The sequence below is a fragment of the Aegilops tauschii genome, chromosome 5 (genome assembly GCF_002575655.3).
Source record: "Aegilops tauschii subsp. strangulata cultivar AL8/78 chromosome 5, Aet v6.0, whole genome shotgun sequence".
Lineage (NCBI taxonomy): Eukaryota > Viridiplantae > Streptophyta > Magnoliopsida > Poales > Poaceae > Aegilops > Aegilops tauschii.
In genome coordinates, this window is record NC_053039.3 from 540,330,602 (window position 1) to 540,402,690 (window position 72,089).

General features: G+C 43.1%; 1 protein-coding gene and 1 long non-coding RNA gene across 3 annotated transcripts; one reads left to right on the forward strand and one right to left on the reverse strand.

Moving 5' to 3' along the window:
* Positions 1 to 5,934: 5,934 nt before the first annotated feature.
* Positions 5,935 to 7,860, reverse strand: LOC120964163 (uncharacterized). The gene is made up of 2 exons (XR_006663334.1): positions 7,593 to 7,860; positions 5,935 to 7,355 (listed from the first exon to the last, which is right to left on the reverse strand). It is a non-coding gene; the product is annotated as an uncharacterized lncRNA (long non-coding RNA).
* A 25,128-nt stretch (positions 7,861 to 32,988) lies between these two features.
* LOC109784152 (uncharacterized) lies at positions 32,989 to 34,482 on the forward strand. Of its 2 annotated transcripts, none has more exons than XM_020342744.3 (3): positions 32,989 to 33,190; positions 33,255 to 33,676; positions 34,015 to 34,482. In XM_020342744.3, exons 1-3 carry the CDS (start codon positions 33,156 to 33,158, stop codon positions 34,023 to 34,025), a joined length of 468 nt encoding a protein of 155 aa, XP_020198333.1. In that variant the 5' UTR covers positions 32,989 to 33,155; the 3' UTR covers positions 34,026 to 34,482. The 2 variants fall into 2 exon arrangements, with proteins under 2 accessions (XP_020198333.1, XP_020198335.1); XM_020342746.3 differs by having other exon boundaries at positions 33,264 to 33,676.
* The last annotated feature ends 37,607 nt before the right edge of the window (positions 34,483 to 72,089 follow it).

The following is a 72,089-nucleotide window of genomic DNA, read 5'->3' on the forward strand; positions in this document are numbered from 1 at the left end:
GAAAATAGAATCTGTCAAAACAGAACAGTCTGTAGTAATCTGACTTTGGCGAATACTTCTGTAACTCAAACAATTCTACCAAATTAGGACGACCAGGTTAATTTGTATATTAATCTTCTGCAAAAGGAATCAGGGCAAAATCTCTTTTCTGTGATTTATGAAAAATATTTTCGTGAGCACAAAGTTTCTGTCTTTTTCAGCAAGATCAAACAACTATCACCCGAGAAGATCCTAAAGGCTTTACTTGGCACAAACACTAATTAAAACATAAAAAAGCACAATCATAACAGTAGCATTAATTGTGTAAACACACAAGAACAGAAAACAAAAAGCAAAAATAAATTTTATTCATTGGGTTGCCTCCCAACAAGCGCTATAGTTTTACGCCCTTAGCTAGGCATAATATTTCAATGATGCTCACAAGAAAGATAGTAGTTGAAACACAAAGGGAGCACCATCAAACATGTGACAAACAGATTTAAGTCTAACATACTTCCTATGCATAGGAATTTTATAGGAAAACAAATTATCAAGATAAGAAATATCTAGCATATGCAAAGGAGAGGAATAAAACATTGACAATCTCAACACAACGAGAGAAAATTTAATAACATGAAAATTTCTACAACCATATTTTCCTCTCTCATAATAATTATATGTAGGATCATAATCAAATTCAATAATATAACTAAGTGACATTCAGAGTATTAATACTGCTTACATTACCCTTATTCCAAAAATTGCCAATCTAGAAAACATGAATGATTTCAGACCAATATCTCTGGTTAGCTTGACACTTAAGTTTTTCACTAAACTATTGGCAAACAGGGCTCAAAATATCATTACATTTGTTACTCATCAAAACCAATATGGCTTCATCAAAGGCAGAAACATACAAGACTGTTTGGGATATGCTTTTGAGTATCTTCATCTCTGCCATCAATCCAAAAGACCCATTATCATTCTCAAACTTGATTTTGAAAAGGCATTTGATAAGATTGAATACAAGGCCATTATTGCCATGCTTAAAGCCAAAGGATTTGGCCCAGGTGGATCAATTGGGTATCCAACATTCTTAATTCTGCCTCCACTGCTGTGTTACTCAATGGAGTTGCAGGGAAAAAAATTATGTGTAAAAGGGGAGTCAGACAAGGCGATCCATATTCTCCTCTACTTTTTGTTCTAGCAGCGGACCTCTTACAATCTGTGATTAATGTTGCTTCGGAAAATGGGGAACTATCTCTACCTATAAATCATGCCTATGGACAGGATTATCCAATTATCCAGTATGCTGATGACACTTATGATAATGCCAGCTGATGTTGATCAAATTATTCATCTCAAATACCTATTAAATCTATTCAGTCTCTCAATTGGACTTGTTGTGAACTACATCAAATCTTCCATGATCCCAATTAATATTGATCAACAAACTGTCTCTGACTTGGCAAATTCTTTTGGATGCAAGGTTGAAAGTCTGCCTTTCACATATCTTGGGCTCCCCCTTGGCACCACAAAGCCTACTGTTCAAGATCTTATCCCTGTGATTTCAAAAATTGACAAGAGGCTATCTGGGGTTGCCAGATTTATGAACCATTCTGGTAGGCTAACCTATGTAAATTCTGTTGTTGCATCCATGCCCATATTTGCTATGTGCTCTCTTAATTAAAGTCCACTACACCATCCTGGACCATGTGGATAAATCTAGTAGGAACTTGTTATGGTATGGTAATGATATTAACAAAAAAGGAAAATGCCTTGCTAGCTGGGAAATGATATGTAAACCCAAGAACCAAGGAGGGTTGTGAGTCCTCAACCTCAGAACGCAGAATCAAGCTCTCCTTATTAAACACCTACAGAAGTTTTTCAACAAGGCTGATATCCCCTAGGTTAAATTGATCTGGAATGCTTACTATCATTCTAATGAAGTTCCACTCCCAGGTAACAAGAAATGACCATTTTGGTGGAAAGATTGTCTCAAATTTTTAGATCTATTTAAATCTACGACATCTTGTCAAGTCAAATATGGCAATATTGGCATGCTATGGAATGATAACTGGGATGGCAATATCATGAAACTCAAATTCCCTGAGTTGCACTCATTCACCCTCGAGGAGCATATATCCATTATGGCTGCCAAAAATATGGAAAACAGATATGATCTATTCCAGCTTCCTCTATCAATTGTTGCCCATCAGCAGCTTCACAGCCTGTCTGACCAACTTAGCAATATTAGTGAAAACAATGACAATGATAAATGGACTTTCAATTGGGGCAAAAGTACTCACATGACTATGAAGATCTACAACTTCCTTATGGGACAACATGATACTGCTGAACCTGTTAAGTCGATCTGGAAATCATGCTGCCTCCCCAGGCACAAGTTCTTCTGCTGGTTGGTGCTCAATGATAGAATTAACACATGTGATCTGCTTACCAGGAAATTCTTTCATTTGGATTCCACATCCTGTGTTTTATGCAATGATGAAGAGATGGAGGACAGAACCCATTTACTATTTTCATGCACATTCAGCCAAAACTTCTGGTGGAATACTGGTATTGAATGGAACACTGATTTGACCATTCATGACATGATTACTGATGGCAAACTGAGATATAATCTACCTTTCTTCATGGAAATTGTGACTGTGGGATGCTAGAGTATATGGAATCAGAGAAATGGACTGATATTTGAGGATATACCATGCTCCATAACCTCTTGCAAGTTTGACTTCATCACCACTTTCAATCTCACCATGTTGAGAGCCAAGCCCAGCCTCAAGGATGGCATGTCATCCTGGATAGACAGCATTTGAATAATTATTGTATTTTATACTTTTCTTATCTGTAAAACTTTCCACTCTGGTTGCTCCCCCAGCAACCATTGTAACCAGCACTTTTATTTTATATAATGAAAATGACACATAGTAGGGCTTTGCCCTACTGTTTTATGGTAAATAATAATAATAATATAACTATCATATAAAATTTTCTCTTTATGATCCACATGCATGCAAAGTTGACACTCTTCCAAAATAGTGGGATTATTTTTAGCTAAAGTTGACACTCTTCCAAACCCACTTTCAATATTATCACAAACATATTCATCATGAGGCTCAAATAAATTTTCAAGATCATAAGAAACATTATCACCCCAATCATGATCATTGCAATAAGTAGCCGACATGACAAAGCAAGCATCCCCAAGCTTGGGGTTTTGCATATTATTAGCACAATTGACATTAATATAATTTATAGTAAAATCATTGCAGTCATGCTTTTCATTCAAGTAGCTATCATGAATCACTTCATAAATTTCTTCATCACAATTCTCAGATTCACGAGTCTCAAGCAAAACTTCATAAAGATAATCTAGTGCACTCAACTCACTAGCAATTGGTTCATCATGATTGGATCTTTTAAAAAGATTAGCAAGTGGATGGGGATCCATATCAATAGATTTTTAGCAAGCGAAGATGCAAGCATATAGAAGGCACATGGCAACACAAGCAAATAAAAGATCTAATGAGAAAAAGGCGAACAAAAAAGAGGGCGAATAAAATGGCAAATTTTTGTGAAGTGGGGGAGAGGAAAATGAGAGGCAAATGACAAATAATGTAAATTGCAAGGAGATAAGATTTGTGATTAGGAACCTGGTTATGTTGAAGATCCTCCCCGGCAACGGCGCTAGAAATTCTCCTTGATGGTAGCTGAAACTACGTCGGCATTTCCCCGGAAAGGCAGGGATGATGCAGCACAACGATGGTAGGTATTTCCCTCAGTTATGAAACCAAGGTATCAAACCAGTAGTTGAACCAAGCAACACAACATAAACAACACCTGCACACAAACAACAACACCTCGCAACCTCACGAGTTAAAGGGGTTGTCAATCCCTTCCAGGGTACGGCGCTTCAAGATAGGCAAACAGACGTGAGGTAAATTGTAGTAGATTGATAGATCGAACGCCAAATAAAATAAATAAAGATAAAACGCAGCAAGGTATTTTTGTATTTTTGGATTAATATATCTGAATAAAAACGCAAAGGAAAAGTAGATCGCAAGGCAAATATATGAGAAAGAAAACCCGGGGGCCGTAGGTTTCACTAGTGGCTTCTCTCGAGAAAAATAGCAAACGGTGGGTAAACAAATTACTGTTGGGCAATTGATAGAACTTCAAATAATTATGACGATATCCAGGCAATGATCGTTACATAGGCATCACGTTCAAGATTAGTAGACCGACTCCTGCCTGCATCTACTACTATTACTCCACACATCGACCGCTATCCATCATGCATATAGTGTATTAAGTTCATGGAAAAATGGAGTAATGCAATAAGAACGATGACATGATGTAGACAAGATCCATTATCTATTGCGGCAAATAGGGATCCCATCTTTTTATCCTTACTAGCAACGATACATACGTGTCGGTTCCCTTTCTATCATTGGGATCAAGCACCGTAAGATCGAACCCACTACCGGGCACCTCTTCCCATTGCAAGATAAATAGATCAAGTTGGCCAAACAAAACCCAAATATCGGAGAAGAAATATGAGGCTATAAGATATCATGCATATAAGAGATCAAAGAAACTCAAATAACTTTCATGGATATAAAAAGATATAACTGATCATAAACTCGAAGTTCATCAGATCCCAACAAATACACCGCAAAAAGAGTTACATCATATGGATCTCCAAGAGACCATTGTATTGAGAATTCAGCGAGAGAGAGATAGCCATCTAGCTACTAACTACGGACCCGAAGGTCTACAAAGAACTACTCACGCATCATCGGAGAGGCACCAATGGAAGTGGTGAACCCCTCCGTGATGGTGTCTAAATTGGATCTGGTGGTTCTGGACTCTGCAGTGGCTGGATGAATATTTCCTCAACGCTTCTAGGGTTCTGGTATTTTTGGGGTATTTATAAAGCAAAGAGGCGGTCCGGGGGGCACCCGAGGTGGGCACAACCCACGAGGGCACGCCTGGGCCTCCTGGCGCGCCTTGGTGGGTTGTGCCCCCTTGGGGCACCCCCAGGTGCAACCAGGGCCCATTGCCTTCCTTCTGACCCATAAAAATTCATCATGGAGTTTCGTGGTATTTGGACTCCATTTGATATTGATTTCTTGCGATGTAAAAAACATGGAAAAACAGCAACTGGCACTTGGCTCTATGCCAGTAGGTTAGTACCAAAAATGATATAAAATGACTATAAAATGATTATAAAACATCCAAGATTGATAATAAAACAGCATGGAACAATCAAAAATTATAGATACGTTGGAGACGTATCATGCACCAGGTCCTCTCACACGCTCAAGTGCTTCAGATTTGTCTAACTTTTGTGGACACTTTGCTTTTGTATCTATCACAGAGCCCACCAAAGTTGATGAGGCATTTCTGGAGCCTGAGTGGATTCAAGCGATGCAAGAGGAACTATATCAATTCGAGCTCAACAATGTCTGGGAACTTGTCAAGCGACCAGACCCACGCAAGCACAATATCGTCGGTACCAAATGGATCTACCGCAACAAGCAAGATGAAAATGGCCTTGTGGTGAGGAATAAGGCTCGTCTTGTAGCTCAAGGCTACACACAGGTTGAAGGAATTGATTTCGATGAAACTTTTGCACCTGTTGCTAGACTTGAGGCTATTTGCATATTGCTTGCTTATGCTAACCATGATAATATCATCTTATATCAAATGAATATGAAAATCCTCAATGGTAAGCTTGAGGAAAAAGTATATGTTTCTGAACCCCCATGTTTTGAATATCCTAAGTATCCTGACAAAGTCTTCAGACTCAATAAGGCCCTCTATGGTCTCAAGTAGGCCCCTCGGGCGTGGTATGATACTTTGAAGGAACTACATGACACCCCACGTGTTGCTGCGGAAATTGTAGCAATAATAATTGAATAATTAGAAAAATAAATGAATGTGAAGATACTTGTTAACTGGCTTGTCTCACGGCTAAATTAAACCCATTTCATTAGATTGAACAATACACACGAAATCATCTGTTCATACAAAACGTCTCACAAAAAGAGCAAATATGTACGACAAATCAAATAGGCATCGGTGATTAACTTGGTAGGTGGTAATGATTCTTAGTCATCCGCATCGATCGTACCCATTTCTTTTCTTCATCTTATCTTCAGTCGATGACAATAGCGCGGTGTTGGCAATTGAAAAGTAGAAAGGAAACAATGTGTAAAAAGACGTGCATGATGTGAAGAACATAAGCATACCAATTTTGGTTGTGCCATTAAATCTGCAAAGTAATTGAACCTCTGCTACATTAAGTAAAGGAAATATTAGACAACAATTAGCAAGAAAAATAACAATATTAGAGCAATCTTCCAGAAATGTAAGTAGATGATTTTAGTTGATAAAGCAAGACCAGTCAAGGGAGAAAGCTCTTAAACATAGCACGGTGATGGACTTCGATTGAAGTATTGAACATGGTATTCCATCACCATATCATGCATTTTTTCTGTTCTATTCCAGTTAATACTGTAATAGTTATGATTTGGGACGTCAAGGTAACATCTTCCAAAAACAATGGCATGAACTTTGTATCGAACAACTACGATAATGAAGAGACAAAAGTGAATCATAATTGGACTAAAGGTGTAAAATTGAAACAATTCTGTAGCAATGAAAGAATAAGAATCTGTAGTGATATTTAAAGGAGGAGATTTTCTTACTTCTAGAGATTGCGAAATTAGCATTTGAGAGAATATGTGAGTTAATGTTTCAGTTTCTTCCTCCATCTCAACTTGAAACTAAATTCAGTTTTGACAGGAATGTTAACTAAAAAGGGGATGAGAATTAATACAATCCCTGAAAAATATTACATTCTGCTACAGTCTTAGTTCGGCGAGCGAAAAACTCAAACTGTGTCTAGGATTGCGAAGTATTGCATCACCAGTCTGCTACGGTACCTCCAGTGGGTGGCTGCATCAAGGACGGCGGTCGTCCGATTTTCTTAAAATTGATGTCCACAGACTTGGATTGCTGGCTGCCGCACACATACATGTTGAGAAGATTTTTAAGGCTTGCGATATAGAAACTCGTGGTTGGAGCATGGCATGTTTGTGGATAGAATGCAGCGTCCATGCAAGTTTTGAACAAAGCCGTGTTCATAAGAGCAACTTATTTTATCTCATTTATGTAAGTAGATGATCGCATGTGAAAATAATAACCATTTGTAGGGGAACAACAACACAGTCAGTCACAAAATTGTATCACTCGGGTACTATATCGAACCCATGACATTTACAATGGAATAATACTGATAGGAAACAACGTACCTGAAAATAAACTGGACTATGTCATATCCTCTGATCCTGCAAAACAATCATAATAATTCAAAGTGAATACCAATAAAAATTTGAGCGTAGTAGGAGTAGATGGTAGGAAACATGATTGTAGTTGTTCGTACTGATCTAACATACAGACTTGCTACCACAGAGGAGGCGATTGGGACAGAAAAGACCTTCCTAGCACGCATAAATCTGAACTTACAACCAAGCTAACTAAATAGCCGCGGATCTGAAGAGACTGAGAGGGAGGAGAGTCCCAACCTCTAATCCAGGTGATGTCGGAGGAGGACGGCCCGCTCCCGGCGGCAGCGCATCTGATTTGGGCATCCGGGACGATACCTGGGCGCGGGATTTGGGCCAGCGGAGCCGACGATGGTGGCGACCATGGGGATCAAGGTTGGCAGGAACCCACAAATCTCTAGTGGCAGCAGCCCTCGAAAGCTTGGCTAGCAGCGGAGTATGTAGAGAGATGGATAGAGGCAATGAGAGAAGAACGGCCCGCTCGGAAGACAACCTTCCGCCACCACGGCATGCGTTTCGATTTTTTGGTGTGAGTGCAACCGAGGAGCCCGGAAGAGAGAGAGGGCAATAAACAGAGGAGATCAACTGTGTCGTGGGAAAAATAACTTGAGGAGACCAATGGTGTCGTGGAGCTAATTATTTCTTAGAGAAAAGATGAAAATAACAGTTATTTTCTTGGAAAGAAAAGTTTAATTTGCTGATGTGTTAGGCTACTTCACTACTAGAAAAAAGGGCTGTTAGTGGCGTACCAGTTTTTGCTATTAATGATGCACTATAGGTGCGCCACTATTAACACGCTACTAGTAACAAATAGTAACGGCGCACCTCTGGTGCGCTATTAGTATTCCAGATAATAGTGGCGCACCACATAGTGCGTCATTACTATGTCCAACAGTGCGCCATTACAATCTGACTTAGTAATGGCGCACCACATAGAAGTGCGTCATTACTAACAATATATTTTAAAAAAAAATTAGATTTTTTTTTCAATTTTTTTTTGCTTTTTTTCTTAATCTTGGGTCACTATGGCTTAATCTTGGCTTAATCTCAGGTCAATATGCTTAATCTCAAATCAAATTGCACTCCGTGGTCACCAGCACCAGCTCACTTAACAGGCACTTGTTGATATATCTATTATATCAATCCTATTAAACCTTGTTGATGTCTAGGACTTTGTTCATGTTCATGAGTGTGATGAAATTTTGAAAAAATATTTCAAACTTCCCGGTCATATTACGTATCATATTTTGAACATTTTCTCAAAAAAAAAAATTCAAAACCAATTTTTTTTCTGTTACTAGTGGCGCCCCTAGCAAATGGTGCGCCATTACTAAGTTTGAATTTTTTTTATTTTTCCCCCTCTAAATCTTAAAAGCCCCGTATCTTTTATTCTGTTAGGTTTTTGGGGATTCTAAAAATCTTCAACGAGGTTCCTCCAGTTGAATTCGGATGTAACTTTTTGAGTAGATGTTTTTTCATATTAAAAACTTTTTAATGTGAATTCGTATGCAAAAGTTATGCCCATTTTACTAAATTCCAGAGAGATTTTGCAAATAAAGTCGAAATTCATATTTGTAAATTTTCCCAACAACTAGACCACATATCACATGGGAAACTTATTTTCTTTTATTTTTTGACATTTTCATCATTTTCTTTATTTTTTTTAAAACTGAAAAGGAGGTCCAAAGGGGGTGCATTTATTAATGGCGCACCTTCACAAAGTGTGCCATTACTATGTGTATGACTTGGTCAAACCTTGGTCAAAGTTAGTAATGGCACACTTTGTATAGGTGCGCCATTACTAAGTCTGACATAGTAATGGCGCACCTATGCAAAGTGCGCCATTACTAAGTTTGACCAAGGTTTGACCCAGTCATGCACATAGTTATGGCGCACGGTGGGTGTGGGAGTGAGGCATTACTAGTTCAAACTAGTAATGACGCACTATCCCCTGGTGCGCTACTGCTAAGTCTGGGGAGGGGTGTGGGGCCAGGACAAAACTAGTAATGGCGCACCACATACCAGGTGCGCCATTAGTAATATGGTCATTAATGGCGCACCTATATCTGGTGCGCCACTGCTATATAGCAGTGGCGCACCACATACATGGTGCGCCATTAATGTCCATATTAGCTATAGCCGTTTTTCTAGTAGTGCTTAGGTGGATAGGCTGCATGTTTAGATAAATAGGTTAGTGGGGATGAATCTCTTAGGTATATAGGATTCCTCATGAAAAAAGGCTTCAAACCCGGTTCACTTGACCCAACTCTCTTCACCAAAACCTATGATGATGAATTATTCGTGTGCCAAATATATGTTGATGATATTATCTTTGGCTGTACTAACCAACGTTACAGTGACGAATTACCTATATGATGAGTGAGGAATATCAAATGTTTATGATGGAAGAATTGAAATTCTTCTTAGGTCTTCAAATTCGTCAATAGCGCAACAACATCTTCATATCTCAGGAGAAATACCTCAAGGATGTGTTGAGGAAATTCGGCATGCAAGATTGCAAAGGCGTCAAAATCCCTATGCCCACAAATGGCCATCTATGCACTGATGAAAATGGTATAGACTTCGATCAAAAGGTACATCGCTCCATGATTGGCTCTTTAGTGTATCTATGTGCATCTAGGCCAGATATTATGCTTAGTGTTTGCATGTGTGCCCGTTTTCAAGTTACACCGAAGGAATCACACCATAAGGCTGTGAAGCATATTCTTCGGTATCTAGCTCACACTCCAACACTTGGATTATGGTATCCCAAGGGCTCGGCTTTTGATCTCATTGGATATTCTGACTCTGACTATGCTGGTGATCGCGTGGATTGCAAGTCAACATCAGGCACATGTCATTTCCTGGACGATCCTTAGTATGTTGGTTCTCGAAGAAGCAGAACTGCGTATCACTCTCTACTGCTGAAGCTGAGTACATTACTGCTGGTTCATGCTGTGCTCAATTGCTATGGATGAAGCAAACCCTCAAGGATTACAGCGTTAATGTGAAGAATGTGCCTCTCTTCTATGACAATGAGAGTGCCATCAAAATTTCTCATGACCTAGTTCAGCACTCGAAGACAAAGCACATCCAGATTTGTCATCATTTTCTTCGAGATCATGTGTTGAAGGGCGACATCTCTATCGAGCACGTGAAGACTGAAGAACAGCTAGCCGATATCTTCACAAAGCCCTTGGATGAGAAGAGATTTAGCAAGTTGCAGTGTGAGCTAAATATCTTAGAATCTTCGAATGTTCTTTGAAAATGACACACATCCTAACACTTATGCAAAATTGATGACTTAGATGTGCAACACACGAAGTAACGTTTTTCTTCAATCAATGAAGACTAACCCTCTAAGTGTGAAGAAATTAACAAATAATTTGATTCTCAGAGCCCTACGACAATTGTACGCGGCGTCTGAAATCATCATTCTTATACGGTGGGTCACGCCACCAACAAAAGTTGAAAATCTTCAATTTGAGTTTTTCCTCAGTTGTTAAAATTCTTCAACTTTGCAAAGTCTTCACTCTTTCTGACTGTGTTCTTCATTGGCTATATATATTTGAGTTTTCAGTCCTCTACAACATTCACTTATTGCTAATTCTTCAAGTTGACTTTTTGCCTAAGTGAATGTGATCGGACCCGTCCCCCTCTATGCTAAACTCAATCCAGTCTGTTCACAAATTCTTCATGTGCGTTCTTTTTGAAACCCGTTCGAAATCTTCATTGTGTCCTTGTCAGCTGAAGAATTTGCAAACAAAACATTAAAATATTCTTATCTGAATTTTAGGCTTCTGCCACTCAAACCGTTCCACATCCCTCGATAAGATTTATCTATTCACCCACGATCTAACACGATCTCCACTTCACAGTACATGGGTGACACATGTCGCTAGGATGGGAAGGGTCAGGGGCACGTTCGTCCATTTTCCTCGGACAAGCGGTTTTTCACCTCAGCTATAAATACCCCTCGTCCTCCTCGGACAAGCGGAAATCTTCACTCCGCCGCCGCCGTAGATGTCTTCGACCACCAAGTTAGAGCATGGAAGATCTGAACGGACGAGCTTCTCCACTACTCTCTCAGTTCGCCGTGTTCTTCATCAAGGGTAAATAAAATTTATGTTTAGTTCCCTTGTTGATTCTGATGATTTCCTCAAAATCTTCAAAAGGTGTTTATTCCTCAACTTCCTTACTCTTAAACACCATAGTTGAATCTGCTCTGATTTGTTTCTCTAAGCAATGTTTTTCCTCAAGATTCCTCAATTGTGTGGATTTTCAATCTATACAACTCTGGAACCTAAGTCAAGAACGCTTAGTGAAATTCCTCAAGACACCCCTGGTCAAATTCCTCAAACTTGATTCTTTTGAAAAACTTCTGAGAACGCATATGACCTCTCCAAATTCTTCGTACCTATATTCTGTTCACAAGTACACATGTCCGCTGCTGAATCTCTAGGTTCTCATCAACTTAACTCATTTGTAGCATTCCTTGAAGACAAATTGCATACCTCCTCAGAAAATTTGATTGTTCAAAATCCTCAAGTGAAGAAAATGGCTGATGGCAAAAGACCTCAAAAGGGAGGAAAAATACCAGAAGTTAATACTACTTTTTAAATCCCTGAAGATATCTATGTAGGGTACTGCACTCCTGATGAAGCAACTCATGGCAAGGAGACGAAGAATGAGCGCAAAGTGCGCATTCAGAAGATTGAGAGGAGATGGGCTAGAGAATGGAAGGAGTATCGCTATGTTACTCCCAAATACATGAAGAAATTCACGGTTAACCCTCCATGCCCAAGACCTCCATTGGCACCAGGCCAAGTTGCTGATCCCACTAGCATCAAGAGTGGTGAGGATTTTCCCCAGGAGTGGGCCAAGAGGCAAGCTAAGTTAGCCAAAATTGGCAAAGAAGCAATGAAGAAATTTAATGAAGATTATGCTCCTGCCTCAGCTGAGGCCTTTGCTAGCAAGCCTAAGAAGGCAATGCCCAAGAAACCAGCTGTCAAGCCAGGTTCCTTAGCTGCAATGCCCTCATGGCCAAGCTCTGCAATGCCCTCATGGCCAAGCTCTGCAATGCCCTCACGGCCTATTCCACAAGCTACATCTTCAAAAGCAGCTCAAATCCCCTCAACTGCAAAATCCTCAGCCGCTGCTGCAAAATCCTCAGCTGCAGCTGCAAAGTCCTCGGCACCTGTGCATCTTGCCTCTTGCCAAAGGACCATAGGAATCTCTATTGCTTCAGGAGCTTCGGCAAGTTCCTCAGCTCCGCCTCAGTCTTCAACTGGTCCAACCTTGCTGAAGAAAAAGGCCACTGCTGGACGAGGCACAAGGCCAAGTCCTCACAAGAAGCAGGTTGCCTTTCAAGTTCCGTCAAGTGAAGACGAAGCTGATGATGAAGAATTAGCTGAGATCATCAGAGATCGACAAGCAAGGGCCGCTAGAGCCAAAGGCAGTGAAGTGCCACTTCTACTAGATCCGAAGAAGATCCTTGATTTCATTGATCTATGGCACAAGGACCCCAACACTCCTCTACCTGAATTAAACCTCACGCCTGGCCAAAGTCATATGTTGACGGCCTTCATAAATGAAGAAAAATGGAAATTGAAAAGGCCAGGCAAGTGAAGAAAGCTCAGTACAAAAATGAGCATTTTCTGAAGAAAAATGTTGTGAAGATGTCTCCTGATGAACTTGTGACTATGTAGACTGAGATCAAAACACTCAGTGATGAATTGGATGCATATCATGCTGATTGGCTAGGAGCCAAAGTCAGATTCGTGAGAATGGCGAAGGGATTCACACCAAATGTTGCAGCTTCCTCGCAACAAGAAATTCCTCAGGCTGAGACATCTGCTCAGCGTACTGAAGAACATGCAACCACAACTGATGACAATCAGACTGTTGACGATTCTGATAATACTAGGGTTGCTGAAGAAATTCCAGCCTCTGAAGAAAATGCCAGGGCAACCTCCAATGTTGCGCCTGAAGAAACTGAACCTATTTCATCTGCTCCTCCTGCAAAGTCATCACAGATGAAATATATCAACCTTCCTTCTGCATCAGAAGCGAAGAAGACCAAAGCTGCAGAGAAGACTGCAGTGAAGAAAAGGAAAGCATCAATAACCTCAAAGTCTTCAGCTCCTAAGAAAGTGAAGACTTTGACAAGCACTTTTGCAAACCCAATTGATGTTGTTCCAATATCAAGCATGCCATCAAAGGAGATTGTTCCCTTTAGTGAGGAATATGTGATTCATAGTGACTCGGATGAAGAGAATCCTTCTGCTGCTTTGTTAGAGCAGATGGATGAAGAAATTGAAGTGGATAATATCCCTTCTACTCCGCTGGTATCATCGCCCATGCCTCAGTTCACAGCTGAAGAGGCAGACATTGAAGAAATTGATGATGTGGATATTGGGTCAACAACTCCTATTCTGAATGTGACTACTGGGAAAGTCATCGCCCCAATTCACCACTGACAACCCCTCTGCATCAACTCCCTCAGTCCCCTGTCCAAACTGAAGAAATTCATACGGGCTTTGAAGGACATCAAGCCTCAATTCTTTCTATTCCAGAAGAAGTTCCAGCCGCTAGTGCTGAAGAAATGGAGGCCAAGGCTGCTGCTGATGAAACTGCTACAAAAATTCCTCAGCCTGTGGCTCCAGAGGTTGTGCCTCAAGAGGCTGTGAAGACTTCAACTTAATAGCAAACAAGGGCTCTGCCTAATGCATTCAGAACCGAACATTTGCATTCCATTTCGGGCAAGCAATAGAACTGCTTAGCTATTAAATGGAAGTCCTCCCAAGGGTCGGACACTCTTTATTTATTTACCGAACTAGCAACAAGGAGCTTTTCCGAGCAGATTTCCCTGTTCAGAAAAGGGCAGGAAACAGTGGCTTTTCCCGAGCGACCGATCTCAAATCTTCATCCCAAGCCACAGAATCCTCACACCAAGAAGCAGAAATTCAAGGCTGATGATTTCTTCACTGAACATCCTTTCTTCTCTGACTACAATCCTTATGACTCTGCTCGACTTCGTCACAAGCGTTTTTGGACGACCAGTCAAATGAATTTCTATTCCTCACTGCTGTTTGATAAGGACAAGATTTTTGACCATGAGCAAATTCCTCATGTGGATATGGAGTCTCTTCCATGCTTCAACCCAGTCCTCAGTGTTCTTCATGACGCTGGGCTACATACTTCTGCACTGACATCTGCGATTGGAATGAAGAACTCATTCTTCAGTTCTATGCCACACTGCACATCACTGGCAATGTTGAAGATGTGAATTCATGGGTGCTCGACTTGATGACCGAAAACACTCATTACAAAGCTCCAGCCTTTGAATTGCTTCATGCCATCCCAATCAGTCCTCCCACTGAAGGTGCAACACTTACCTATGCAGAAACAGAACTTTCAAATCATCTGATGCAAGTGCTGAAGCCTTTGAAGCCTGGCCAAGCTCCAAGGACCACATTCCTCGTCAAGGAATTGCTTTATGTGCCAAGGACTATACCAAAACCCTCAGTCCGATCAAGGGCCACAACTCTGATGATGAAGAGGTTGTTGGCATAATGAAGAATCTGCTATTCAATATCATTCATGGTATTCCTATCAACTATCACGATTTCTTCATGAGGACCTTGGCCAATGCTGCTCTGTCACCTTTTGAGTTGAAGCCTTACGCTCCCTGGATCATGAAGTTCATCAGATCAAGGTCTTCAATTCATTATAAGGCTGACTTTCAAAATCATCTCAGCTACTTGCCGCCAATTGAAGTCCTCAAAAGCACTATTTCCTCAGCTGATGAGAAGGGCAAAGCTGCTGTCATTGATGAAGGCACTCGTCCATTGGATGGACAGTTTCGCAAAGCTACATCCTATTCCACCAACGATGACTCTGCCACACATGATACTGCCGCAAAAGCTTCAAAGCAATATCCTCAAGCCACTGATCCACGTGTGATGACTGATCGTGAGCTTCTCCTCAGCGTACATCGGAAAGTTGATAGAAATCACAAGTGGGTCAAGCGTCAATTTGGTGCAATTCTTCAGAACATGACAGTCACTCAAAATACTGTGAAGAAGAAACACTACTACCTGCATGCAGTCTTTGACCGCACTTGGGCTATTCTGTCTAACCTCTACAGCGCTGAAGATCTCAAGGAGATGAACTTCCAAGAGGACTTTGACTGGTCTCAACCACCTTCGAAGAAATTCAATAAGTTCAAAGTTCCTCACCTGGTCGCCAGCTCATATTCCTCATCGCGCGAGACGGATGAAGCTGAAGGCTTGAATGACACCGCGGTAGGCCCTACTCCAACGGATGACCCCAACAACGTTCGCACTCCTCATCGACATCTTGATGATATTCTTCAGGGGCGTTAGTCCTCATTTTTTGTCCCTTTTGGTCATTCGATGACAAAGGGGGAGAAATTTGAGTTAGTATTCAAGCGGGTCTTATATATATGGGCGTTTTTGTTAAGTTACAACTCTCGCTCTTCTGAAGTGTTTGTTGATCGAGTTGTAAACTTAAGTCCTATGGTGGTCTGATACTTTTGCTCTGTTTTCTGCATGCTATTTCCTCAAGTACGTTAATGCAGACATGCTGAATTTCATCAAACGCTGTATTTCATCATGCATTTCAAATTCTCACATATCATATGTTAAATGCGTGTATGAATTACAAGATATAGGGGGATATCTCCATGATTCTACTCGACAATGTGCATTTGCTATTCAAAGCAAATTCCAAAAATATGCACATCTTCAGGGCGAGTTCTTCTATATCTTGCAATTAAATTCCTCGATATCAGTATTTACACTTCATATGTTTATCTCCGTTGAGAACTTAACCTATATTGTCATCAATCACCAAAAAGGGGGAGATTGTAAGTGCATCTAGTGCCCCTTAGTGATTTTGGTGTATTGAAGACTTATAGGTTAAGGGACTAATGAGTTTATGAGTGTACACAGGTCTATAAATCTATGAGGAGTTTGATACTTATGATGAAAGTCAACCCCTAAAAATGAATGTCTTTAGCTGAAGACTTTGGTTTTCTTGAACATTTGGAAAATGAGGAAATTCGTGTGACCATGAAGACTTGATATTCATGCAAGGAATATGAAGCGTGAAGACTTTTGTTTTCGTAGTTTCATTTTCTTTTTCTTGAGTCATAGGAAACACCGTACTGTTAAAGGGGGTCGAGGTAAAACTAAGGAAAAGTTTCCAAGTGATGCTCATCTCAAAATCCTACACCTACCCAATCCTTTTGAGTGAAGCCATTGGAAACCTCATACAGTTCAGTCAATTTCTTCAGTGACAGAGACGAAGATCTTCTATTCTGTGAGTAATTTGTTCTGACTGAGAGTTAGGCATTTGCCAGTGCGGATTGCCTACAAGTGAGGATCATGATAGCCCTGAGGAATTTGATACTCAAATATCTGACCGTTGCTGTGCTATGCGCTAGCTGTCCCAAAATATCTACCCACCTAACGGTTATAACATTGAAGGGCATTTATGTCTTATCATGTCGGGCTGCTCCCTAGGCTATAAATAGCCGCCCCCTACAACCACTAGTTGGTTGGCTGCTCCGAGAGAAACTGACACTTGTCATTTAGAGCATCCCATCCTCCGGGGACTTTGAGCGAAAATCATCAAGTGAGGAAAAACCCAAACCCAAACACCTACAAACCCAAAGTGATTGAGCATCACTTAAGAGATTGTTCCTGTGTGGAACTGACGCTTTTTACCTTTGAGGACTGTGCACCCTCCAGACGGTTAGGCGTCATGGCCTAGAGCATCCAAGAGGAATTGTGGATCGCCGAGTGACCGAGTCTGTGAAGGTTTGGAAGTCACCTGAAGACTTACCATGAGTGATTGGGCGAGGTCTGTGTGATCTTAGCTCAAGGAGAATACGGTGAGGACTGTGTGTCCGGGACTGCGTGTCCTCAGGTTTAAATACCTAGCCGCTCCAACCAGACGTACGACTATCACAACAGTTGGAACTGGTCTACCAAATCATCGTCTTCACCAAGCTACTGGTTCTATTTCCTCAACACTTTCATTTCCTTATTCTTGTGTTGAAGTACTTGATCATTATTGTTTGAAGACTTTGACTGAAGACTTTCTCAATTTCCTCAATCCTAATTCTTTAGTCACTTTGTCTTTAGCCTGCTTATCTTGTTTATACGCTTCCTGTACTCTGTGCTTGTTTTCATTTCATCATGGTGACCGTGTCACTACTCTGTTACGCTTGCATCTGAGTACTTATTCCGCTGCTAGTTGTTCGTGACTTAGGACATTCCTCACCTTGAATCTCCTCAGTGACGAATTTGAAAAAAATCGCCTATTCACCCCCGCTCTAGTCGATATAACGCACTTTCAACAATGTTTGTGGTCATGATACTGGGCAGAGTATTCAGTCGATAATATTAGCTGGTTCTGGTGTTGCTGATGGGGATGAGAAAGGCAATGAAATGCAGAGGTCATGGAGGAAGAGGACGAGGATGGATTTGCGGAGGATCTGGATTCTGAAAATTCCGAGGATGAAGTGGATTTACCGATTCCTTCTGCATGGGATCAGGACATATCCACATGCCTTACTGTCAATGATGGCCATGAGACTCCATGACAATATAATCTGAACCAAGTACAGTTAGGGGCTATGTTTGATACAAAGAAAAAATTGAAGTATGCGGTGATAAAGTGGGCTATGTCTATGCAGAGGGTTTTCCGGACACACATATCAAATCCAACAAACTATACCGTGAAGTGTGTTGAAACAGGTTGTCCTGCGAAGGTGCACGAGCACGTGCCGAAGTATAACATCCACTAGGTTGTCACCAATGTGGTTCCACATAATTGTGTGAGGAAAAACCTGTTGGTTTGTCATCCAAACCTGACTTCAACTATCATTGTGCAACTCATGTATACTGAGATAGTGGAGAAGAAATATATGGAAGCAAAACACATCCAAGCAGCAGTTAAGGTCAGATGGAATTATAACATTCCTTATGGGAAGGCTTGGAGGGCTAAGCAGAAGGCTATGGAGGAAAGGTTTGGGACGTTCTTCGACTCATATGATAATGTTGTCCGTTTCCTGGACGTACTGAGGGAGAGGAATCCCGGCAATTATGTTGACATACAACACACAAGGTTGCTGAGTATACCAGGTTTCAAGGTGTTGAAACGAGTATTCTTCTCTTTCGCTATGTGCATCGAAGCTTTCCGACATTGTCCTCCTGTGATGTTTGTGGATGGTACATTCCTGACTGGTCAATACAAAGGGCAAATCCTGACTGCCATTGGTGTGGATGGGAATAATCAAATCATCCCACTTGCCATGGCATTTGTAGAGGGTGAGAACTTCCCGAGCTAGGTATGGTTCTTTCGGCAAGTGAAAATTGCCATCGTGAAGGACCGACCAAACGTGTGTGTCATTCATGATAGGCATGCTGGTATATTGAAGGCTGTGAAGACATTAAGGAATCCAACAGTAGACGAACCAACACCTTGGAAGGATTTGCAGAGCCGGTGGTGCATGCGCCATCTTGGGGCTAACGTTTTCTCACAGTTCAAGAATAAGCGGTTGATGAACTTGTTCAAAAAATTATGCAAGCAGAACCAAGAGTGTAAATACCAATTTATTTGGTCAAAACTTGATGAGTTTACTAAGAATCAGGTCCGTGCCAGGAAGAAAATGGAAAAAGATCAGCAACAATTAGCAACACTCATGGCGGAGCTAGAGGAGCCAGTTGGTCTTTGTGACTTGCCAACAATTGACCCTCCTAATACTAGGAGAAAGAAGGGGAGGGCAATAAAGGATTTTTCAGAGTGGATAGAGAAAGAGCCTCCCGTGAATTGGTCTTTGCTGCATGACACCCATGGAGCTAGGTATGGCCACATGACAACCAACCTTGCAGAGGTGTATAACTTTGTACTCAGAGGGAATAGAGCATTGCCACTCATAGCTATTGTCGAGGCTGTATTCCATGGCACTTTGAGATATTTCAAAGACCGGCACGAGTTAGCAAATAAGCATATTATAGATAATCAGAACACACCTTACTGTATCCGTGTCATGGAGTACATGGCAAAGAAGATAGAGAGAGCAAAGAAGCACGCTGTGAGACTCGTCGGTAATTAGGAAAGGAGGTATGAGGTTCAGCTACCTACCGATGGTTTTGGTTATGCGAATGAGGTGAAGACGCATGAGGTAAAAATTGGAACGGAATTTTATCCAACATGTGAGTGTACATGCAACAAACCAAAGTTGTTCACCTGCCTTGCTCACATGTGTTGGATGCCTGTGGCCAGATTAAGTTGGACGCCATCTCATTTGTGTCCCCATACTACTTAAAAGAGGTTGTACTCAACACATGGACCGGTGTGATGACAGGGTTTAGAGTCGTCGGCAATTTCAACAAGGTTAACGATAGTGAGAGAGTATATATATATCCCAGATCCAGAACTTCGGCATACAAGCAGGGGTCGATGTAAGGCCCGTCGAATCCGAAATGATATGGACCAATCTGAAGCTGGTGGAGCAACCAGACAATGTTTGCTATGCGCGGCTTATGGGCATAGGATGAAATATTGTCCCGACCTGAACAAAGATGGTGCTTCCACATCGACGAGTGCTTCCACATCGATGACTGCACCAACAGGAGCAAGAGGAGGACTTGGTCGTGGCAGTCGAGACCGAAGGGGAGGACGAGGAAGAAATAACTCACAAGCTATATAATGTGGCGGACAATGTTTTAATTTGTAATTTCGTCTGAACTATGTTTTAATTTGTAATGTCGTCTGGACTATGTTTTACTTTGTATGTCTGAACTATGTTTTAATTTGTACCGTCGCCTGGACTATGTTTTACTTTGTATGTCTGAACTATGTTTTAATTTGTAATGTCGTCTGGACTATGTTTTACTTTGTATGTCTGAACTATGTTTCAATTTGTAATGCCGTCTGGACTATGTTTTACTTTGTATGTCTGAACTATGTTTCAATTTGTAATGTCGTCTGGACTATGTTTTGATTGTAGATATGTCTTTGTATCCGTTGCTTCATGGTACTATTGATAGAGGTCACGGGCTGCACTTATGCAAGCGGGCAAGAACTTAGACGTTTTGGCCACTCGCACCCCAAAGACTAACTGGATGATACACCCTTCATTGGTTGATAGGTATTGATACATATAATGCCTTACATGTTTGACATAGGTATTGAAACATATGATGACTTACTTTTAATGCTACATTGTCTTTGTTTTGTTGGTTAAGTTGGACTGGACTTCTACCCTTGGCACGGCTGGTTGAGGGTACATTGGATGAGTGGGTTGACCATCCGAACTTGGATGAGGAAGGTGAACCAATGCAGTTGCGCAAGAGGCAAGTGAAACGATTCTCTTACGACAGGTCACTCCTTACCTTCTTAGTAGATAGATGGAGACCAGAGACACATACCTTTCACTTTCCCTGGGGAGAGATGACGCCTACTTTACAGGATGTCTCCTACTTGTTTGGATTACCTTTGGCCGATGATGCCATAGGTCCTTTAGAGGCAGAACCTGGCTGGCTAGCAAATATGCAGGCCCGTTTTCTAGCTGCGGTGCCAACTGCTATGGGCTTAGACGATGATCCTCACGGGCCTCGTTTTAGGTGGTTGAGCCAGTTTCAGGTAACCTTCATGGCCAGACGACTATGTTGTTTTTCTAGTTACCATTAGTACATCCTTGACACAATCGTATGTTTTCTATGTAGATTGTCTCATTAGGATACCCCACAGTAGATTTGTCAGAGGCACAGATTGATCGATCCCTAGAGGCATATAGTCTGTGGTTGTTCGGCAAGACGATGTTCACGGAGAACCACGTGACCACCGTTGATGCACGACTCATCGGTATTGCACGAGAGATAGCTGACGCACGTTGCCCTGCGGACATTGTGCAGAGGAGTTTTGGTTCTGTCGTGTTAGCAGTTACGTACAAAGGCCTGTGCAAAGGTTGCTTGTTGAAGTCTAGAAAATCAGGTCTGGTTGGTGTCCACTATTGTTGCAGCTCTGGTCATACGAGAGATTCCCTATTGGACGACCCTATGTCTCCATTGACACACCGTTTGGGTTGGAGGACATAACTGGGGCTTACGTGCCTGCTATCGGTGACTTGCCTACTATGGGTTGGCTCGGGCCAAACACTTTTTCTCGCTGGTAGAGCTTTCTAAAAAAAAGTTGTTTGGGCACGGAGAGATGTACTTTTAAATTATGTAATTCTTTCGATCATTTTTACTGTCATGTATATTTGTTGTCATGTATATTTGTATTACTAATGTATATTTGTTGTCATGTATAGAGACAGTTTGCACATACCCAGGTGAAGGGCTGCTACCCGTCCTTCACGGTGCAGTTTGATAGTTTGCACGAGGATCAAGTTATCTGGGATCCATACTCGTATCAGACTATAACATTCAGGTATCCAGTTGGGATATCAGCCTTATGCACTAGAGATCGGCACTATTGGATGACTAAGGCCAAGTTGGTGTTTGACGTGACGGTTGAGGAGATGGCTCTTCATAGGGTGATGAGACAATTCGGTCTATGTAAAGAGCTTGCAATTCCAGATATTCCATGGATACCAGACTATGTTCACAAGTAAGTAATACTATTAAAGTTGTCAGCACTACATTCAGAATATAGCTGACCCTTACGCGCATGTCAATCTTAGGTACAGTCGCGTAGGAGGAAACAAGTCCATGGCTGTTTGGCTTTAGAGCATTAGCCCTTACGTTCAAGAATGGACTACGGCGCCGACAAATATCTGGAATGAGGTTCGGTCCTTTGACTGGGACAATTTCGGGTTGTATTTACAAACTTACCGGCATACAACGAGGATCTACTTGGTTCCATCAATTGCTCCTAATCAGATTAAAGCCCCTCTCACCAGCGATATGTACCCAACTACCTCTGTTGTGGGAACAAGACACCACGCGGTACGTGCCATGGTTCTCACATGTGTAGTTTTATCATAACCTTATCATACACAATGGGTTAACTCTTCATGTACAGACTGACTTGACAGTCCAGGTGCGAGAGGAGGTTTCCGATTTAATGCAGCAGGTTGAGAGAGGGGATACTATCCCACAGCCAGAGCACCTCTCATGGTTTAGGCGTATGGATGAGAAGTCAAGAGGGATTTACGCATCTCTTACATGTAGACGATCTACAGATGTTGCCGTTCCTCATCCGGCACATCGTCCCCCATGTCCCTCTGTGCAGCATTCAGAACCACGACACTCTATGCAGCGATCAGAACCACGACACTCCGTGCAGCAACCACGCCACTCCGTGCACCAGCCATCTCCTTCACAACCAGGGAGCTCTTCCTGGAATCAGCCATCTCCTTCTCAACCAGGGACCTCTTCCTGGTCTCATCAAATGGAACTAGGTAACACTGCTACTTTGTACATTCTTTTAAACATTGTAGGATCACAAATTAATTTTACATGTTTTACGATACTACGGTAGGCAACCAGTCGCAACAGTTCATGCATTCAGTGCAGTCACCAATACTTACTTGTGCTGGATGTGGCTTAGAGGGCTATGGCGATGACGATGACCAAGCTGCAAACACTTATGACTTCTCTCAGACAGTGTTTCACACTCCACCACCAGCACCACTAATGCAGGAGACACAGACAGTGACAGATGAGGTTATCTATGGTCATGGTTTCCGTGAGCCTCGCCCACCGCCTCAGCGCTTATCGCCTTACGATTCTCGCCCGAGGAAGGCCCAGATTCGCCGTCGTCCCCAGCAGTGATATGGTTATCTATGTATGAGTCATTATCTATGTTAGTTTCAGACTTTTCTAATGCGTGAGTCATTATCTATGTATGAGACATGCTTCATGTATGTGTTACTATCGCACTTCCTTCTAGCTTATTAGGAGATATATATCATTTTATGTATGCGAGAGACATATTACTATTAATTCGCATTTTTATTCCAGTTACATTTTCAAAGAGACTGCAACCGATAATTAAGATAGAAGTACATCTGAATTAAACGGTAGGGCTGAACTTAAAAAATACAGCTTACATACTACATGAAGTTATCATCATCATCCTCCGTTGATGCAACCCTCTTGCCCTTCGACCCCGCGGTACTCTTGCCCTCCGTCGATGCAGCCCTCTTGCCCTTCGACGTTGCGGTCCTCTTGCCCTCCGTCGATGCAGCACTCTTGCCCTACGACGATGCGACACTACTCTTGCCCTTCGACGGTGCGGTACTCTTGACGTTGGTGCTTGGCGTGAACATATCATCTTCGTCTTCGCTGTCAGCAGTCCATAAATATGTATGCTTTGATGCAGTCCTTCTGAAAGTTTCACTCTTCGGCTGCACTACCTTCTTCCACCTTTCATGCAACCTAAGAAGTTCTTTACGTACGTCCTCATAGGTCCTTTCAGGCCACCCAGACCTACGTAATGCGTGAGCCAACTCATTCATTATGGTGTCACTACCGATGAGTTCGTCCCATGGAACTATCCTATTGTCCATCCTGAAACCAGTGGCTAGCTTCAGAAGACACTTGCTCATCCCAGGGTGAAAACTACGATCAAAAGGATAATCGGACATCTCGACTACACTACACTGGACTGCTTATCCACCTCTGTGTGAAGGGGGTTTTATAGGTAGAGAGGAGAAAATGGCGGGAAAGAATGACCGCGGTATGGAGGGAAAGGGTTGGCGGGAACTTATGGCGTGAACAACGGGTTGGCGGGAACAGGTTGGCGGGAAAGGGGTGGCGGGAACATATGGAGGGAAAGAGTTGGCGGGAAAATATTGACTAAAAGGATTGCGCAATTTTTTTAAATGTCTAAGATGGGAAATGGTTGCACAATATTCGTAAGTCATAATAAATAAAATAAAACTATTTCGGCCTACCATAAGCAGAAGAGCGCATCCATGCAACTTCGGCCTACCATTCACGTGAAAAGGTGGGGCCCAAAGACTCTTCGGCCTATGGTTGACCAAAGAGTTCTCTTCGGCCTACTGCTGACCAAAGAGTCCTTTTCGGCCCAGTTGGGGCACTCTTTGGCCAACGGGAGGCTGAAGAGTCCACTTCGGGCAACATCAGGCCGAAGACCTCCTCTTCCGCCAACTGGAGGCCGACAGGGCACCACTTTTGATTATCTTGCATAAGGACGTATAGATTCTGAATTTGCTATAAAAATCATCACAGTTCTGGAAAAAAAATCCACCAATTGCAGACGTGTTGTGCCACTTGTATTTGCAGTCAAGATAGGGCATCTCCAACGCAACCCCCTCAATGTCCGATCCGCGTTGCCCGTACACGTTTTGCCCTCCAACATCGCGCATTAAACGTCTGCGGACCAGTCCAAATGTCCAAATTACCACAAACCTGAACCAAACATGGGGGAGCTTTCGGGGAGTCCGTACATTCAACTTGGTCCACTGTCAGTTGGACACATGTCCTCACAGCCCATTTGATTTTTCCTTTAGGTCCGTCTAGCCCACCCTGCTGTCGAGATTTGATATGTTTTTTATGCATGCGTTGGATGACCGGCTCCCCTATCACTGTCTGTGGATACGTGAAAACATGTCTGAGGAAATTTGTTGTGTTTGTTTTGACATAACGCGTTGGAGATGCCCTTACGACAAGTCGTGGGTCAAGGATGGACATGCAACTGCCGCGTGAATTCTTTTTGCAAAAAAACCCATGCTGAAAACAAGAATCTAACTTTCACATGACACGGAGGAATACTATAAAAAAGGAAGAACAAAACCCCCGTTACTTTGTAGTGTGCTCGAATCGTAAAGCCAAGATCAGCTAGCAATCACGTCAAGTAAGACATAACTAAATCTCACCCAACAGACATTTAGCAAAATAAAAAATAAAAACATTAAAAAAACAAGTATAAGTCTTTAAAAGTTGCATAAACAAAAGGATGCCAAAATTTAACAAAAAGAGATGAAACCTGTTGTTCATAGAAAAATGAAAGAGGAAAACAAAAGGGAAAACAGGGAAGTTGGGCTTATTGAGGATGGTGCCGGGGGATAAGTACTGCCTCCCCTAGAATGCAAAAACAATGCGGGTGCCCCTATGTCTCGCTTCACGCGAGACGTACGGTCTCTCGCGTGAAGTCGACCGCAAGATGGTCCGGTCCAGGCACGCGGGAGCCACAACCTCTTTCTTTCACATTTGTTTTTTCAGGTTTTTTTACTTTAGTTTATACTTCCAAATATTCTAAATAAATATATTACAAAAAATTTACATCAAAACGCTTGGAAAAATGTTATCCGAGCATTTGATAAATGCTAATGTACATAAAAAATGTTTCTCATATACATGAAAAATGTATCCAAAACTATAATGTGTGTGGAAAAATTTGATAATCTATTTAGAAACAATGTTAATCTAGCATTGGAAAAGAAATGTCAATCAAGCATTTGAAAAATATTAAATGTGTGTAAAAAAATGTTGACCATGTATTAAAAATATGTTAATCTTATATTTGAAAAATGTTAATCAACAATTTAAAAAATGTTCAATGTATAGAAAATATGTTGACCATGCATTCAAAAAACTTTAATCAAGCATTCTAAAAAATTAACTTTGAATAGAAAAATATTTACCATGTATTCCAAAAGTGTTAATTTTGTACTTGGAAATGATAATCAAGCATTAAAATATATTAAATATGTATAAAAAGTTAGACCATGTATTGAAAAATGTTAATCTTGTACTTGAAAAATGTTAATGAAGCATTTTGAAAACATTTAAATTCATTTAGGAAATCAGTTGACCATATATTCAAAAAATATTCATCTTGTATTTCAAAGATGCAAACGTGTATTAGAAAAATGTATTGGATATATATAAAAAAAGAATGTGTATTGAAAAAATTAGACTAAAAAAATATAAAAAATTATAATCATGTATTTCAGAACATTAAAGGTGTATATAAATATATTTTTCCGATATACAAGAAAAATGTTGAATGTGTACTAGAAAAGGTAACACATGTTGAACAAAAAACCAATGAAAACTTGACAAAAAAATGAAGAAAGGCAATAAAACTGAAAGGGAAAAAAGAAATGAAAAAAAGCGAAGAAACCAATGCCAAAATAGTGAAACCAGGAAAATAAAAAAGTAAAACAAAAAGAAAAACAACTGAAACCTAGAAAGAAACAAAGAAAGAAATCCAGAAAAGCAAAATACCAACGAATCCCGATAAAGAAAGTCACTAAAACCAATAAAATCCCAAATGCCGGTGAGAACCGAGAAAGAAGCAAAGAAAATCAATGGAGGAACAAAGAAAACTGAAAAATCAGAGAAACCCATGAATACAGCGAAAAAATAGGTGAAAAGAAAAAGAAAAATAAAAAACCGAAGAAGAAAAGAAAAAACGAAAAGAAAAACAGAGTTGAACCAGCGAAGCGACTGCTCGCGAGCGAGCGAATTCGCGTGGCAGCTTTCGAAAAATAAAAAGCTGGGCCGGCCGAGTTGCTACTAGATACAAAGAAGTCTTTCAGCGAGAGATCTTTCAACTCGCTTAATGCAAAATATAGCTTCCACGAAATAACGCAGCCCAGACGAAAATACCTTGAGATACAACGGCCCCAAAAAAGGACGTGTTCTTCACTCCAAGATTACTAATTAAATTGTACTCTTTGTAAAGATGTCTCCCACCTCAGGTTGCAACAAGTGGTGCAGTCCATGCATGTCACTTGTTGTAACATGTGAGTTTTTTTTCCCTTATTCGTAGATTCATTTATTTAAAACTTTTATCTCTGAAACAACGCATCTAAATCTCGAACGTTTTCATCGTTGGATTCCTCCAAGTCGAGATCTTCAAAACTAAATCCCATGTTGATATATTTGGACAAACTTTTTTTCACGAAAAAAGGACGAAAAAATCGAACCAAGAGCACTTTTTCCCCGTTTTCGAAGAGGCACGATCGTGCCTCTCGCGGAAGCGAATCCGTACATCTCATGGAAGAAAAAAGAAAAAAAATCATGTTTTTCCTTTTCCGAGAGCTCGCATAAGCAAATCCCACCTCCACGAGAAGTAAATCTGTGTCTCCCGAGAAAGGAAAAATATTAAACACATTTTTTCCCTTTCTGACTGTGCCTCTCGCGGAAGCAAATCCCTGGCTCCACAAGAAATTAAATCCGCGACTCTCATGACGTGGTTTTTCTCTTTTTCAAGAGGTACGACTATGCCTCTCGTGAAAGCAAATTCGTGTCTGCATGAGAAGTAAATCCATGCATTTCGTGGAAGGAAAAAAAACACGTTTATTTCCTTTTTCGAGAGGCACGACTGTGCCTCTCACGGAAGCAAACCCATGCCTCGACGAGAGGCACAGTCGTGCCTCTCGTAGAAGGAGAAGAAAAAGAAAATGTGTTTTTTCTTTTCTTTTTTGAGAGGCACTTTCTCGCGGAAGGAAATTCGTACACCACGAGAAGTTAATCCATGCCTCTCGTGGAAGAAAAAGAAAAGAAAACGGATAATTCATCCTGGAGCCCGGGCTCATCTGCACCTGATAAGCAAAAAATTCAAAAAAAATACTAGAAAAATTCAAAAAAATCAAAAAAAAATTCGGGTGGTAGATAAGTTGATGCATGAGGTCCGCTCCAAAATTCAACCCATTTGGACATCTGAGTAGGCCTCGGCAAAAAAGACAAATCGGGTCAAAACAGTTTGTGAACAGTAAACTTTTTCACAGACCCCGATTTTGTCTTTTTTGCACAGACTTGCTCAAATTTCCAAACGAGTTGCATTTTGCAGCGAACCTCACGCACCTAATTATCTACCACCCGAATTGTTTTTGGAATTTTTTGAATTTTTTTTCTATTTTTTTCGATTTTTTCATTTGGCCCGGGCTCATCTGAGCCCGGGAGCCAAATCGCCGCACTCAAAGAAAACTCATTTTTGTCCTTTTCTGAGAGGCACTTTGTCTCTTGCAGAAACAAATACGTGTCTCTCATGGAAGGAAAAAATATGTATTTCTGCGTGATTTTCTTTGGCTCAAAATCTATGAAAAAATGGGGAAAAGGCAAAAAAATCATCTAAAACCCGAAAACGCGTGCAGAAAAATAAAGAGAAAAACAGTTCAGAGGGAGCGCCCTGAGCGTGACTCGTGGCTGCGACTGAGAAGATGCCAAGTGACACGCTCCCAGCCCACCAAAAGTGACGCTTACGGGAGCTCTCAAAGGAGTACTTGCTGATTAGTTGCTCTATGCGAGAGGAAGGAAAGACACCATAAATGGGCCGGCCCGGCGTGGGAGTAAATGTTGGCTTCCTAGCGTGCGAAAAACTTTAATTGCTCCTTACAAATATATTCGTATATTTCTTAAAAATGTTAATAAAATGCAAAAATATATTCACATAATTTTAAAAAATGTTTGTTCCATTCAAAAAAACTTATATATACAATGTAAAAAATGTCCTCATTGTTTTAATAAAAATGTTTTACCACTAAAATTAATTGTGACATTTAAAAAGATGTCTATCCAATGTACAAAATGTTCATGGAGTTTTAAAAAATGTTTCGCATCATTCAAAAAAAAATTATGACGTTTTATAAAGAATGTCTACAAGTTTGTAAAAAATATTTGTGATATTTCTAAAAAATGATTACACAATGTAAAAAAAATCTTCATGGCCCCTTCATGATTCTCTGCCTAGCTTCGTCATAGCCCACATGGTGCAATGTAATACTCATACCCTCTTCAAAAAGATGGACACTCCAATTTGTTGTCTCGAAAAGAAGAAATCGCCGGCATGGTATGCATGTTGCGTGTACAACATGATGATTGCTGCAGATGTTTGCTTTAGTTTTTTTGCCATGTTCATTCTCGATATCTTAACTAGCTTTTGATATCATACTGTTGTAGAGGCCAGATGTAATTGACATCTCCTTGATGTTAATTTTTTAATTAATATAATCCGTTTGTTAAAATTGTACCTATGACATATTAAAAAAAACAGTTCAATTTGTATTTTGAAATGTTTAACATGTATTCGAAAAACTGTTCAAACATGGGTTTGAAATAATTTTTTTACAACATAAACATTTTTTACATAATTAAAAAATGTTTTCTACCATTCTAAAAATGTCTCATGTGTATTTGGAAAATGTTTAACGTATATTCAAAAAACTTCAAAACATGTATTTGAAAATTTTCAACTGGTTTCAAAAAAATATTCCACATGGATATGAAAAAGTACAACATGCATTATAAAAAAATGATGGAACCCATAGAAAATCGTAAAAAAAGATAGAAATAAAAGAAGCCTAAGAAAATGGGTGAAGGGGTAAAGAAAAACACAGAAAATTTAAGAAACTAATGAAAACCGTGAAGAAAACACACATAAGAGATAAAAAAGAAAATAAATAATGAAACCCGGTGAAACTGATGAAAGCCAAAAAGAAAACCACAGAAAAATAAAGAAGGGAACAAATAAAAACCGAAGAAAAGCAAAAAGAAAGAACACATAAAAATAAAAAAGGGGGAAATGTAAGAAGAACGATGAAAACCAAGAAGGAAAACACGAAAAAAGGAAAGAAAGAACGGAAAAATAATGAAAGCAGAAGAATACCAACAAAAACAATAAAGAAAACACATACAAAAAGAAAAGAAAAAAACTAATGAAAACAGATGAAAAACCACAAAGAAAACACAAAAAGAAGGGGAAAACAATAAAAACCAGACAAGTCCTGCCAATGGACAGCAAAGAAGAAGAAGAAATAACCTACATCGACCGAGCAAGCAAAGTGTGCTGACTGAAACACGTTCGTTGTGCCCGCCCATACGAGACGTGAGGTGCATATATCTCGCAATAAGGGAGATATGGCCCTAGCGTATAGGCTACCTACTAGCTACGCATTGGCACACTGCGAGAAAAAAGAACTAGAGAGAGCCTCCCCTATGCACTAATCTTAATGTGCTTGACGGTTCTGCACCTGATTGAGACTTTGTTAAATCTTAATTGACCAAGTATCCAGTTGTTTAACAAACATTCAACACACCAAAAAAATCCCAAGCTATACCTCCCCTAACCGTCGGCATAGGAAAACCGTCGGTAAAAAAAAAAATTGACGGCGCGACCGTCAAGTGCCGTACGTAAATGTGGACGCACCATACGCTGCCACCTGGCTCATATATGCCGACGGTTTAACCGTTGGCATGTATGCTTTACCCTCTTTGCTTTTGCCTTTGCCTTTAGTCTCAAAAGCATTTAGCTGAGTGAGAACATCTTCACCCGAAAACATTGGAATCTGCTTTACTTCATGGACAACCTGACCTTTCGTGATGTTCTTTTTGTCTTCCCTGTATTCATGGTCGGCAGAGAAATTGCCGATGCAGGTCAAAGGCAACGTACTTGCCACCCTTCTTCAGCCAAATAAAACGTAGAGCCTACATGCACACTGGGCATGTCATCTTCCCACTTGTAGACCATCCGTAGAAAAGAGCATAGTCGGGAAAGTGACGCATGCAATACTGCAACCAAAATTTCATCAAAAAGTTTCTCTGCAAATGTCAGTCGTATGTCAACCTCGGGAAGTACCCAGAATGGTGCAAATCGTCCACCAATGGCTGCATGAACACATTCAAATTCTTCCTCGGGTATTCAGGCCCCGGAATGATCAGCATGAGGAACATGGTCTTGACGTCGGGAGGGAGATTGAGCGGAATAACAAACACACGCTAGTAGCTGTATGGATTAGTAGACATACCATATGGATTGAACTCATCGCCTGATATCGCAATTCTTACATTCCCAGCCTATGCAGCTTCATCGGGGTATTCCCTATCGAATGCCTTCCATGCCTCGCCCTTCGATGGATGTACTATCTTATCTAGATGGTACCTCTTCCCATCCTTGTGCCACTTAATCATTTTGGCAGACTCCTCGGTGATGAAAAGACGTTGTAGTATTTCTATGAAAAGGAGGTACCGAAGAACCTTTACGGGGATGGCTAGCTCCTTATTCTGACCATCATCACTGTCCACCTCAATATACCTAGAGGAACCGCACTCCCTACAGTACTTGTCATCCACATACTCGTTTCTAAACAAAAGGAAATTCTTGGGACAAACATGTATCTTCTCATAATCCATAGAGCACCTTCATGATTTTCTTCGTCTCGTACCTGCTTTTCAGCAGTTCATGATCCTCAGGGAGGCTATTACTTCACACTCCCAAAAATGCTTCAAAGCAAGCTCGGCTATGTTAGAATAAATCCCAGGCCAAGAAAGGAGCGGTGATGTTGAGTTCAGGTAACTCTTATGTGTGACACCCAATATGTGAGTCGTTCACTTTCACGCAGGCCAGTGATCAGTGTGTGATGGCGTTGAATGGATACTATGAAAGTTGGGAGCACAAACTAGAGCAACAAGGAACTTAATTTTGCTCGAGTGTTGACTGTGGTCAAGAAAAGAAGGGACTAAAAGTTGCAGGTGGAGTCATATGGAGTAGCGGCAGTATTCATGGGATAAGTTCTAGTCCAATATACATGGAAGTTTGACGCATTGGCGAATTCAAGGTGGTGGAGAATATTCACCAAGGTGGAATTTGTTACAGTTGTGTCCCGTGCTTACCGCACGCCTCGCCACTACCACCGCGTCAAGCCTCTGCTGTCCTGGTCGAGTCTCTAGGGCCGCATACCCACACCACTCAAACCCCTACTACAAAGAACCACCGATCATCACCGATCGATGCCGAGTATCACGTCTCCATCAGACCATTGGTATGCAGTCCAACCCACGTGTCTCTCGCTATCCGGCTGAAATAGGCTGCGATTCTCCATGCACTTACACCGTAGCCCCTTCATCAACACAGAGTGAAGTCGTCCATCAGACTCTAGCTCCACCTTCAGCATGACTCCATGTAGCTGTGCCATGCTACTCACATGCCCCGTCGACTTCAAGCTGTCTTGTGTGCACACTACCTTGAATCAACCCTGTGTCATAGTCTTTTCAAAGCCGCACAAGCCATCAGGCTTGCACCACGTGTTTCCACGCCCCATAAGTCGGTCACCATCAGCATCATGCTCCTATGTCGTCGTTGCTGAAATCACCGCCATCTTCTGCTTTGACCGACATCTCTATGGATCCGTCAAACTGTCCAGTCTGACCCAGTCGTATTTATCCGACTGCAATCATGGTCCACACTGCGTCGTTTTCGCCCGCCACATCTTTGTGCCTTGCTTAATGACACGTGTATGCATGATCTCGCACAACACGCGCTCCAGGCTCCTCTGAACCTTATGCGCATGTCGCCAACTTGTCATCTCCTGGTAGAACCCCGGGTGTGAATAGCAACACCTCCAAAAGAAAAAGGGAGGCATTTTGGCTCCCGGGTGCAGTTGATCCTGCTATCTGTGCCGTCTATGTTTGCATCGCGATCTGTGCGGCGCATTATTGATTTCTTCTACTGGACAGGAGAAACAAGGAATACGCAGTGGCAGACGTCCTGTACGTGTGGTGTCAGAGGACGGAAGCAAACGGGCGCGGACGGCGCCGTTAACTGCTGTTAGCGTGGGCCTCCTATACCTAGAGCACAACGGTGTCTACAGCACGGTACAGTGCCTCACATGAACCCACAAATCAGATGTGTCCAAATGAATGCATCCTCATCCACCACCGGTCCATTGTTTCACGAATGGGGAATCGGGGGCGAAAACCAGAGCGTGTGGAAGCGGCGGCGGCGGTGAGCTCGCAGGGTTCGTGTATACTTGCGTCGGTGGAAGTTATCTAGGAGCAGCTGAGCCGCACCATGGCGATGGATTTTCCAATCGATCCGGTCGACAGGTAACACCTTTCTCCCCCAGAAAGAAAGTTTCAGGCTTGTAGATTCCATCTTAGATGGGCGTAGTGGATGCAGGTTACCCATCTTCCCGGAGGAGGCAGGGAGCGTGGTAGCTCACATCGGTGGTATGTTTGGAGCCGGACTTGGTGCAGATGAAGAATCGGCAAACGGGTCCCGTGGGGAACGGGGGGAGGCGGCCAACGAGGAGTCGAGGAGCAGTGAGATTCTGGGTGCACCTTGTCGGGGCAGATTGGGAGTGTTGCCCCCCTACAAGGCACAACCGAGTGTGGCGGCTGGTGGTGGCGCCGTGTCGTCTGCTTTCAGCCAGAGCGAGGGGGGTAGCGCAGATGTCATTGAGCATGGAGTCACTAAAGGCCCCGTAAATGGAGATCAGTTGGCTCTAATTGAAAGCGTGCTGAGAGTGATGATGCAGCATCCGCTCAGTCTACTCGCAACATGGATCTGCAAGCCCCAAGTTGGACTAGAAGGTATTCAGCCGTATATTCTGATTTGAAAAAATGCTCCGACTAGGGATTGTTCAGAACTAGAGTGAAGGCGTAATTTGGTCATTATGATGAACTGGTGTCATGTCCCTGCCTCATTTGAAAAGATTTGTGAACTCCTGTTTTTTTATAGTTTAGTTAGTGGGCATAGGAGGATTTTTACCATAAGTATAACATAAATAGTTTTGAAAGTGAATTATACGGAAAGCGGGTGTAAATTTTAGATTGAGACCGTCCATGAATGACTTTTTTTTACTGATTGGTGTATCAATTTTTGTTATTTGGCTATTATCTGACAGTTCATGAATTGTTTTTGGTCGCAGGGCAAGAGTAGAGAACCATCCACTGGACAGAACGCCATGCCTGGAAAGAATTGGCGCACTAGAGTAAAGGATTAGGGGGAATTCAGATAAGTTGGGTAAGCATGTGGCGTAGCCTGCTATTGGGCTAACATTCGACTCTCGGTGAGCTCGTTCTCTCTTGTGCCGCACCGCCGTGGATAGAAGTGCCACAGGGCCTCCGTGGAGGTCCAGCAATGTCAAGATAGAGGAAAGAGAGTCAGCACGGCTGCGGGTTCCTTTTTGATTATCTCTTGTACTGCTCGATTCCATCATAAGTTAGTAGTAAGCTCTCTGATTTTAAGGCTGACAGATTGCAAAACATTTCAGTTCTTTGCAATCGTTAGTGCTGTGTAAATGATTAGTACATCTACTGAAATTTTATGCTAGGTGCTAAATAATTTCTGTTTTGATTGGTTCTGAATTTCAATGGCAAGTGCTATTAAATTATTAGGTTTTTGCGTGTTTAATTTCTTCCTGCATGATAGGTTCAGTTATTCTTTTTATAATTTAGTTTTGAGAATCTAAATATTTAGAGTACTTAGTGCACTGCTATTATTGCCTGTGTTGAAAATTGCAAGTGCCCTTTCCGAAATTGAAGATCAGTGAGATGGGCTAGCATGCATTGGAAGACAGGCCATCAAGTGCAGCACACAAGGGCAATGAAAGGATACTAGATGAGGGTGATGGTGGGCAACAAGTGCAAGAAGATACACTAGCTGGTCTCGGCACACAAAGAAGCGGGGCGGCCGACCAACAGCCGAGAAAGCACCATACGAAGCACTGAATAAGAGAACTCGATTTTGCAGCATCTGTAGAGGCAAAGGGCACAAGAAGACCACCTCTCCGGAAAGAGGCAACTTGCCGAAGAAATGAAGGAAGCCAAATGCAGCAATTGTGGCGTCACCGGGCACATGAAGAATACTTGCACAAATCTAGGCGCTGTCAAGCTTCAAATTGCACCTTGATATCTGGGTGCAGAATTCTTTTTTTAAATATAATTGTTTTTCACAGTTGAACAACACCCCAATATTAGATTAGTTGTATGTGTGGTATTATTGGAGAAGTAAACCACCCAAGATCGCATTAGTAATTTCTTAATAGGCTAGGTTTTTTAAGTCGTTGCTGTAAAAAATAAAACCAGTGTTGGCTGGACACTGTTGGATGTGCACATGCTGCGACTGTAGCTATTGGACACCGAATTTTAAACCAGGAGAGTGGGGACTGTTGAACATTGTTTTGTCACGGTGGTACATCTTGGGCCAGCCGTCTGGGCCAACGAACACCTCCATCTGTACCACCAGGCTGATAACGGCGTCACTGAATACATGCAGTGTGTGGGCCAGCTGGTCAATCGGTGCCACTTGAATACAATATGGAATACATAAGGATGGCAATTTTACCCATGGGTACGGGTACCCGCGGATACCGTACCCGCATGGGCAGCGTATGGGCATGATTTTATACTCATGGGTAGTACCCATACCCTACCCGCTAAGTCATGGGTAGGGCACGGGTATAGCCTTGTACCCATGGATATACCCATACCATACCCGTTTAGCCTGACATGTGGACTTTATCCGTGAAATGTGTCGTGAACTTTTGAACATAAAGTTATCACCAATTGTCAATTTGAATTGAGATAATTCACATGTACTCATCTATCTGTTATTGAGTTGAGATAATTTTTTTTGTCAAATGTGCTATCAATGAATGTATAATCGTGAATAACTTGTGTACTTTGTGATCTACCCATTGGGTACCAATGGGTATGGGTATCAGTTGAATTTTGTATCCATTAACTACACGGGTATGGGTATGGTATTGCTCTACCCGCCCCATACCCTACCCATTGCCATCTTTAGGAATACACACCTGAGCACGGATCCCAGGGTGCGTGTGTGGTGTAGATTCCAGGATCATCTGGACCTGGGAGCCGAATTGCATTTCCACAAGCGACGTTCATACCATATGCAGGTTGCCTTTTTTCTCAACAAATCTCAAGTCTCAGCATCCCTTCGGCTCATCCTTCGTTCGCTTGGAAACCGCACGTGTGCCTACTGCACAGGCCACCAAAAGTGAGCACTGCCCCCAGCAACTGGGCCTGGCCTGCGGCCTACCCTCAGAGCATGGGCCTCTACTGCTCCCGCACCTTCTCGGCCAGCCCCCGCGTGGGCTAGCCATCGCATGGCCGCTGGGCCTCTCCTCGCGAGCCACGCACGCCTGCGTGCGCTGAACCGCCTAGGGCGCCTGCCACGTGTCTGGGAAAAATCCTATTTGACGCTAACTGCGTTAGAATGTCAAGCTTTCCCACAGGCGATCCCCCGAGCGCGAGAATTGGGCTGGCCCACTTCCCCACAGCGAGGCAGCCGGTTTTGGGAACCTTGCAGAAGGCTCCCTGAACCAGTTTTATTTTTATTTTTTATGCCTGTTTTATGGTTTTCTTTTGTTTTTGTTTTTTGTTTCTTTTTCTTCTTTCTTTCCCTTTTTCTGTTTTCTTTCCCTTTTTCTGTTTTTTTCTTTTGAAAATTGTTCGAAAATGTCAAAATTTGTTCGTGTTTCTACAAAACGTTCAAAATTTTAAAAAAGTTTGTGTATAAAACAATGGTTCATAAATTTTAAAAATATTCGCATTTTTTAAAAATTGTTTGGGCATTTCAAAAATTCTTCTTGTTTTACAAGGAGTGTTTGGAATGTTTTTCTTTCAAAGTTTTCACCATTTTTCAAAAATGTTCCTTTTTTTCATTTTTACCTTTCTCAAATTTACTTTTATTCTTTATTTTTTAAAGAAATTTCAAACTTTGTTTAGATTTTCAAAAAATGTGCCTCTTATCAGAATATGTTCGGACATTCAAAAAATATTCACGATTCAAATTTTTTTCACAAATGTTTCTCTTTTGAAAACTTATTCACAAATTCAAAAAATGTTCTTCCTTTCAAATTTTTGTTCACGTACTAAAAAATCGTCCGAGCTTGAAATTTGTTTCTGATTTTCAGAATTGTTCTCCATTTCCAAATTTGTTCTAAAAATTCAGAATATGTTCATGATTTAAAATTTTGTTCACAAATTCGAAATTTTTTCATACTTACAAAATTTTTCGAAAATTCACCTTTTCAATTTTGTTCAAAAACCCAGAAAAGTATTTCAAAAAACCATTTCCAAAATTTGTTCACATGGTTAAATTTGTTTCACTAATTGGAAAAAGTTTGCGAATTTAAAAAAATATTCCTGTTTACAAATTTTGTTCACAAATTTAAAAAATATTTTCCTTTTCAAAATTTATTCACATATTTAAAAAATATTAATGTTTGAAATTGGTTTATAAATCCAAAAAATGTTTGCATGTATCGTTTTCATTCACAAATTATAAATGTCTGTGGATTTCAAAAATTGTTCTTGTTTTCAAAATCTGTCGCATATTCAGAAAGTTGCTATAGTTTTCAAAATTCGTGCAAATATTCAAAAAATGACGTAACCTTAGTTAGTACATTGGTTATGGACGTGGTTGTCTTGACTGAGCTCTTGTATCCAATCCTTCGCCAACATATTTTCTGTAATTTCGTGATCTGGTTTTACTTTTTGCAGCTGTCGTTAGTTTCTTTTATCTTTGCGCTGCAGATCTTTATGCAGCAGCTCGCGTGTCGCAGTGGCTAGTGCATCGCAAGCCTCTGTAGCAGGTCGCGGGTTCGATTCCCCAGCGCTTTTTATTTTTGCCATATTTTCATCCTGCGAAGTAAACCGAATGGGCCGGCCCAGGTGAGAAGCCTCCTATGCGAAACCACGACTACTTGCCGCAGTAAGCGGCGTATAGGAGGTCCCACGCATCTGCTGCACGCTTCAAGGACTTCTGCTGCTGCACCCCATCAATTTCATGGACTGAATCAATTCCGATTTCAACCCATCTTCCGATCCGGCTGCTCTTCACGACTGTTTCCCACGGCAACCGATCTTGCCGATACACACCGCCCGCAACTCTTTGATTCCGCTGATGATCACTATCCAATCCGATGAATTAATCTGTACCACGATTGTTCCATACCTCTAGATCAACAAACCGCAACCTCTTCGTAACCTTGCTCTGATACCACTTGTTAGAATAAATCCGAGGCACATAGTCGATCAACCGAGGCCAAGAAATCACACGAGCACGACACCGAGATTTGTTAATGAGGTTCACTGATATAGCTACATCCCTGGGGCCTGACCATGACACCGCTACAATACCACACCCGGTCGTCCTGGACGCCATCACATGCCACCGGCTTCCCCTGCGTTCCTGTGCTATTATATTGGCATAGGTTACATCATGTGTCTATCCTCGCTATATATAAGAGGCATAGGATGCTAGTGTCCTACTAGTACACGACTCTATATCATATCTAAACACAATACTACTCAGAGTCCAACTGTAAACTATCGTGAACACAATATTTGAGTATGTCCGTGTACGTCTAGCAAAGCCCGAAGTCACTAATATCCTTCCCGTGTACAAGTAGCAAAATACTAGACTGGAACTTGATTGAACTTACTACTTACGGAAGGTCCTTTGCTCCTCGATGCTTAGCCAGATCCATTGTACTGCTGCGTTGCTGGTCTTTCTACTGCCAAACGCATGACCCGATGGAAACTTTGCTAAAGCCTTCCGCTAATCCGATGTTGTATCATTGATGGATTTTTTTTCAATATGTCTATGCGTCGTGTATTCAGCGCAGGCCTTCAGAAGCTCTAGTGCATAGCGGACGGCTAAAGCGAGCAGAGAATGTCAAAAGAGGTCGGGGTAGACCGAATTTGACATGGGAGGACTCCGTTAAGAGAGACCTGAAGGATTGGAGTGCTACTTCATGAGTTTGCATTGGTTTTTCCCATGAAGAGGAAAGGGTGATGCAGGAAACACTGGTAGAAAAAAGCCCTTTAGTCCCGGTTCGCAACAGCCTTTAGTCCCGGCTGTGCAACCGGGACTAAATATGCGCGACTAAAGACCCCCCCTTTAGTCGCGCCACTTACGAACCGCGACTAAAGGCTTTAGTCCCGGTTCTCGTGGCTGACCGGGACTAAAGGCCCGTCCACGTGGCCGCCAGGGGTCCGTCGGGGCGGAGGACCTTTAGTCCCGGTTATGGTGGCTAACCGGGACTAAAGGCCTCGTCCGCAGGTTTAGGGTTTTAGCCCCCCTAAACCTGGTTTCTTTTTAATTTGTAGTGTTTTATTTCTTTTATATTTTATTTTGTGTTTTGTTTTAATTTTGATGAAGTTTCAGTACCCATATTCTACGATACTATATACATGCATATGAAATTTCAAACAAGAAGAATTCAAGAGGAATATATAATATATATTCAATCTCGGGTGACCATATACAACTTCAAACAAGTTTCCATACACAATTAGGATGGAGGACCATATACAACTTCGAACAAGTTTCAATCTCGGGTATGCATATAAATGTCTGCGTCCTCGGTATAGTGTTCTCCTTTAGGATTGATGACTTCCCTGAAGAAAAATCCTGCTAATTCATCTTGAATTGGTCGGAAGCGAGCTTCTGGACTAAGCCTCCTCCGCAAGTTATCCGTCGTGTTCCGCACGCTATCCGATACCTTCCGCTCAGAGGTTAGTCTCCGGATGTTCTCACAAACATAGTATCCACATAGATTGGTCCCCGGTGGCTGCTTATCCACATTAACTAACCTTCTGAAATCTAGCTCATGTTTGAATTCACCGACAATTTCTTCTGAGAACCGTCTCCAAACCCTACAGGGCAAAGAAAATTAAATGAACAAGGGAGTTATTAGTTACTTGATATTAGGAAATGAACGAAAGAGACCGATCGATATAGAGCTCAAATGATTGAAAATAATTACTTTTGCAGCATTTTTCTCATGTCGGCCCAACGCTTTGGATCCGAATCCATAGAGTCCATGATTAGAACTCTGGAGGTGTGAAGTTAGAGAAACACTCACCCAAAATGGTAAGGAAATAGAATATGACTTTTGAGTTGATGCTTTCTAAGAAACTTGTACAAGTCTTTCTCCACGTCTTCGGGGTGATATTGTAACACATGTCCATTAACGATATGTGGGTCAATGAACCCAACATCATGGATGTTTCTTATTTTGCATTCCCAAATCTTCAATCTGCATAATAGCGTACGCAACAATATAGTTAGGACAATATATATATATATATATATATATATATATATATATATATATATATATATATATATAGTGCAGGCAATGAAGAACGAGATGAGGTAGAAATAAATCACTTACAGAACGTAGCAACTCAGCATAGATTTGTCGAGGTCGCGCAGATTGAACAGCTGGAACAATTCACTCATATGAACTTGTACAGAGTACCGTTTGGTGTGATGCTCCTCTGTAACATCCGCATAAATATATTCTTTGTCGGCCCATGTTATGAATTGCTTGTACCAACGTAGCAGATTTCGCATTTGTGGCGGTAGACTCTTCTCCCGCGCAGGCTCGACGAGAGGCCCATTCCGCACATATTGTAATGCTATCTCACATACTGGCGCATCCTCAAGGCCTAAGAAGGCACGAAGAGTCAAACCCATCTCGGACGCTTGTTTCATGGCACTCGCTACAGTCAATCCAAGTGCTGCCGCAGCTGCTATGATCTCGGGGTCCTCTTCCGGACCGGCTTTCACTATGAGCGGGGGGATCGATTGTTTCTTCTGCATCCCGAGCTAGTCAACTTGTTTCCCGCTTTTTTTACTTTCTTCTTTCTCCTCCTTCAATATTTTTGCTTGCCTACGAAGTTCATGTCCATAGTCGTCAGGCATATTCAGCTCGGCTTGGGACGGTGTCGTCAAAAAATCCTTAGCCCACTTCTTTTGCTTCTCAGTGAATACTTGCTTGGGCTCAGGCTCTTTTATCGCCTTCATATCCGCCTTCCATTTCTCATAATCAGCAGACGCGGCCAATTTGGTTTCAACTTCACTAAGTTCCCCAGGCCTTGGGAGGAGAGGCTTCAGTGATGGCTCCGGTACCCTTGTGGTCTTAGGTACATAAGGGTCCGGGTTAATAGTCCAGGAGCGGGTTTCCTTGCTGTCCGCCTGCTTCTGCTTCTTCGCCGGAGGTGGATTGGGGGGCGTCGTACCCGCCGGAGGAGGATTGGGGGGCGTCATACCCGCCGGAGGTTGTGGATCGGGGGACGACGTCGAATGGCGTGAAGGAGGTGTAGGTGAACCACCACGACCACGACCACCACCACCACCGCCACCACCACTACCACCACCATCGGAGGGGGGTGGACTTGCTAGCCTTGGCGCCTCGCCTGGAAACACTATGTACTTCTTTTTTCTATAGAATGAACTGGCGCTTGACATCTCCAAGTCTTCTCTCCCCTTCGGGTGTAGGTTTGTCAATCTCCAGGTCCTCAAACCCTTGGACTATGTCTTCCACTGTGACACGAGCATAGCCATATGCAATGGGGTTGTTGTGGTGGAGTGCTCCAGGTGTACAGGGTAAAGCACTTCCGCTAGCTACCTTCGTGGAAACGTTCCTCACGGGATAATGCAGATCACATTCTTTCATCTCCTTTACATCATCCACGGGGTAGTGAGGCTCCGGTGCACGAATCTCGATCATCGGTGCACTAGCACCAGGCGGGGCATCCGTGGAAGCCACGCTGCTTCTCCGCTGCTGGCTTCCGCGATCCGCTTCATGATCTTCATGCGGCCCTGCAGCCGATTTTTCTTTTACTAGTTCATGCACGGTCTGCTTCAACTCATGGAGTTCCGATGCAAACTTCGTCATAAGATCTGCATCCCGGTCCGTCTTTCTCTTACGGCTTCTGTAACAGTACGGGTCATTGTCCTGGGAAAACCCTACTTTCCACGGAACTTTGCCTTTGCCTCGTACACGTCCTCCGTGTTCATCATTCCCGAGGGCTGTTGTCAGTGCGTCTTTCTCTCTGTTGAACTTGATCAAGCCCTCTTGAGCTTGGGTCATTGCGTCAATAAGGGCTTGGGTGGGAGCAAACTGTCTCTGCCGGTGAACACACACCCCTGTCTCTGGGTCTAGCGATCCCCCATGCCCGTACCACCAGCTTTTGGCCCTTGGGTCCCATCCCTCTGTACCTAGAGGGATTCCTCGCACCCTCAGGTCCTCCTCCATCTTCTGCCACCTAGGCTCCGAAAGGCGGTATCCTCCTGGCCCCATAATATGATGGAACTTTTTCTTACTCGCATTATCCTTATTTTTTTTCGATATTTCCTTGAAATGCTCCGATTGCTTTTGCCTCACAAATTCTGGCCAATCATCTTTCAGTTTCTCATGTTGTCCATTGAAATCCGGAGTCTTGCCCTTGTTGACATAGTCACGGGTTAAATTTTTCTTGAAGTTCCGGAATGCTTCGCCCATCTTCTGAAGAGCGAACTCTTTAACTAGCCTCCTCCTCTGACGTCCACCCGGAACCTCGTTACCGAATTCATCGACTTTGTTGTATTCTGGAGGTAGAATGAAATGTTCCATAAGCTTTCTCCAGCAATCCTTTTTCGTTCTCTTGTCGACAAAACTGAAACCAATACGTGCCTTCTTTGGCTCCTTCCATTCCTGGACGGTGATCGGGACGTTGTCTCTAACAACGACTCCGCATTGGTTGATAAACTTTGAGGTGTGCTGTAGGGGCTTGCCGGTTTCACTGACAAACTCAATGGCATATGTTTCTCCTGTTTTCATCGCCTTGGATTTGCCACGCTTTGTCGTACTCGATCCGGAGGGCTAAAAAAAGAAAGAGAGTCGCGCGCGTTAATACATATGTATTCACATTTCAGTAAGTTTGTATCACGAGAGGCTCAATGTATATATATACCTCGCCGGAGGTGGTTGCTACTTGCAATTCGAGATCGTCGTTTGTTGACGGTTGACCTCCGTCGACAATGTCCGTTCCTTCACCTTCTTGATCATCGACAATCTCTGTTCCACCTTCAAGGTTCAGAAAAGAAGAGACTACATCCTCTTCTTGCTCATATTCTGAGCCCGGCACATAAGGAATCTCGTTGTTGATGATGCCCATTAGATAACGTTCAGCCTCCGGATCCCTAAGCTGCTCGGCTCTATCATCCGCCATATGTCACTCCTGCATGTAGTAAAAATTCTTTAAGTATAAAGGAATTAAAAAATAAGATTAAGGGGACATACAGGAGGAGGAATTAAAAAATAAGATTATTGAGCACTGCCAAGTATTTTGTTTTGTTTTCTTTGTTTTTCTTTTTGGTTTTCATTTGGTTCTTTCTTCTTCCTTTTTTCTTGTTTTTTTTCTTTTTCTTCCTTTCTTCTTCCTCTTTCTTCTTTCTTTCTTCTTCTTCCTTTTTCTTTCTTCTTTCTTTCTTCTTCTTCCTTTCTTCTTCTTTTTTTCTTCTTCCTTTTTCTTTCTTCTTTCTTTTGGTTTTCATTTGGTTTTCATTTTTTTCTTCTTCCTTTTTCTTTCTTCTTTTTTTCTTCTTCCTTTTTCTTTCTTCTTTTTTTCTTCTTCCTTTTTCTTTCTTCTTCCTTTTTTTCTTCTTCCTTTTTCTTCTTTCTTTCTTCTTTCTTTTTTTCTTCTTCCTTTTTTTTCTTCTTTCTTTTGGTTTTCATTTGGTTTTCTTTCTTCTTTCTTTTTGGTTTTCATTTGGTTTCTTTTGTTTTGTTTTCTTTTTTTTCTTCTTCCTTTTTCTTTCTTCTTCCTTTTTTCTTCTTCCTTTTTCTTTCTTCTTTTTTTCTTCTTCCTTTTTTCTTCTTCCTTTTTCTTTCTTCTTTCTTTCTTCTTCTTCCTTTCTTCTTCTTCCTTTCTTCTTCTTTTTTTCTTCTTCCTTTTTCTTTCTTCTTTCATTGTGCTTTCATTTTTTTCTTCTTCTTTTTTCTTTCTTCTTTCTTTTGGTTTTCATTTGGTTTTCATTTTTTTCTTCTTCCTTTTTCTTCTGTTTTCTTTTGTTTTCTTTTGTTTTTTTCTTCCTTTTTTCCTTTTTCCTTTTTTCTTCTGTTTGTTTTTCTTGTGTATTCTTTTGTTTCCTTTTTTCCTTTTTCCTTTTTTCTTCTGTTTGTTTTTCTTGTGTTTTCTTTTGTTTTCTTTTTTGCTTTCTTCTTCCTTTTTCTTTTGTTTTCTTTTTTTTCTTCCTTTTTCCTTTTTTCTTCCTTTTTCTTGTTTTTCTCCTGTTTTTCTTTTGTTTTCTTCTTCCTTCTTTCTTCTTCTTCCTTTTTCCTTTTTCTTTCTTTCTTCTTCTTCCTTTTTCTTCTTCCTTCTTCTTCTGCCGGCGCGCGGAGGACGGCAGGCAGGGGCAGCGGGCGGCGGGCAAGGGCGGGCAAGGGCCACGGGCACGCTGCGGCGGCGGCGGAGCGCTAAGGGCAGGGCACGGGCGGCGGCGGCGCTCACTGGGGACGGGGTCGGCGGCGCGCAGGGCTTCGGCGTCGGCGTCGGCGTCGGGGCAGGGCTTCGGCGTCGGGGCAGGGCGTCGGGCGGCGATCGGCGTCGAGGCAGGCCTTCGGCGTCGAGAGAGGAGAATGGGAAGTGGCGGAAACTGCTAAGTGCAGTATATATAGACGTACCTTTAGTCCCGGTTGGGGAGGCGGACCGCGACTAAAGGTACCCTTTAGTCGCGGTTGGCCACACCAACCGCGACTAAAGGGTACCTTTAGTCGCGGTCCTCCTCCCCAACCGGGACTAAAGGGTTTTGGCGCCGCTTTCGTTCCCGCGCAGAAAGACCCTTTAGTCGCGGTTGGGGACAACAACCGCGACTAAAGGGTACCCTTTAGTCGCGGTCCGCCTCCCCAACCACGACTAAAGGCATTGTGCTACTACCACTGCTGCTCCCCTCGCTAGTTTAGTCCCACCTCGCTAGTTGAGAGGGGCGCGCAGTGGTTTATAAGCCCCACTGCCGCTCCCCTCTTGAGCTCCTCTCCATTGCAGGCTTACGGGCCTAATTGTGACTGCTATGCCTGATGGGCCTACTGGGCCTTCTGCGGGCCTGAATCCTGGCCCATCGATGGTTTTCTAGTCGTATTCACGCCGTGGTGGCCCAGTAGGTGGCATATTTTTTATTTTTGCCTGTTTTTTGTTTTCTTTTTTGCTTTATTTATTTTGTTTTGTTTCTACTTACAACAAAAAACTTATTTATTTTATTTTATTTTGTTTCTAATTACTTATTTATTTTACTTTATGATAATTATTTTTTCTATTAAAGTTTCTAAGAAAAAAAGTTCTTTATGAAAATTCTTTTAGCTTTCAATGATTTTGAACAGAAAATACTTCGATATTTTTAGTTGAATCAATTTTATATAATTTTAGTTTCAAAAATACTAGAGGTTGCTTATAATGTTTTGAACAGAAAATACTTTGATAATTTTAGTGTCATAAATTTTATTTATGTTTTTAAAATTTATTTTATTTTGTTTGTACTTATATATTTTATTAAAGTTTATATTATTTTGTTTCTAATTCATTTTAAAATCTTAAAAATACAATTATATATCAAAAAAATCAGAAAAATAAAACTAATTCATTTTAAAATCTTAAAAATACAATTATATATCAAAAAATCAGAAAAATAAAAATAATTCATTTGAAAATCTTAAAAATACAAATAATATATCAAAAAATTCAGTTCATCGATCCCTTGAAGGTTTGACAAAAGGTTTGATACATCATTCAGTTCATCGACCAAATACAAAGTTTGGTACAATAAATTATTACACATCAATTCTTCCCTTGTGTCCCTGCTTGCTTACGATTGTGCCGTATCCATGGAGCATCCTCATCATTTAACTTAATGCTTGGGTCAGTGTTTACTTTGAAGGGCGGAATTTCACCAAACATATTATAATCTTCTGACATGTCTGTCTTGTCCTCCACTCCCACGATGTTTCTTTTCCCTGAAAGAACAATGTGGCGCTTTGGATCATCGCATGATGTACTGATCGTTTTCTTATCTTTCCGTTTCCTCGGTTTGCTACTCATGTCCTTCAAATAAAAAACCTGAGCGACATCTTTGGCAAGGACGAATGGTTCGTCAAGGTAACCAAGATTGTTGAAATCCACCATTGTCATTCCGTATTGCTCGTCCACCTTTACCCCACCTCCTGTTAGCTTGAACCATTTGCACCGGAACAAAGGGACCTTAAAGGAGGGTCCATAGTCAAGTTCCCATATCTCCTCTATGTAACCATAATATGTGACCTTTCGCCCATTCTCGGTTGCTGCATCAAAGCGGACACCACTGTTTTGGTTGGTGCTCTTTTTATCTTGGGCGATGGTGTAAAATGTATTCCCATTTATCTCGTACCCTTGGAAAATCGTTATAGTCGAAGATGGTTTCTTGGCCAACATGTACAGCTGATCTCCAACATCATTGTCATTCATTAAATGTTTTCGCAACCAACTGCCGAAAGTCTCCATGTGGGCCTTTCTAATCCAGGATTCAGGCTTCCCCGGGTTGTCCGAGCGTAAAATATTCTTGTGTTGCTCGAAGTACGGAGCCACAAAGCTGGAATTTTGCAGAACTGTGTGGTGTGCTTCAGTCATAGAATGACCGTCCATACATATCGTGGATTTCCTTCCGATCTTGCCTTTTCCACTTAGTCTCCCCTCGTGCCGCGATTGAGGAATACCAATCGGCTTAAGGTCAGGAACATAGTCAATACAGAACTCAATTACCTCCTCATTTCCATAGCCCTTGACGATGCTTCCTTCTGGCCTAGCACGGTTACGAACATATTTCTTTAATACTCCCATGAACCTCTCAAAGGGGAACATATTGTGTAGAAATACAGGACCGAGAATGGAAATCTCTTCGACTAGGTGGAGCAGGAGGTGCGTCATAATATCGAAGAAGGATGGTGGGAACACCAACTCGAAACTGACAAGGCATTGGACCACATCGTTCTGTAACCGTGGTAGATCTTCTGGATTGATTACCTTCTGAGAGATTGCATTGAGGAATGCACATAGCTTCACAATGGCTACTCGAACATTTTCCGGTAGGAGCCCCCTCAAAGCAATCGGAAGCAATTGCGTCATAATCACGTGGCAGTCGTGAGACTTCAGGTTTTGGAACTTTTTCTCCGCCATGTTTATTATTCCCTTTATATTCGACGAGAAGCCAGACGGGACCTTCATACTGCTCAGGCATTCAAAAAAAAAATGACCTTCTCTTCTTTGGTAAGAGCGTAGCTGGCACGACCTTGAAACCATTCCGGATGCCGGTCATCTGGGTCTTTCAAAAGTTGCTGGTCCTGCCGTGCTTCCTTTGTATCATTTGTCTTCCCATACACGCCCAAGAAGCTTAGCAGGTTCACGCAAATATTCTTCGTAACATGCATCACATCGATTGCAGAGCGGACATCTAGGACTTTCCAATATTCTAGCTCCCAAAATATAGATTTCTTCTTCCACATGGGTGCGTGCCCGTCAACTCCCCGCGGAACTGATTGTCCGCCAGGACCCTTTCCAAAGATGACTTTCAAATCCTTGACCATATCAAATATCTCAGCACCAGTACGTTCCGCAGGCTTCGGCCGGTGATCTGCCTTGCCGTTGAAATGCTTGCCTTTCTTTCTTACGTTATGATTTCGGGGAAGAAATCAACGATGACCCAGGTACACGTTCTTCTTACAATTAACCAAACGTACACTTTCAGTCTCATGTAAGCAGTGCGTGCATGCATTGTATCCCTTATTTGTCTGTCCCGAAAGGTTACTGAGAGCAGGCCAATCGTTGATGGTTACAAAAATCAACGCTCGTAGGTCAAATTCCTCTCCTTTGTGCTCATCCCAGACACGTACACCAGGTCTGGCCCACAACTGTAAAAGTTCATCAACTAATGGCCTTAGGTACACATCGATGTCGTTCCCGGGTTGCTTTGGACCTTGGATGAGCACTGGCATCATAATGAACTTCCGCTTCATGCACAACCAAGGAGGAAGGTTGTAGATGCATAGAGTCACGGGCCAGGTGCTATGGCTGGAGCTCTGCTCGCCAAAAGGATTCATGCCATCAGTACTTAGACCAAATCTTATGTTCCTTGCGTCAGCTGCAAAATCTTTGAACACTCTGTCGATCTTTCTCCATTGCGTTCCATCAGCGGGGTGTCTCAACTCCCCGTCGGACTTACGATCCTCTTTGTGCCATCGCAACGACTTGGCATGCTTTTTGTTCATGAACAGACGTTTCAACCGTGGTATTATAGGAGCATACCACATCACCTTGGCGGGAACCCTCTTCCTGGGTTTCTCGCCCTCAACATCGTCACTAGGGTCATCGCCTCTGATCTTATAACGCAATGCAGTGCATACAGGGCATTCATTCAAATTCTCGTATTCACCGCGGTAGAGGATGCAGTCGTTAATGCATGCATGTATCTTCAGAACCTCTAAACCTAGAGGGCAGACAACCTTCTTTGCTTCGTACGTACTAGCGGGCAACTCGTTATTCTTCGGAAACATATTCTTCAACATTTTCAGCAAATTTTCAAATGATGAGTCACCTACACCTTCCTATGCCTTCCATTTTAGCAAATCCAGTGTGCAGCCCAGCTTTTTCAGACTATTATCGCATCCTGGATACAACGACTTTTTGTGATCCTCTAACATGCGATCCAAATTCTCCCTATCCTTGTCAGTTTCGCAGCGTCTCCGTGCATCAGCAATGGTCCGACCAAGATCATCAGCGGGCTCATCATGTGCCTCTTCTTCACCTTCACCTAACCCTTCCCCACCTTCAGCATCATCCTCCATGAAAGTATCACCGAAATGATCATGATAGTTGTCATCGATATCATCCCCTTCTTCATCTTCTTCCATTCTAACCCCTCTTTCTCCATGCTTGGTCCAACAATTATAGCTTGGCATGAAACCGTGCCGAAGCAGGTGCATGTGAACGTCTCTTGAGGACGAGTAACCCTTCTGATTCTTACAGACAGCACATGGACAGATAATAAAACCTTGCTGCTTGTTCGCATTTGCCACTACGAGGAAATCTTTCAAACCCGTAGTGAACTCGCCGGAGAGTCGGGGACCGTACATCCATTGCCGATTCATCTGCATTATTATTATATAAAGTATATAATTAACCATCATGCATTTGTTAAACTAACTAGCTAGAAATAATACAAATTAAACAATGAACTACACACATGCATATTTTATCAATGACACATGAAAGGTTCAAGTTGCTAACCGCGATCGCGGAGGAAAAATAAATGAGAAAGCTCAAGTGTGGCTCGGACACTTCATATCATGTTTGTTTCAGGCTCTCGGGCATTTCATCGAACACCTTGTGTGCATAGGAGGAACCAAAAGCAAACCCACCACCCCCTTCTGAAAATTGTGAAGTGAGCTGAGTGAAGTGAAGTGAGCTGAGTCCTATATATAGGGATGGGCCTTTAGTCCCGGTTGGCCTGGCCAACCGCGAATAAAGGCCTTCGGGGACCTTTAGTCCCGGTTGGCCAGGCCAACCGGGACTAAAGCCCCTCCCGTCCGCCAGCTGGATGGGCCTTTAGTCCCGGTTGGCCTGGCCAACCGCGACTAAAGGACTTCGGGGACCTTTAGTCCCGGTTGGCCTGGCCAACCGTGACTAAAGGCCTTCGGGGACCTTTAGTCCCAGTTGGCCAGGCCAACCGGGACTAAAGCCCCTCCCGTCCGCCAGCTGTCGACCGAGCGCGCTGGGCCCAGATAGTTGGTCGCGGGTCTCCTCCCGAACCGCGACTAAAGGCCCCTTTTGTCGCGGTTCGATTGTTTTGGGGACTAATGGGGCCGTATGGAAGCCTCTTTTTCTACTAGTGAAAGTAGAGTAAGTATTTCCCTCAGTTTTTGAGAACCAAGGTATCAATCCAGTAGGAGACAACGCACAAGTCTCCAAATAACTGCACAAACAAACACGAACTTGCACCCAATGCGATAAAGGGGTTGTCAATCCCTTCACGGTTATTTGCAAAGTGAGATCTGATAGAGATGAATAACGGTAAAGTAATATTTTTGGTATTTTTGGTTTATGGAATGGAAAATAAACGATTGCAAAGGAAGTAAATAGGAAACTAAATGTCGGTGTGCAAAAGTAGGGATCCTTTTTGCACCCCTTTACTTGTGCGCGGGCAGTCGCAGCCACGCACCCGCAGCTGCGCTTGGCGGGGCAGAAGAGGAAGCAAAGTCACAAGACTACCAGAGCCGTGCTCAAGACAAGAAGCATGAAGAGCAGAGGGGCGAGGTGAGACTCCCCCGGCAAGGCCCTTGCCAGGGTGGCCTTCACCGCCCCGGCAAGAGCCTTGCTGGGGCAACTTGCCCAACACCAACGGGACCGCCACCCTTGAGTCTAAAAGTTCCGACGCCATCAACCACATTGGAACCAAGGCTCGGGAGGCGCCTCCATGGTGGCATACAGATCTTTACGAAGACAAAGGGCCTGCAAGGCCTAGGTAGGAACCAGAAAACAAGACAACAGCGAGGCTCCTTGCCGAGGATGCCCACGAGGCCCCGGCAAGACCCTTGCCGGGAATATCAGCAAGACCGCAGCAAGGCCTTGCCGCCCCGTCGCTGGCCCAGCTCAGCGGCCTAGCCACCAACTAAGCAGGTACCCACGTGGCAGTACGTGGTTCCTAAGCCAACTAGTCAAGCACCTACGTGGTGGCATGCAGATCTTCGTGAAGACCCTGCCACCACACCAGCTCAGCAGCCAGCCAGCCTACATGGCACTGCATGCCTCGTTGGCCGCGTGTCGGAGCAAGGCGAAGCGGCGACGGACGGGACGGGCCTCGTTGCCGTCCCCGATAAAGTAAGATGACACCTAAGTAGCGCAATTAATGCGTTTTGTCCTACGGTGCCAGAGATAAACTCGACTACTGTACAACTTTCCACCTCCTGTGTGTCACTGTGGCAGCCCCTTTGACTATAAAAGGAGGCCCGCGGCGTACTGAGAGAGGATTCGGACTTTTTGGACCCTGCACGCTTTGTAGCTAGTCCAAGAACACCAGATAAACACAAGACAGCAGGAGTAGGGTATTACGCATCACTTGCGGCCCGAACCTGGATAAATTTCCCGTGTTGATCTCTTAAACCCGCTCTTTCCACAGTCCCACGCCTGCCGACCGTAGAAGGGATTCCCCGTGATCCCATAGGTGTCGTTTCCACCGACATCTTTGGCGTGCCAGGTAGGGAAGGCAAGCTTTGAAAATCCGGTTTTGGAGCCAACCTACCGACTCCCTTGTCGCGGTGGCCCGAGAAGAGAAGGCGGCATCAATCAGCCGCACTCTAGTGCTGTCCGCGGTAGCAACGATCATCTGCGTGGCCGCAAAAAGCTAAGTCGCGCAAAACCTTGAGTAATTCCCTTTTCTTTTATAAAGTTATTTTCCTTGAAAGATCTCGCTCTTTGTATGGAAAACCTGCACGCGATGGGACCCTCCCGCGTGGCCGCAAAAAGCTAAGTCGCGCAAGACGACCTAAGCAATTTGTTTATTAATCTTATGAAAAAAGAATCAGTATTTTATCACGCTTCTCCTAAAAATGAGAATTGTTTTCCTTAGCGCAAAAGTTTCTGTTTTTCAGCAAGATCAAATCAACTATCACCGTAAGCTATCCCAAAGGTATTACTTGGCACAAACACTAATTAAATCTCAAAACGACATCTAACCAGAGGCTAGATGAATTATTTATTGCAAAATAGAACCTAAAAAGCAAAAACAAAAATAAAATTGGGTTGCCTCCCAACAAGCGCTATTGTTTAACGCCCTTAGCTAGGCACAAAACACGAATAGATCTAGATGTTCTCATCTACGGTATGCAATTCTTTTCTCATCAAATCCTCCAAAACTCATCTTAGGAATTCTTTCCTTTCCTTTATTTCCCTCCTAGTAGATGAACTCAAATCATGAAAGGGACTTTGATTGGTAATTTTAACATTCATAAACCCATAGTCGGGATCATCACCGTATATATCATCATATAAAATACGTAGCTCGTTTCTGACGGGTTCCTTCATCATTTTATTCAACCAATCCCTATTAAATCCTACATAAATTCCCCTAGTAATCCAATCAAACTCCTCAAAATCCTCAAGATACAAAGATTGGGAGATTTCTGAATGGGGAACTCTCCTCCTAAGATTTTCACCATAAGATTGATAATCCCTAGATTCCAAACTACGCATGGTTTCTTTATCATGGAGGATATCTATAATTTGAGGGTGTTCAACATCCTTTTTATAGAAAGCAAAAATATCCCTAGCTTCTTGTATTATAAAATCAAATTCACGCATAAGGATAATAGTGGCAATCTTTTTAGCTATTGGATGATTAATATTGGGAAGTTCATAAAACACCTTTTGCAAAGCAGGATAGAGATGCACAAATTTTCTTTCGAATTTCTCAGCAAGCATAACAACATGGATGCCGTACAATCAAATAATTCTTGGATGTCACTTTTTCCAATAATGTTACTGTCCCCCACACGAAATTTTTTGGTTTTGTAATTAGGAGATTTTTCAGTTTCATGAGTCAAAGAGCAAGAATCAAGTTTATGCTCAAGATTTTCAATGATAACCTCCCCAGTTTCAGACATGGTGACAGCAAACGGATCTAGCAGACGAGCAAGCAAATGGCAAGCGAAGAAGACGAACGGAAGAGGGCGAAGAAAAGGCAAATCTTTTCAAAAATCGTTTTAGAAATGGGGGAGAGGAAAACGAGAGGCGAATGACGAATAATGTAATGCAAGGGATGCGAGTTTATGATGGGTGCTTGGTATGTCTTGACTTGGCGTAGATCTCCCCTTCAACTGCGCCAGAAATTCTTCCCGCTACTTCTTGAGCTTGCGTTGGTTTTTCCCTTGAAGAGGAAAGGGTGATGCAGCAAAGTAGAATAAGTATTTCCCTCAGTTTTTGGGAACCAAGGTATCAATCCAGTAGGAGACAACGCACAAGTCACCGAATACCTGCACAAACAAACACCAACTTGCACCCAACGCGATAAAGGGGTTATCAATCCCTTCACGGTTATTTGCAAAGTGAGATTTGATAGAGATGGATAAACAGTAAAGTATTATTTTTTGTTTATGGAATGGAAAGTAAAATATTGCAAAGGAAGTAAATATGAAACTAAAATTATAGATCGGAAACTTATATGATGGAAAGTAGACACGGGGGCCATAGGTTTCACTAGAGGCTTCTCTCAAGATAGAAAATATTATGGTGGGTGAACAAATTACTGCCGAGCAATTGATAGAAAAGTAGCAAAGTTATGACGATATCTAAGGCAATGATCATGATTATAGGCATCACGTCCGTATCAAGTAGACCGACTCCTGCCTGCATCTACTACTATTACTCCACACATCGACCGACTCCTGCCTGCATCTAAAGTATTAAGTTCATGAAGAACAGAGTAACGAATTAAGTAAGATGACATGATGTAGAGGAATAAACTCAAGCAATATGATGTAAACCCCATATTTTTATCCTCGATGGCAACAATATAATACGTGCCTTGATGCCCCTACTGTCACTGGGAAAGGACACCGCAAGATTGAACCCAAAGTTAAGAACTTCTCCCATTGCAAGAAAAACCAATCTAGTTGGCCAAACCAAATCGATAGTTCGAAGAGACTTGCAAAGATATCAAATCGTGCATATAAGAATTCAGAGGAGATTCAAATAATATTCATAGATAAGCTGATCATAAATCCAAAATCCATCGGATCTCGGCACACACACCTCAAAAAGTATTACATCGAATAGATCTCCAAGAACATCGAGGAGAACATGGTATTGAGAATCAAAGAGAGAGAATAAGCCATCTAGCTACTAGCTATGGACCCGTAGGTCTGTGGTAAACTACTCACGCTTCATCGGAAGGGCAATGGTGTTGATGTAGAAGCCCTCCGTGATCGAATCCCCCTCCGGCAGGACGCCGGAAAAGGCCCGTGGATGGGATCTCACGGGTACAGAAGATTGCGGCGGTGGAAAAGTGTTTTCGTGGCTCTCCTGATTGGTTTTGGAATATTTGAGAATATATAGGCGGAAGAAATAGGTCGCTGGAGTCACGAGGGGCCCACAAGGGTGGGGGCGCGCCCTATCCCCCTGGGCATGCCCTCCATCCTTGTGGCCGCCTCGTGGCTTTCCTGAGGTGTGCTGCAAGTCCTTTGGATGTCTTCTGGTCCAAGAAAAATCATCGCGAAAGTTTCATTCCGTTGGACTCCGTTTGATATTCCTTTTCTGTGAAACTCTAAATCAAGGAAAAAACAGGAACTGGCACTGGGCTCTAGGTTAATAGGTTAGTCCTCCAAATAATATAAAATAGCATATTAATGCATATAAAACAACCAAAACAGATAATATAATAGCATGGAACAATTAGAAATTATAGATACGTTGGAGACGTATCATGGAGTATCACCAAAGAACTAGCTATGGACAGGGGTGCGTGTTATCCATGTGCTAGAGCCACGAGTTGCCGCGAGATCTGATGGGTTTCACCTCTAGACTACCCCAACTTGTCTGTGTGTCGTGTACGAGGACTCGGTCCTCCTATTTTTGGAAAAATCTCGCGTGTTGCCTCGGTACAACACAACATAACAACATCACGCTCTAGCAGCTTCCTTGCGCGACGCACGTGGCACGCCTGCATGTGGGCCTCATGCTTCTGCATTGGCCTGGCTCAGCCAACCATCTAGGACGCCCTAGCGAACCCTTGCGCTTCCGCTCTGCTACAGCCACACATCTGCTACAGCCGCCTGCTTCGATTCGACCGTTGCTCGCAACTCTAATCCCACTGCGTTGCTGCGATTTTCTGCTGCTCTCAGTTTGCTCTTTGCAATCCCGTCTGACTGCAGCGACCCAACGACTTCTGCATAAGAATTGCCAATCGACCGTCATCGACATCGATACTGATTTCTTCGCATACCATCTTCGCACCAAACTGACGATGATCCATCCTCTAGGTCAACATCAACGACCTCTTTGAATCTTGCTTTGATACCACTTGTTAGAGTAAATCCGAGGCACACAGTCAATCTACCGAGGACCAAGCAATCACACGAGCGCTACACCAAGATCTGTTAACGAGGTTCATCGATATGGCTACATCCCCGGGGCTTGACTATGCGCGCTCCTCCCCATGATACCGCTACAATACCGCACCCGGTCGCCCTGGACGCCGGCACATGCCGCCGGCTTCCCCTGCGTTCCTATGCTATTATGTTGGCATAGGTTACATCGTGTGTCTACCCTCACTATATATAAGAGGCCTAGGATACAAGTGTCCTACTTGGACACGACTCCATATCCTGTAAACACAATACTACTTAGAGTCCAACTGTAACCTAACTTGTACACAATATTCGACACAACTCTAACAAGCTACAACGTACTCAGCCTTGATTGCCACTAGTTGCGAGATGGCATCCAGCTGAGAAATTTTTGCCCCCTTGTAAAGAGGTTTCTTTAATGAGGCCAACAAGCGCATGAGCTCCTTTTTTGGTTTCCTCCGGTTCATTCTCTGAAGGTGTCCAATGTGGTGTCTCTGCAACACGGACACCATCAACCATGTTTCTAACCCCATCGTCTTCATGATCATCGATGCATTGTCGCATCACGTCCTCTCTAACACTCCCCTCCTCGACAAAGTTAACCGGCATGGTAATGTTTTTCATATACCCAAACTTGCAAAGGTGTTTTGTCATCTTAGACTTCTGTAGACGATGACGGTTTCCACATCAGGCACGGGCAATGTGGGGGAGCTCTCTTTTGATCACGATCGATCTGCTTCAAGAACACATTGATTTTCGCGACCCACTCTGCCATTGTTCAATTTGGACTGGTATGACCATTGTACATCCACTCATTATCAACCATCCTCTACTTTATTGGGAGCCACACAACAAAATTAACATTTCATTAAAATTAATCGTATCAACTTAATAGCATCAATTTTTTATTTTCTACCGGGTTCACGAGATACGAGAACAAATCAACCTACATCTCTAATAGGTAAAGAGGGTCCTAATCCCACCTGAAGATGCGTAGATTGAGTAGTCCATGCTCTACCTCATTCCGAGACAGAATTTTGGAAGCACCTCCCAGCTGTCCTCCGGATACACGTCTCGGTAAAAAGCTGAGAGAACGTACATTCAGAGAATAACGAGGAGGCGCTGCCGGAATCCTGTCTCGAAACGGGGGAGAGATTGGAAAATATACCCAATCTGCACATCCTCGGGCTGTCCGTGGAAAACATTGGACAATCTGAAAGAGTTAGGTTTATAAATATGCAACTGAATGCATATTTATTGATGTAACCCTTCCGGACAGGAGACACCTAGGTTATGCGACTCGACGTGAAAATAAAATCTAGTGAGAAGCATTTTTTTGAAATATGGACCGTAGAACAATTGTTCTGCGGTATTTTCATAAACTAAATAAATATTTACAAGCGTACATATATTACATCATCAACCCACTCTAGTTCTAGGAAATAAACTCATGGTCTGAATTAGAGGTGTTGCTATGTCCAAGTAATCAGTTTCTCTGCTTTTCTGTGCTTTGCCCTAAGCTGAACTGTCCAGAGTCCTTTAAGGTAGTGTTTCCCGGTGTTGATGTGAGGGGCTACTGACATGAAAATCTTATCATTCCTCACTGACCATATACCCCAACAACCCATCACCACAATGTCCAATGCAGTTTCTTCTGGTAGGTGACTAATAGTCATCAGAATTTCATCATAGGTTGAAATGCCCCTGTGCTTATTGGGAGTTAGATAATCCCATCATAGAAGAGAGAAAGGACAGTTCCCAAAGAGGTAAACAAGGGTTTCCTTAGTACCCTCAGAGAATAGAGCACATTTATAATCTTGTAAGAACATGTTTTTCCTATGCAAAAGGTTCTTGGTGTTGAGTTTGTCATGCATTAGTAGCCAAATAGAAGATCTTATGTCTCAGTCTGCATGATGTGCTCCAGAGATTCCTAAAGATAATGTGAGCCGAATTATCACCCTTGAGGAGTTTGTACATTTCCTGGAGGAGAAGTGGGGAGAAGACCAAACATAGTGCCATTGATGTTTGTCTTCTGCAGCCACTCTGTTGTTGATCATTTCTTGTACCAAATCTAGTGACATGAATTAAATAGAGTAGGGGGAGGAGGTGGATTCGTAGCTCACCCTTGGGTGGAGAGGAAGTAGTCGAACAACAAAGGGATGTGCAAGGACCAACGCTTCTAGTGACTATCACTCCAGCCAGATGCGACATCACAGAGCCTACAAATTCCACCGGGAGAAAAAATTATACCATCACATCTTATATAGCATTCTTTGATGACAAAAATAATAACATAAAAACAATTCACAAGATAATAGGCATCAACATTTTTATATTTTATTGGAGACGTCAAAATCGCCTAGATTCTCGAAAACAAAGGACCATGGCTCATCCGGGTATCTAAAATGCATCAAAATAGACTTGTAACTCTACCCTGACCCATTCGAGTATCTAAAAGGCACGTGAACATCTAAACAATGATAGAAAAATGGTCTTTAAATTTTAAAATTATCTACAACTATTATTCTGCTCATTTGCATTTCTTGATGTAAGAAGTACTAAAATTATCTCAATTCTTAACTACAACATAGATGTCACTTGCAATGATGTATGATGTAGCAACAACACATAGCATCAGCAGTACAGATAGTCATTTCATCACTTGCAATTAGTAGCAGGAGCACACCTTATCAAATAAAAAACAGCAGCACATAACATTGGCAGCACCATGCGACAGCGGTAGCACACAGCCACGATGACCAACCCGGCGAGCAACAACGACAGCAGTAGCAGCAAGCAGCATGAACATGCAACAGCGGCAGCAGGGGACCTTGGGAAGGGGGAAGCTCACCCGGGGCGGCGTTGGAGCTTGAGGCCGGTGTCGCAGGGGCCTAGCGGCGGAGGCGACTGTCGTCGGAGGGGACACGGGGGCCGGGGTCGGGGAGGAGCACGCTGGGGCTGGGGCCACGGACGAAGTGGGGGTAAGGGACAGGGCGGAGACCGGGGCGGAGTAGGGCGGGGCCGAGGCGAGGTAGGTGCAGGGCGGCTGGGCGGCGGAGCAGGGCGCGTGATGCTATTATATCTAAGAATTGGGGATCAGGGGGATGTGCCTGACCCAATTAACCAAAAAAGATGTTACCAAGGTATACCGACGGTGACTGTCAGCACACATTAAAGATGCCACATGGCCACCTATGCCGACGGGTACCGTCGGCATATTCTTTTATTTTATCTAGTAGTTATCTTGTTATAATCATATATTTATGTAGATATAATTACTTCTATAAATTGAACCATATATTTATCCGCATCTCCCTGAAAACCTTGGACCGGCCTAACCGTCGCCCGTTTAACTGAAAACAGCTACCACTCCGACCGGGAAATTTGTGCGTGCTAATATCCCAAATTTTTTATGTCCGTCGGCAACTTCCGTCCCATGATACTGTCCAACAAGCTTCAAATGGAGTTCCACAAATACCATTTTCGTATTTTTCTTTCAGCATGTTGACCCAATGCGACAGTTCCCCCATCAAAGTGCTGGCGGCGGTGCCGTCCACGAAGGGGTCACTCCGGAGCAGCGTACCAGGTGATTTAATCACCCAACACACTTTCGTACGTCCACTAGTGCACAACACAATTTTTGGTGGCATAGCTACCCTCCGAAGGCCCCGGACCGGCCTAACCCCGGCAAGGTAGAATCGGAAAGCAGCCCCCTTTCACATTCATAGAACGGCCTTTGACCAATGCACTTTTCCACCTGATTGTGCTAGGTTAGCCAACAGAAACATTTTGAAACAAATTTTGGGCCCAACCTATCACAAGATTCTCTCCGGGTTGAACCTTTGTCGCAGTTTCCCCTCTAAGTGCTGGCAGTAGTGCCGCCCGTGAAGGGGGTCACACTCTGGAGCTGCGTCTTGGGGTTTACATGTGCCACCACACTTCCATACATGTAAGAGGACCCAACGCAAGATTTGGTGGCATTGCTACACCGCGAAGACCCTTGAGCGACCTAACCCTCGCTAGGTTAACCCGACGATCTAGCCCTTTGTCTTACATCGGACGACGTTCCACCAATGGACTTTTCCACTTGGTTGTGGTAGGTTAGCCTATAGAAACATTTTAAAACAAATTTTGGGCCCAACCTATCATAAGATTACCTCCGGGTTCAACATCCGTCGCAGTTCCCCCCTCTAAGTGCTGTCGGTAGTGCCGTCAGTGAAGGGGGTCACACTCCGGAGCTTCGTGTTGGGTGTTTAAACCAACCACCACACTTTTGCACATGTATGAGGACCCAATGCAAGTTTTTGTGGGATTACTACCCACCGAAGGCCCCGAGCGGCCTAACCTGGACCAATTGACCCGAAAATCTAGGAGGGTACCTTTCTCTATTGTAGCAAATCATCAAAGTAATAATTACACATTTGAAACTAAACACATGATTTTTAATTATATTAGTGATATAAATATTAAACAAACTTACATGAGAAACCAATGCAACTATAACAACAATAGGAGTAAAGAACAATCTATAAAGAGGATTTTTTTCCAGATACATCCGCATCTCTAAAAAAATATGAAACTTTACCACATAGCCTATAGCTACTATGTTTGTATTGTGTCAAAAATTAAAGAATTTATCAAATTCTGACTATTCAGGAATATTCGTAGAACTTCAAAACTGTCATACGTTCATTGGTACAGCGCGGTGCTATACAAACGGTTTTTAAGACCTTTCCGCGACGGCATCTGGAACCGACGCCAAGTGAGTGTGGGAAATAGGGGGGTCCTTCCCACATGACCCAGAAACCGTTGGGGACAGGCCCTCCTGGCTCACAGGCTGGGGCAAAATGAGCTCGTGTGCGATCTGGCGGGGCATCGAAACCCAATGTTTCCATTCGTTTGTATATCCCACACGGTGAATCCCAGAAAATCATTTCCGTTCGTATGTATATCACACACAGTTTTTTGTGTGGAAACGTTTGTGCAACGTGGCCTAACGCAAACAGTTCTCTGCCGGAAGCCGTGTATGATTGTTAGTTGATCGAACACGCCTACTTTCTAGAAACCGTGCGGGTTGTTTGAGTTCATCGCCCAAGGTGCTGTCTGAGTAACCGTCTGCAATAGAAAACCCCAATAAGCAGAGTAATTAGCCTATTATTGATAATCCATGTACTAATCAAATTTATATTTCTTACAAAACACATTAGATATTTCATATCCGTATAATAGCAACCAAGATTTCATAATCGAATTCCATCAGATAGCTTTGGCACTCAGTAACGCCACTACAAAACAACACCAAGTTTCACATGCAACATCAAAAACCTTTGGAAAGTAGCATCATACATGGTAAATAGATAGATGAATCTCATGTGGGAAACTGCAGAAGCGGAAGGCAAATATTGAGCCTTCAATGATGTTGAATGTCCTTGCAACTTTAGGCCAGTGGCAAAGGATAATTGCCCGCCCAACCTTCGTCCTCTTCAGCAAGACTTCAATATTGTACCATGGGTATTGAATGAATACCTTCCTCGCCTGGGTGGTTTGAGAGGTAATCATCGGTGAACTACTTTGAAAAGTACTAAAAACAAAGATATGCATAAATCACTGTTATAAATTTTGAAATGCCGCAAGGGGTAAAAACAAGGTAAAAGAGTTAGTACCATCATATAGTTGACTGATGTCTTCTTCATTGTGCAAACAAAGATCTGCTTTTATTCGTCGCAAGTTTCTTCATCCTAACAATCTTTCCGAGTTTCTTGACATGACTGACATTCATGGACATCTCATTGCCCCATATGCAAAATGGGTCAAACAGTGGGTCTAAGCCTTTGAAAGCAGGACCTACATGTGCAAGACCAAATTGTAAGAAACCTAAATATTAGAATGATTCCTGCAACTGCACAATAATGTGCTATTAGCCAAAGGACCATGCTTGAACAAACCTCGATGGTAAACCGCAGTGTCTCCCATTGTTTCCCTGCAACACACATAAGGAAGATCTTGATCAGGTTAACTGAGAGTTGACATACTATCAGTAGAATATGTATTGAGTACAGCCAAATTCAATTTATTTCACATGCATAACAATACAAAATTGTACCCACAACAAATGAAAATCAAATTGCAGAACTGAACCAAACAGTTAAATGGACAACAGACCAAATGAACCAAAATAGTTAACTGAGCATGACATTGCAGAATAGAAACATGTACTGGAAGATAAGACATTTAACAAAACAAAGAATGCTTGAGAACAGTACTATGAAATGTAGCAATTGTTGGACCAAAGTGTTAACTGAACATTACATTTCAGAGGACCAAACTGTTAACTGAACATCAGATTGCATATTAACATTACAAAGGACAAATCACTAGAAGGCACTGGTGGTGGCCTCGAGAAAACAACATGAACTGTATTTTAAAGTAGACAACCACGTGACGGTGTCGACGGTGGCCTCGAAGACGAGGTGCTCCTCCAAGATCTGGTGGTCGGTACACATGGCAGCCATAGCGACCTCGTGCGCACGTGCGGCCGCATGCTACTAAGCTCCATGTTATACTGCATGCCAAATGGCTGTGGCGGCGCTTAATTGGAGGAGGGGATAGTGATTTCGACGGAAGGTGTAGTGCCGTCGGTCGGGCCATGTGGGACGGGGAAGGAGGAGGATGGTGTGGGTGGGGTGTGGATTAACTTACCATATCGACTAGGTCGCACAGCAAGAAGAAGGTTCGGCGGCAAGGAGGCCGCGCAGCAAGAAGAAGGGTCGCCGGCGAGGAGGCGGCGCTTCAAGAAGAAGGATTGCTGGCAAGGAGGCGGCACTGCATGAAGAAGGGTAGCAGGCGAGGAGGCTGCGCTGCAAGAAGAAGGGTCGCCGGCGAGGAGGCTGAGCTGCCAGTAAGCAGCAGTGAAGGTTTGAACTTGGAAAGCAAGGAGGAACAGTGGAAATGTGGCTTTTGGTGGAAGGGAGGGGGCGGGGACATAGATATTTCTGCGGTGGCAAAAAAAATTCGCTCGGTGCCGCGAGAAACTGGCGCGCAAGCGTGGTTCAAGCGGGGGCGGTGGACTATAGACGATGAAGCTTCATGTGTAAGCCAGACAAGACAGTGCGCCAAGATATTTTATATCGCACCCACACGATTCTTTTTAGTAAACTATTTGTGGTATACCTGAATCTTTCACTATGTTTTGAAAGACAAAATGGTGTTACAAAGGGAAAGGATGGTGTTTGAATTGCTAGAACATTTACGTACAGTGAACATGCAACTAGTACATGAGTGTCGTGTTTAAATTTGGAATTATTCCGGGTTTGTTTGGCATTTTTATGCATTAATTGAGTTTCTCGGCATTTAATGTGCATAATTCAAATTTGAACTACAAGCACATGCTCCAGTGCACCAAAGTTGGTTCTAAAATCACATGTGTGTCCTTGGGTGAATTTCTAGGTCCCATGCAAGAAATGGGAATAAATTCAAACATCTGGGCGTCGTGGCTCGGCCGGAAAGATTGAGAAACTTGGTTTTTAATTCCTGTAAATCCAAAACACGCCTGAAAATCATGAAACTTGGCATGGTGTCATGACATGGCACCAACATGATGTGGTAAATTTTTGGGCCGAATTGGGACAAGCTTTGGTATAAGCTTCTTGCAAACCGGAGCTTCCCTCACGAAGGCTTGTGGTTCCGAGAGGGAACATGTCACCTCCGTGTGCGAAACGACATACGTACACTGCCTTCTCCTGGCTTAATTTTTTTACACAAGTAGATTAGACCAAATAGAAGTATCATGTTAAATTTTGGAATTACTCCGGGTTCGTTTGGCCTTTTTTTATAAATTCATTGGGTTTCTGGGCATTTAATGTGCATAATTCAAATTTGAACTACAAGCACATGCTCCAGTGCACCAAAGTTGGTTCTAAAATCACATGTGTGTCCTTGGGTGAATTTCTAGGTCCCATGCAAGAAATGGGAATAAATTCAAACATCTGGGCGTCGTGGCTCGGCCGGAAAGATTGAGAAACTTGGTTTTTTAATTCCTGTAAATCCAAAACACGCCTAAAAATCATGAAACCTGACATGGTGTCATGACATGGCACCAACATGCTGCGGTAATTATTTTGGCCGAATTGGGACAAGCTTTGGTGTAAGCTTCTTGCAAACCGGAACTTCTCTCAAGAATGCTCGTGGTTCCGAGAGGAAACGTGTCACCTCCGTGTGCGAAACGACATACGTACACTGCCTTCTCTCGTCTTAATTTTTTTACACAGGCAGATTAGACCAAACAGAAGTATCGTGCTAAATTTTGGAATTATTCCGGGTTCGTTTGGCCTTTTATAAATATTAATTGAGTTTCTGGGCATTTTATGTGCATAATTCAAATTTGAACTACAAGCCCATGCTCCAGTGCACCAAAGTTGGTTGAAAAATCACATGTGTGTCCTTTGTGAATTTCTAGGTCCCATGCAAGAAATGGGAATGAAATTCAAACATCTGGGCGTCGTGGCTCGGCCAGAAAGATTGAGAAACTTGGTTCTTTAATTCCTGTAAATCCAAAACACGCTTGAAAATCATGAAACTTGGCACGGTGTCATGACATGGCAGCAACATGCTGTGGTAATTTTTTTGATCGAATTGGTACAAGCTTTGGTGTAAGCTTCTCGCAAACCGTAGCTTCTCTTAAAAAGGCTAGTGGTTCCGAGAGGGAACGTGTCACCTCCGTGTGCGAAACGACATACGTACACTGCCTTCTCCTGCCTTAATTTTTTACACAGGCATATTAGACCAAATAGAAGTGTCGTTCTAAATTTTGGAATTATTTCATGTTCGTTTGGCCTTTTTTATACATAAATTGAGTTTTTGGGCATTTAATTTGCATAATTCAAATTTGAACTACAAGCACATGCTCCAGTGCACCAAAGTTGGTTGAAAAATCACATGTGTGTCCTAGGGTGAATTTCTAGGTCCCATGCAAGAAATGGGAATGAAATTCAAACATCTGGGCGCCGTGGCTCGGCCGAAAAGATTGAGAAACTTGATTTTTTAATTCCTGTAAATCCAAACACGCCTGAAAATCATGAAACTTGGCACGGTGTCATGGCATTGCACCAACATGCTGCGGTAAATTTTTTGGTCAAATTGGGACAAGCTTTGGTGTAAGCTTTTTGCAAACTGGAGCTTCTCTCAAGAAGGCTCGTTGTTCCGAATGGGAACATGTCACCTCCGTGTGTGAAACGACATACGTACACTGCCTTCTCCCGCCTTAATTTTTTTACAGAGGTAGATTAGACCAAATAGAAGTATCGTGCTAAATTTTGGAATTATTTCAGGTTTGTTTGGCCGTTTTTATACATTAATTAAGTTTCTGGGCATTTAATGTGCATAATTCAAATTTGAACTTCAAGCACATGCTCCAGTGCACCAAAGTTGGTTGAAAAATCACATGTGTGTCCTTGGGTGAATTTCTAGGTCCTATGCAAGAAAAGGGAATGAAATTGAAACATCTGGGCGTCGTGGCTCGGCCGGAAAGATTGAGAAACTTGATTTTTTAATTCCTGTAAATCCAAAACACGCCTAAAAATCATGAAACTTGGCATGGTGTCATGACATGGCACCAAAATGCTGTGGTAATTTTTCTGTCTGATTTCTGAAGGCGCACACATTAACAATCAACAAAGTCATTTTAGAATAAGTGCTGTCACGTTACAAATCGGAAACACAAGTATTATTGAAACCGTGGGCGTTCTACTTACCAATTACGTGCCGCCACGCGTCCCCTTTTTTTATTGGCTAGGAGGTGTCGTGCGGGGTAGCTATTTGAGTACGGGAGGCGTGTGATCAGACCCCTGCACATGCTCATCGGGAGGAGAGCCCATTGACCTCTACCCGCCGCTTCCCTCCCAACGTCTCCATTAATGGCGCCCGAGCCCCTGTTCTACGGCGTGACTATATGTCTCACTGGACTGAGATTTAAGAGAGAAAAATGAAAATCTGAAAATAAAGTTTTGCACAGATCTTGATGTAAGATCCGACAGACCTATATAGCATCAACTGCGACTTATAGCAAGCATGATGAATATAAGGACGATGACAGTGGATAATAATTGTCTTATATATTTAGGAACATAATTAAAAAAGCCACATGCGGCAACGCCCGAAATACACAAGGGCAAAAGAAGAAGGAAGACAATGATCTGACTCGCTGATCTCTACTTTCTTGATGCGTTGCTGCAGGACGCGGGAACTGGTCTCCGCGGCGAGCAGCGATGAGCTCTTTCTTGTCCTCAAGATGCTGCTTGAGAGCATCCACGGATTCCTCCACCAGCCTTCTGCGCTCGATGCGCAGCATGGCATTCTCGTCCATAAGTTTCTCGACGATGACGCCAGTCCTCTTCAACAAGGAAGTGGTCTCCTCCTGCTACTCCACACTTCCGACGATCTTCGCCCTCAGCATGTCACACTCGGCTAGGAGCTTCGCATTGCTCTCATTTAGTTGCCCGATGACGCCGGCAGCCTGTTCAAAAGAGGCTTTCATGTCGTCCTGCAACATCGCCCAGCCGGAGATCTGATCCATCTGGCTATGGACGATCACATGCATGCGCCTGTAAGAGTCCTCACCTGCCCGCGAGACATTTTACCAGGCCACCGCGGCGCGGGAGGACATCTCTGCTGCATTCACGGCATAGCGGGACATCTCTTCTGCTTCTGCGGTGCGGCCGGACCAGTCTACTGCATCGACGGCGCGGCGGGACCTCCGTGCTGCTTCGGCGACGCGGCAGGACCTCTGTGCTGCTACGACCGTGTGGCGGGACATGCCGACTGCTTTCGCGGCGAGGCAGGACATCTCTCATGCTTCTGCTTCCATGCTCGCATCTCCTTGGTGGCAATCTCTCGACCCAGAACTCACGCTGGCCATGGCAGACGCAAGGGAACGATGATGAATGACTTGTTTATTTTTGTGGATGAGGAGTTGAGGAGGAATGTGCAGTCATCTTGGAGTAGTAGTATTTACAAACAAGTACTAATACGGTCCTAAGTGTGAAACCGTTTAGGTTTTGATCGGTGTGAACAAGTTTGCAATTAAATATAGCGTGGCAGTAATTTGGAATGTTTTTTTTGAATATTTACTGTGCGGCAAAGCCCCACAGCCCTTTATTGAAATTGAACAACTGTACAAAAAAGAATAGTAGGAGTATATACAGGAGCTAAGAAACTAGCCTACAAAGCTATGGTACAAGACTAGAACTACCTACATGGACTAATTAGACTAAAGCATTTATCCAAGCTCTAAGCTTGATGCTGGTATCATCCTTGAGCCTATGAGTTAGGAGTGAAAGATCATGTACAAAGTTAGACCGCCAAGCAGCAAAAGTAGCTCTCTCCCCTCTAAAAGTTCTGCCATTCCTGAGGATCCAAATATTCCATGCTGCCGTCAACATTACTTCGAAGAAGAAAGGATGCCCGAAGCTTGAGCTAGCATGTTGGATACACTGCTGAATATCCGGCCCTCTTGACCAGTAAATAGAAAGGTAGTTCCAAACCCTCCGACTGAAATTACAGTTGACGAACAAATGCAGCCTATCCTCATATGAAAATTCATGATAGATAACACAAAGATTATCATCCAGGGGGGGATCTCCAGTGCCTGCGGATCAGAAGGTCCTTGCTGTTAAGCCTGTCAAAGAAAAGTAACCATCCAAAGACTTTGATCTTCATGGTGCATCTGCTTTTCCACAACCATTTACACGGTTGAATTGTGGGAAAATGTGAGTGCATCAAGGTGTAGAAACTCTTGGCTGAGAAACTACCAGATCTGCCCGGCCAAACCCAAACATCTAGTATGTTGGTGTCCCTGTTCAAGGCCATGATCCAATCTTCTAGCACTTGCAACTCCTGAGCAGCCTCATGAGACAATGGCAAGAAGAACATGGTAAAAATATCCTGCGATATGAGGAATTCATGCACCGAAACCTTGTCATTGTTAACAAAGGAAAATAACCTTGACAATCTCCAACATAAAGGTCTAGAAGAGCCACCAATAAACCAAGCATCAGTCCAAAACAGAGCAGAGTCACCCATGTTGATGTGCACTGAGGCAATAGCTGTGTATGGATCGTGGAGCTTGAGGATATCTCTCCACCAAAAGGAGCCCACTAGGGTTGTAGCATGTGGAACACCATCAGCATAATAACCGTTCCAGATGAGGGACGCCCAGGGTATGTCAGCCTTATTATAAAATTTATGCAAATGCTTGAGCAGAAGACCCTTGTTTTGAATGTTTAAGTTGATGACCCCAAGACCACCTTTGTCTTTTGGCCGACAGACTAAATCCCAAGAGGCCAAAGATTGCTTGGGAGCATCAGTACTCCCCCTCCAGAGGCACTGTCTGAAGATTCTGTCCAACTGCTTGTTAATACCAGGTGGGATTTGCAAACTACAAAGAAAGTAGATTGGCATAGAAGTCAGGACTGAAGTTAGGAGCTGCAAACGAGATCCTTGGTTGAGCATACATGAGCTAGCAGTCAGACGCCTCTCCAAAGTGTCCACTAAAGGCATGAGATCAACAATCCTGGGCCTAGTGGTTCCAAGGGGCAACCCTAAATAAGTAAAAGGGAGTTGGCCAATCCTGCAGCCCAACACAGCAGCTAACCTAATTGCTTCACCTTCCTCAAGGTTGAGTGGGATCATTGAAGACTTTGCAAAATTGACCTTGGGACCAGTAGATTGCTGAAAGGTAAGCAGCATGTTCTTGAGAGCAACCAGCTCCTCATCTCTGGCTGACAGAAAGATAACAGTATCATCAACATACTGTATAATAGGGAACTCCTGGTCATGTGTGGGGATTGGGAGTGATAAGATACCATGGGCCAGCATTTGATTAACCACAGATTGTAAAAGGTTAGCTGCTATTACAAATAGAAGAGGTGATAAAGGATCCCCTTGTCTGACCCCACATTTGCACTTGAACTGCTTGCCAGGGATGCCATTGAGCAACACAGAAGAAGACCCTGTAGAAAGGATCTCTTTGACCCAACCAATCCATTTATCATCAAAACCTTTGTGTTTGAGCATCAGCAAAATAACCTCATGATTAACTGTATCAAAAGCCTTGGCAAAATCCAATTTTAGAATAACAATAGGCCTCTTGGACTGTTTACATTGATGTATATACTCAAAACTCCAAGCCAGGCAGTCCTGGATTGATCTACCCTTGAGAAAGCCATACTGGTTTTTATGGATGCAATTCAAAATCACCCTTTGCAACCTATTAGCCAACAACTTGGTTAGAAACTTCAAGCAGGTGTTGGTAAGAGAAATAGGCCTAAAATCATCCGGCCCCTCAGGAGATATCATCTTAGGGATGAGGGTAATGAGAGATCCATTAATATTTTCCAAAGAAACTTTCCCTTCATAAAAGTCTTTGATCAAACTCAAGAAATCTTTCTCGACGATCGGCCAACAGCGCTTGACAAACATGCCATTAAAACCATCAGGCCCTGGTGCCCGATCGGTTGGCAGCTCCTGCAAAACCTTTTGAATCTCAGCATCAGAGAAGGGAAGCGACAATTCCTCCAAACCAGGGACAGGCTGAATGAGTGTGCCCAAATCGTAGCCCATTGAGATGTCCTGGGCCTGGCCCATTCGGTTTTTGAAGGAAGCCCAGAGGATTCCCGCCATTTGATCATGATCTGAAATGGGATCATCCATCCCCGGGGTTTTCAGACTAGCTATAGAGTTTTTCCTCACGCGCTCGGATGCCATGGCATGGAAAAATTTGGAGTTTTCCTCACCCACCTTGATATACCTGATCGTACACCTCTGCTTCCAATAAATATAGTGGAGTTTCAACAAATGCTCATAATGAAGCTTGACAATTTTTCTGAAATCGAACTCAGTTCTAACGAGTGGTCTTAGCTCCTCCATCTTATCAAAATAGAGAATAACGTTGCTGCAATCCACAGTTAACTTCTTAAGGTAAGAGAGGTTTTTACTCCAAACTCTCAAATCATACTCGAGGCGTTTAAATTTCCTGGTTAAAACTGCAGATGCAGAGAGGTCAGAAAACACAGGGGCCTCCCAAGATTTCTTGACACACTCCATAAACCCTGGCATTTCCACCCAGAAATTTTCAAACCTAAAAACCTTGGACTTGGGGATTTTAGTGTCAATTGAAACCACACATGGCACGTGATTCGATGCAGTTTTAGCCAAAGGAAAGACAACTGTATTAGGGTAGTGAGAGATCCAGTAGGAGGTTGTGAAGAACCAATCGAGCTGTTCCAGGAGAGGGATTTGCTGCATATTGGACCAAGTAAAGCTTCTACCCTTTATTGGCAGTTCCAGAAGCCCAAGATGACCAATAATTTCATTAAAGAGAAAGATGTCATTTATATCACCTCCTGGCAGATTTCTGTTATCTAGAGAGCGAATGAAGTTAAAATCACCAAGGAGCAACCAATTCTCATCCAGAGGGATAGTTAGATGATATAACCAACTCACAAAATCGTCTCTAGGTTGACCCTCACATGGCGCATACACTGAAACCAGAGTCAATCGTTCTGAGTTATGAACAGACTTGAAAGAAACAACAACACTATAGCGTTGAACCTCCACTAGCTGCCCCTCAAAGACAGAAGAATTCCAAATGACCAAAATTCCACCAGAGGCACCCACAGAAGGAGAGAAAGCAAACTGATCAAAACGCCTAGGGCAGAAGGACCGAATCTTCCTAATGTCAAACTGCTCACACTTAGTTTCCTGTAAACAAATTATGGAGCAGTGGCTCTCCTCGATCTTAGCTCTAATATCACGCTGGCGAGCATCAGAATTCAGACCACGTACATTCCAACACAGCACATTCCAATTACGAAACGATGTAGTCTCCATAAATAACTAACATAAGACAATAGAATCCTACTGAGCTGCTTAACAGTTCAGGTATAACTTCCGCAGAGTAACACACAACCACATCAGACAAGTTCAGAGCGACATAAGACAAAAGAAAACCAAAAGAACAAATGACTAGATGTTTCCCTGGTCCCAGCAAATAACTCTGTAAATCACTCATCATGAGAACCCTCGTCTTGTGGAGCTTGTTTAGGAGGAGCCATAAGCTTCTCCACCGATAAATCGTCCGGAGCGATGCCAAGTGAAGCACCGATTGCCTGCATTGTAGCGATCGACGTCGGAGGTGGCAGAGGAGTATCTTGGCCTGCATCCGCGTCGAGCTTGAGCTTCTTGGCCTTGGGGCGATGGAGAGGAGTAGGCTTCACAGGAACTGCAGAGGTGGGCTTCATGCCAGTCCTTTTTGCACAGCTGCGTGTCATCCGTCTGACAGAAAAATTAGTCAACTCTTGAACGATCTGAACATCATGCTTGGAGCGACGAGCTTGCCGTGGTCTCTTCCCCAAGGGCGAGGGGGTGACAGATGTGAACAGGAACTCATCCTGGGAATGATCCATTGCTTGAGAGGCAGGGTCCTGCGAATCATCTGGTATCTCTTGAAGTACAACAGAGGAACGTGGCTGAGTGCAGAAATCAGTCTTGTAGAAAGCCAGGGAGTGCCAGCGTTGCTCCAAAAGAGGCGAGCTCAACTTAACAGGCAAGGGCGGCAAGCAAAGGCCTGGCAGAAAGGCTGGAATATTCTTGATTAAGAACTCTGGCATCAAGGACTTGAAAGATCTTTCCCAAATCATTGCTGGCGGTAGCACCGGCCCATAGAACACCCTGACAATACCCAGGTTGATAGGATCGAGCGGCCCCGCTGGATGAACATGGACCAAAGGCTGCTGAACCTCTTCCATGTCAGCATCATCATCAGAATTCATGGATGGATTAAGGATCATGGAGTTTTGGTCCTGTACGATTGGGTCCTATACAGGTTCATGGGCGGGCTGGTTGGCTTCCTCCCAAGGCCCCGAACCACCTTCATTGTTCAAGTTCTGTCCCCATCCTTGAGCGTCATTGTGTCCTTGATCATGACCAAGGGGCACCGCATTCCAACCCAAAGCAGGGTACGGCGGCATGGCCCAGAATGGCTGAGGGGGAGCATTAGCGCCTGGCATGGGATGTGGGTTGCCATCTAGGGGCATAGGGTCCTCATCCGCTGGAATCATAGCCTCAGCAAAGTCACCATCCAGGATATAGCAGCCAGCCGTCCAAGAAACTAGAGTACCGCCCCAATTAGCAAATTCCCTAATAGCAACCAAGCGTGGAACCAACGCATTGTCAGGGAACGAAGCTCGAACCAATGATCTGACTTTCTGACGATCTGTACTATTCCAGTAGTGGAACTGACCAAAGGTACTAACCATATCCGCAATGCACTGTGTATTACGGTAATCCAGAGGTATGCCAATAAACATCAACCAACCCTGTCTGTGTCCATGTAGAGCTCTGAAACCCTCTCCCTGGTTATGCAAAATAAATCTGACGAAGAACTCCTGGCCATCCTCATCTAAACCCAAAGGAAAAGGCGGATGCGAAGTGAAAGAGGCACGGACCATAGGATCTTCCATCTCGAATAAACCAACTCCTTGAAACCAAGTTTGAGCAGAGAGGACAGGAACATGCATGGTCTGAACTAAGAAGTTAAGCACCTGCTGCCGACGAGCACCAACCAGATGAGCCGGGGGGACGGGCTCAACGATTGCCACCATGTACTACTCGTGCGCTCGGGGGGGGGGGGGGAGGGATCGCCGGAGTATAGTAGGTGCGCGGCAGACGATCCGCACCACCATCCACAATGTCGAAGCCAGAAGGGATGAAGCGAAACAGATCGATCTCATACACCGCCATTGGGGGAGGCGGGCGAGGATCAGAGCTTGATGCTGCTTGGTGATATGTGGTTTGCGGCAGCGGGTGTGGCAATGGCGATGACGGCGGAGTAGCAGGAGGTGGGGTTTTCTGCTGGGGAGGCGTTTGTTCTTGGGAAACCGAAGAGGCAAGGGAAGCAGAGTAAATTTCCTTCCTCTCACGATTTCCAAAGCTAGGTGATGGGACTTTGGGCACCCAAAGGGATAAGTCAGGAGCGTGACCGGTGCAATCTTTTTTAATATGACCAG

Excerpts from the sequence above, each read along its gene's own strand:
- LOC109784152 (XM_020342744.3), top strand. The coding sequence starts at position 33,156 with ATGGCGATGGATTTTCCAATCGATCCGGTCGACAG. Across the intron at positions 33,191-33,254 it reads CCAATCGATCCGGTCGACAG|TGGATGCAGGTTACCCATCT; the intron begins GTAACACCTTTC and ends AGATGGGCGTAG.